At 39.3% G+C, this 72,089-nt stretch overlaps 1 pseudogene; it reads right to left on the bottom strand.

The window, feature by feature from the left end:
• Positions 1-19,318: 19,318 nt before the first annotated feature.
• Positions 19,319-21,132, bottom strand: LOC145535736 (ubiquitin-conjugating enzyme E2 variant 1-like; annotated as a pseudogene).
• Between the last annotated feature and the right edge of the window lie 50,957 nt (positions 21,133-72,089).

Here is a 72,089-nt window from a genome sequence, read left to right as displayed (position 1 = left end):
CTCTGCTTTTTAATATGTTGTCTAGGTTGGTCATAACTTTTCTTCCAAGGAGCCACCATCTTTTAATTTCATGGCTGCAATCACCACCTGCAGTGATTTTGGAGCCCCCAAAAATAAAGTCTGTCACTGTTTCCATTGTTTTCCCATCTATTTGCCATGAAGTGATGGGACCAGATGCTATGATCTAAAGTTTTCTGAATGTTGAGTTTTAAGCCAACTGTTTCATTCTCCTCTTTCACTTTCATCAAGCGGCTCTTTAGTTCTTCTTCACTTTCTGCCATAAGGGTGGTATCATCTGCATATCTGAGGTTATTGATATTTCTCCTGGAAATCTTGATTCCAGCTTGTGCTTCTTCCAGTCCAGCATTTCTCATGATGTACTCTGCATATAAGTTAAATAAGCAGGGTGACAATAAACAGCCTTGACGTACTCCTTTTCCTATTTGGAACCAGTCTGTTGTTCCATGTCCAGTTCTAACTGTTGCTTCTTGAGCTGCATACAGATTTCTCAGGAGGCAGGTCAGGTGGTCTGGTATTCCCATCTCTTTCAGAATTTTCCACAGTTTGTTGTGATCCACACAGTCAAAGGCTTTGGCATAGTCAATAAAGCAGAAGTAGATGTTTTTCTGGAACTCTCTCGCTTTTTCAATGATGCACTGGATGTCAGGCAACTTGGTCTCTGGTTCCTCTGCCTTTTCTAAATCCAGCTTGAACATCTGGAGGTTCATGGTTCACGTACTTTTGAAGCCTGGCTTGGAGAATTTTGAGCGTTACTTTGCTAGTGTGTGAGATGAGTGCAATTGTGCGGTTGTTTGAGCATTCTTTGACATTGCCTTTCTTTGGGATTAGAATGAAAACTGACCTTTTCCAGTCCTGTGGCCACTGCTGAGTTTTCCAAATTTGCTGGCATATTGAGTGCAGCACTTTCACAGAATCATCTTTTAGAATGATAAAAGCAAACAGCCTTACATATTTCAACAGCTACTGAATCCATATTCTTTTCATCAGTACATAGAATTTGAGGCATGATAGGCTAACTGGAGAAATCAGTCAATCTGAGTCAACAGCTATGTTATCAAACGGAGTAGAGAGCAATACTCTATTTATGAGTTTTAGCCCCCACCAAGGAAAGAATGGAGAAGGCAATGGCACCCCACTCCAGTACTCTTGCCTGGAAAATCCCATGGATGGAGGAGCCTGGTAGGCTACAGTCCATGGGGTCGCTAAGAGTCAGACACAACTGAGCGACTTCACTTTCACTTTACCCTTTCATGCACTGGAGAAGGAAATGGCAAGCCACTCCAGTATTCTTGCCTGGAGAATCCCAGGGACGGCGGAGCCTGGTGTGCTGCCATCTATGGGGTCTCACAGAGTCGGACACGACTGAAGCGACTTAGCAGCAGCAGTAGCAGCAAGGAAAGAATGAAATTGACTATGATTATGCCAGCACAGCTCTGAGCTTAGCAGTGAAAATCATCTATCCATTTGGTTGACACAGTTTTAGCTACTTGTGTTTTTAGGGTGTATGTTTCAAAAAGAATTTACGTAAAAGTATCTATAGTACTCCTGGGTCAATGTTCTGAGAATGAAAGAATAATTCCGATGCTTGCTCAAAATAAATAGAATGGATGTGTTCCTATGTGTATGTGAGTACATACGTGGACCTTTATTGTCTCTGAGCTAGGCTACTGGAATATGGCTGACAGTGCTTACTAGTTTCTCCCTTAAACAGTTTCAGCTGAATCTTTTAGAAGCTGAAGAATCAGGGTTATGGTCTGAAAATAAATATTCTTCTGGAACGCCATCAGGAAAAGAAGGAAATTTGATGACCCAATTTTTGCCTACACAGCATTGCTGGGTAGTGACTTCGCCCTAAAAGTGCAAGTCAGCCAAACCCTAATTGCACCGCACTGTTCACACTAGAGGCCTTTGAATGGCTGTTTCTCATACCAGTCCTCTGAGTCCAGATTAGAAAAGTTTATCTTTCTCTACCTAAAAACTGATTTTCTTAACTTGATATAGGGACAGTCATGGTTCTAAGACGGATTTTGAAAATTCTAGGAAACAAGTAACAAACTGCATTTATTCCACAGTGTCTGACCATCCCGCACATAACACCATGTATTTACCTTTACCCTTGGCATCAGCATACTTCCTTACCATCATCTGTCTTCTGGGTGTGCACAGAAGTTAGCTTTGTGACTGTCAGTGGGTCTGTATAATCACAGCTACAAACTGCAAAGTGAAACCTAACTCTTCAAGAACAAATCTTGTTGAGAATTGTGCGATTAAAATTAGTTTGTAGGATAATCTTGAAATTATCAGGAAAGGCTCTAATTGATGCATACATGGTATGACCTTTGAGACCTAGATCACTTGTGATTTTTTAAAAAATAAGCATTGATTCGAATATAATTCAGTTTTTATAACTTTTTCATTGTAAAACATACCTAACCAAATTTACCATTTTCACTTTTTTAAGCATACAGTTCAAAGGCATTAAGGCATATTCGCATTGCTGTTCAAGGATTACCATTCTCTCTAGAACTTTCTCATCTTTGCAAACTGCAACTCTGTATCTTTAAACAACGACTTCCCATTCACTCATCACAGACTTTGGCAGCCAGAATTCTGCTTTCTGCCTCTATAAAATTTGCTGCTCTAGGTACCTCATATAAGTGGAATCATACAATATTCACCATTTTGTGACTAGCTTATCCACTTAGCATAACATCTCCAAGGTTCCTTCATTCATCTGTGCTGTAGTATGTGTCAGAATTTCATTTCTTTTTGAGGTTGAATAATTTTCCATTGTATGTATATACCATATTTTGTTTATTGATCAGCCAAAACACATTTAGGCTGTTTCCACCTTTTGGCTATCGTGAGTAATGCTTATGTGAACACAGGTATACAGTTATCTTTTTAAGTCCATGAATTCAATTTTTTTGTGTATTTATACCCAGAAGTGGAGCTACTAGATCATATGGTAATCTTGTGTTGAATTTTTGAGAACTGTCATGCTACCACAGTTCCTACACAATTTTGCACTCTCACCAGCAATGCAAAAAGATTCCAATTTTTGTACATCCTTACCAATACTTGTTTCTTTGTTTCTCTCTCCCTCTTCTTTTTTTCTTACAATGCTGTCTTTCTCTTTTCCACATGTAATCTTAATGGATGATAACTGGCATCCCATTGTGGAGTTGATTTGCATTTTCCTAATGATTAGTGATGTTAGACATCTTTTCATGTACTTCTTGGCCATGAATATCTGTATGTCTTTTTGGAGAAATGGCTTTTCACATCCTTTGTCTGTTTTTAATTGGTTTGTTTTTTTGTCATTGTTGAGCTATAAGAGTTATATATTTTGGATGATAATCCATTATCAGATATATGGATTATAAATATTTTCTCCCATTTTGTGGACTGCCTTTTCACTCTGTTGATAGTCTCCTTTAAGGCATGCATTTAAAAAAAATTTAATGAAATCCAATTTATCTATTTTTTTTCTTTTGTGACTTGTGCTTTTGGTGTCATACCAAAGAAACCATCACCAACTCCATTGTCCTGATGATTTGTCCCTGTTTTTCATATAAAAGTACCATATTTTTAGCTCTTGTTTAAGTCTTTTATCCATTTTGATTTGTTTGCATATGAGTGTCCAGTTTTCCCATGTGAATGTCCAGTTTTCCCTACACTGTTGATTGAAGACTCTCCTTTTCCTATTGAATGATCTTGAAGAAGATCATTTGACTGTATATATAAGGGTTTATTTCTAGGTTCTCTATTCTGCCCATTCAGTTCAGTTCAGTTCAGTCAATCAGTCGTGTCTGACTCTTTGCAACCCCATGCACTGCAACACATCAGGCTTCCCTGTCCATCACCAACTCCCAGAGCTTACTCAAACTCATGTCCATAGAGTCAGTGATGCCATCCAACCATCTCATCCTCTGTCATCCCCTTCTCCTCCTGCCTTCAATCTTTCCCAGCATCGGGGTCTTTTCCAATGAGTCAGCTCTTCGTATCAGGTGGCCAAAGTATTGGAGCTTCAGCTTCAGCATCAGTTCTTCCAGTGAATGTTCAGGACTGATTTCCTTTAGGATTGACTGGTCTGATCTCCTTACAGTCCAAGGGACTCTCAAGAGTCTTCTCTAACACCACAGTTCAAAAGCATCAATTCTTCAGCACTCAGCTTTCTTTATATTCCATACATGACTACTGGAAAAATCATAGCTTTGACTAGACAGACCTTTGTTCACAAAGTAATGTCTCTGCTTTTTAATATGCTATCTAGGCTGGTCATAGCTTTTCTTCCAAGGAACAAGCGTCTTTTAATTTCATGGCTCAGTATGAAAAGGCAAAAAGATAGGACACTGAAAGATGAACTCCCCAGGTTGGTAGGTGCCCAATATGCTACTGGAGAAGAGTGGAGAAATAACTCCAGAAAGATTGAAGAGGTGGAGCCAAAGCAAAAACAACACCCAGTTGTGGGTGTGACTGGTGATGGAAATAAAGTCCAATGCTTTAAAGAGCAATATTGCATAGGAACGTGGAATTAGGTCCATGAATCAAGGCAAATTGGAAGTGGTCAAACAGCAGCTGGCAAGAGTGAACATCGACATTTTAGGAATCAGCGAACTAAAATGGACTGGAATGGGTGAATTTAACTCAGATGACCATTATATCTACTACTGTGGGCAAAAATCCCTTAGAAGAAATGGAGTAGCTATTGTAGTCTCCCCCATTAGTATATATGTTTGTCTTTATGGCAGTAAAACACTGTTTTGAATACTATAGCTTTTATAATCTTTGAAACAGTGAGTCTGAGTCCTCCATCTTTGTTATTTTTAAAAATTGTTTTGGCTATTCTGTGTCTTTTCAGATTCCATACAAATTTTAGAGTGGAGTTTTCTGTTTCTTCAAAATACATCATAATGATTTTGATAGGGTTTATATTGAATCTATAGATTGCTTTGTAGTATTAATATCTTAACAATATAAAGTCTTCTAATTCATGAATACAGAATATATTTCCGTGTATTTGTCTTATTTAATTTATCTCATCAGTGATTTTTAGTTTTCAATATATAACTCTTTTACTTCCTTGTTTAAGTTTATTCCTAGGCATTTTCTTCATTTTGATGGTATTATAAATGGAGTTTCCCCCTGAATTTTCTTTTTGGATTGTTTGTGTAGAGAAACAAAACCAATTATTTTGTGTTGATTTTGTGTCTTAAAACTTTGCTGAATTAATTTAATAGTTCTCACAGGTTGTGTGTGTGTGTGTAATCATTACGGTTTGCAACATAAAAGATCATGTCATCTATTAACAGTGATAATTTTACTTCTTACTACCCAACTTGAGTGTCTTTTATTTCTTTTTCTTCCCTCATAGCTCTGGCTAGAACCTCAAATATTATTTTGAATAGAAGTGACAAAAAAATGCTATAGTGCAATTTGTAGCATTGACCAATAGCTATTTTCATTGGAGATCAAATGTACAGTCCTAGTTTTCATTAACTCTTAATGGTTCTTGAAAAAGAAAATAATTTGCTAACATTTACCTTCCTTCCACTAATTATAAGTTGGGAGACCAACAGAAATTAAATAAGATGAATGGGATGGAGAAAGAGTCTGAAAATAAATAGCAGTAGAAGTTGGAGCAAAACCATAAAGGTCAGTTGTAATGGCAACTCTGGATTTTGTGGGATCTGAAGTTTATACAATTTGGAGGTGCTCCTTAAAGGAAAAAAAAATACAAAATTATGACTACAAAGTTAAGCAGGAAATTGAATATTTATTTAAAATGAGAAAATAATTGATAACAAATGTTTGTAGTCTTAGAAATTCAGATTCTTTTCTCTGGGAAACTTTAGGAAATCTGTCAACAATCATTTTTTAAACAGGTTTCCTGATTGCAATCTGGTTTCTTCTCCCCATCTACAATACTCTACCACTCCCAGAAACTCTCAGCACTACCAGAAGCTCATGTAGTTGAGGGGCCTTGAGGATGCTGAAGCATCATTTCCTTTCTGGGGATTCTAATGGCTGATAGTAGGATGCCTGATTGCATATTTCTTTCCCCACATGTTGGCCCTGATGGGTAAGACTGGCAAAAGTTACACTGCATCATTTTGTACAGTTGTTTTCTCTACGACTAGAGCTTGAAATATTGTATTACATCTGTATTTGATTTTTGCTTGAAAGGAAAATAATCTATAGCCTTATTATAATGCCAGGCAATAAAAAAGCATGATTTATTAAACCAATTTACCTTGAAAAATCTTGCCAAGGAAGCTTGATTATGAAAAATTCCAGAAGGATTTGCTGACCACTCAGATTCAGTCATAGTATGATTTCAAGAATCATACACCTCAAGATTGTCTGTGAAAATTTTTCACTGTCTTTAACAGCGCTGTGTATGTACGTGAATGTGTGTGTATACATAACTAATGGCAAGGACTCTGATTTTTAGTTCCTTAAAAATATCAGAAATCCTGGATTAGTGTTCTCACAACCTCAAAATGTGATACATTCACTAAGAAAACAAACAGAAAATATTGATATTGTGGTAATTGAGTGTCAAGCCGTATTCTCATATTTACTTATTTGATTCTCACAGTGGCCCTATAAGGAAAATTCTGTTATTCCCATTTACCATAAGAGAAAGCTGAGGCACAGAGAGGATTACTCTTTCCCAAGTTAACAAATCTAATAAGGTATGTGCTGCCTCTGGAGACTATGATCCCAACTGCAGCAGTTTACTACTTCACCAGGCTACACTAACTACTAATGAGTATATTGTATTTATTTTTGATGTGAGGGTCCTAAACTATAAAAGGTTATTTGTTTCACCAGCACTCCCACCCCTACCAGTAGAAGACCAATTATTGTACAATCCCATCATGTTAGTCACAGAATACGTGGCTGACGTGTATTAGCTTTTTGATCTCTGGCTCATCTGTTTTCTAGGAAATCTCCCACAGCTTGTGTAGTAAGACTCAACTCTGTCTTCTTCAATTTCATTTTGCTTACCTAGTTAGATGTTGTCCTTCATGAGGTCAAGAACCATATTTTCTCTTTCCTCTGAATCTCTCAGAACTAGGGCATGGTGCTACATTTATAGAAAGGTGATGATAAACATTGACTTATTTGCTGGTATTTTTCTAACAATAAGCCACTGGAAAGCTCATTTATCTGTAATTTGCATTAAAAAATTACTTGAACCACACATTCCTTCAAACAATATTTATGGAGGGCCCATATGTGATAAGGGCTTCCCAGGTGGCACTAGAGGTAAAGAACCTGCCTGCCAATGCAGGAGACATAAGAGACCTGGGTTTGGACATAAGAGACCTGGGTTTGATCCCTGGATCAGGGAAGATCCCCTGGAAGAGGGCAAGGCAACCCACTCCAGTATTCTTACCTGGAGAATCTCATGGACAGAGGAGCCTGGTGGGCTACGGTCCATAGGTCTCAGAGTTGGGTACCACTGAAGCGACTTAGCACACATGCACGCATATGTGGTAAGGATGCAACAAGAATGAAATACAGTCCTGCTGCCATTTAGGGCTTTATGGTATAATAGAAAAACAAATTGTAAACAAATAATTTAATGATGTGTTACAAAGACATTGGTAAGATTCATTAAATATGATGGATAAATAAATTAGCTTCAGTGGGGATGGAGTGATCTAATCTTGGTAAGAGATACCTAACCCATACACTATTAGAATTGAAAAAAAAATTATGGATTGTTTTTGTCTAAACCCTCATAGGTAAGAAGCTGGAATAATAAGATGTTGAATGGGATTTTTCGTGTTAGTCCAGGCTTGGCTATTAGGAAAAACAGCTTGTAACAAAAGATCCTATAAATCCACTTCATTTGAAGAGGGCCTTTCTATGAATATCATCATCTTGAAGGAATTTAGAGGAAACAGAATTAGTTCTACTACCATTGTGCACCCTCTCATCCCAGAATTGACAGATACCTAGAGTCAGGAGGAAAGAGAATCATGCTGGACAGTTTTTGGAGCATGCAGGTGCCTGTAGAAAGATTCTTTCCTTCCTTTTACAAGTTTCTCCTCATAAATCCAAATGTTGACAATGATCAGTTGTACATTTTGACTGAGTCTGTGTGAAGGAGAGATTGAGATCTCTTTTCCTGTTGTCTCATCTGGGTGTCCTGGTAGCATAGCCTATGGAGAGTCAAGAAAAAGTTTTAGGAATAGTTTAGAAAGTATTCTTTGAAGGTTGGTGGCATATGGAAGAGAGAAATTGATGCCACTTTCTGATCTACAGTTTTCTGAAGATGGGAGTCCCACTGCAGTGGTTGAGGCCAGCAAGACTTTAAGAGATCATGGTGTAGGAGGGCTTTGAAACAATTTGGAGGAATCTTCACCTGATCCCGGTTCTCCATAGTCCTTAGAGAAGGAGACAGCACAGTTCCTGTGGTTCCGAGAGGAGCTCCAGGGTTTCCCAAGCCACTGACTAGCCAAGCGTTGGGGTATTTAACCCAGAGAAGGGATTGGGAGAATGACGTAGTGACAGGAGGCCAGTGGGAAATAGTGGACTACTGCTCTCTAGGGGTGCTGGAGTCTTCCTGGGTAAAACTGATCTTTACCTGGGTATCACCCACACCTCGTACATACCGGTAACTGCAGAAAGAATTAGATCAAATCAAACCAAGAAATATGGCTCCAAAAGGCAACAGTTATATACCAATACCACTACATTTCTGATTCTCTTCCCTGTTTCCAAACCTGGAAGAGCTATATGCTTAAGAGGGAAGTTGAGAGAATACCCCACCAACACACACAGACACAGACACACACACACACACACACACCCATACATGGTGTCACATTGAGGGGAAGCAGTACGAGAAGGGGAACAGATCACAGCCTCTACCACTCCAGTTCTTTTTAGATACAAACCCAGCATTAACTATAGTATCTTTAGAATAACAGATGTGATATTAGAGTTTGAAACAGGATTAGGTAAGAATTTTTTTTTTTTGATCTGACTCTTAGAATGTACTTTTTTAAAAATTTTAAATTAGTTTACTTATCTATTTTTTAACTTTACAATATTGTATTTGTTTTGCCATACATTGACATGAATCCACCATGGGTGTACATGTGTTCCCCTTCCAGAACCCCCCTTCCACCTCCCTCCCCATCCCATCTCTCCGGGTCATTCCGGTGCACCAGCCCCGAGCACCCTGTATCATGCATCGAACCTGGACTGGCGATTCGTTTCACATATGATAATTTACATACTTTAGTGCCATTCTCCCATATCATCCCACCCTCGCCCTCTCCCATAGAGTCCATAATACTGTTCTATATATCTGTGTCTCTTTTGATGTCTCGCATACAGGGTTATCTTTACCAATTTACTAAATTCCATATATATGTGTTAGTATACTGTACTGGTGTTTTTCTTTCTGGCTTACTTCACTCTGTATAATAGGCTCCAGTTTCATCCACCTCATTAGAACTGATTCGAATGTATTCTTTTTAATGGCTGAGTAATATTCCATTGTGTATATGTACCACAGCTTCCTTATCCATTCGTCTGCTGATGGACATCTAGGTTGCTTCCATGTCCTGGCTATTGTAAACAGTGCTGCGATGAACATTGGGGTACACGTGTCTCTTTAAAGTCTGGTTTCCTCGGTGTGTATGCCCAGCAGTGGGATTGCTGGGTCATATGGCAGTTCTATTCCCAGTTTTTTGAGGAATCTCCACACTATTCTCCATAGTGGCTGTACTAGTTTGCATTCCCACCAACAGTATAAAAGGGTTCCCTTTTCTCCACACCCTCTCCAGCATTTATTGCTTGTAGACTTTTGGATAGCAGCCATTCTGACTGGCGTGAAATGGTACCTCATTGTGGTTTTGATTTGCATTTCTCTGATTTTTAATATCCAAAAATAGAGGATTTGTCCAATATTACATTCCAAAGGAGAATTGAGATTTCATGGTTGAGAATAGTTAAAAAAAAACAAAACATTTCACATTTACAGTATAAACAGTGCATAATGGCATATTGGAGAAGGAAATGGCAACCCACTCCAGTAGTCTTTCCTGGAGAATCCCAGGACAGAGGAGCCTGGTGGACTATAGTTCATAAGGTCGCAAAGAGTCAAACATGACTGAAGTGATTTAACACTGAGCACAGTGGTATATCAAGGTGGGCAGTGAGGGATAGGGGTGCAGCCCATTTTGACAGGGAAAGCTGGTTTATTACTGACATTGTTTAAAATTACTGAGCCTGTGCTGATGATAAAAAACATACAAACTTTTAGTTGACTTTATTATTTTTGTTGACTTCTCCAAGGACAATGCACTCCTTGCCTGCTTGCAGTTGGAGCAGTGCCTACCACACCTCCCTTGATACAGGACAACCATTTGAGACTCCTCCAAAATATATTTGTACTGTGACCTGCCCAAAGAAAGAAAACTTCTTTTCCTAATGAAAGAAAATGTATTAGAGGTGGAGAATTTTGTAGACATTTTATAATTCTAGCTTTGATTTCAAATCATTTCTCTGTTTCTTTAAATTAGTTTCAGGTATAGACAAATACAGTAGATCATTGGGGTCCTCTGGGAAGCAGACACAAAAACACAGTTGTGGATTAATGCCTGAGAAAGATAAGGAGGGGACAGGTGTGAACAGAGAAAGCCTTAGTCTACAATGGGGATCTGATAGAGTCTCAGACAACCCAGTAGGGTGCTGGCACCAAGGATTACTTGTTAGTCCCCTGCATTGGGCCAAAAATGGCCAGTCTCTAGTAATACTACTGCCTGGCTGTTGACTGCAGGCTCCCCAGGATGAGCATGGCATTTTCTGGAAAGCTGAGGTGGATCCTAAAGGTGTGGCAGCTAGAGACTGTCAGCCAAATAACCCCCTTGCAGTTGAAGAGCACTTCTCTCTTGAAAGGAAATCTAAGCAATGTGTATACCTGGCTCCCACACCTGGACACACATTAAATTTCTGCATCCCCAGCTTTTCTGTTAATTTCACAAGGGTAGTAAGTACTTTGTGATGCCTAATTAGATATTCACCCATCACATCTATACAGCCAAGTACCATTTGGACACCCAGCATGCTCAGCTGTTAAGAGTCAATTTAGTAAACATGGAATTGGAGGCACCATGTGACTTGACTAGATTCTGTGTCACATTTCAGCTTTGTTTTGATCAAATGAAGTGCTGGTTGTTTGACAAAAAGGAGTATCTTTTATTCATATTTGTATCTTACCACCCCACGCAAAAGAAAATATAGGGTCTAACAGGGCACCTGCTGCCCAGAAGGATGACAGCAAATGTTGTATCTGGTAGAATGACTGATTCTAGAATGTTTTACCTTCTTCCCTTAACTTCCTGTCTGTATAAACAGTCTTTGTGTGACTTGCTATTGCTGGTGGTTCTGAATCTGGTTTTGAAATCGATGTATTTTGTCTATTTTCTTCTTTATGAAAGAAGGAATAAAAATCCCCAAATGGTGAGAGAGAATTCAAATAAAACCATGCTAAGGAGAAGAAATGCTATATATAAAAAAGACTGAAGAGCTATTTTCTAGGATCTGTCACTCCAATGACATCTTTAGTAAAGTAACCTTCTTCCCATCATCCTGGAGAGCAAGGCTGGGAGCAAGATGCGTTACAGATTGAGAAAGTCAAGCCCTCATACGTCAAGACAAATTTTAAAAAGAAGGAAGAGAAGAAAGGAAGAAAAGGAGGGAGATTATAGAAAATAACTGTTACAAAAATATGAAGGTTGAAAGGTTCCTTTGTGTAAATTTAAACAACTCATTTTTTCAGTGGACTGAAGATAGTTTTTTGGTTAGAGATAGCTTGCTTCCATGATAACAACGTCTAACAACAAAGCTGGGATGAAACGTGAATGTCAGGAACCCTTTAGTAGCCACCAAGGAAGAACCTGTCCTTTGCAAGTCTGGCAAGTCATGAGGGTGCCATTAAATCTAAATAAGTTGTTTTCAGAGGATGTGGCTTGGTTTTAAAGCTGTCCATGATGAATGCCTTTCTGTGCTATGAGACAGTCCTTGAGTCCTGACTTCCTGAGAGGACCTGGGGAGAGCTGCAAATGGGGAAGCTGAAACCAAGCCACATGGGGGCTTCCTGGAAGGCTCTTTGATGCAACTGATTATGATGTTCTGCAGGATAATTTACTTGTTTCAAGTGCATGATTAATGAGATTATTATTTATAATTAGGAAATGCCCAGAGAGCAAAGAACACAAACAATGTTCTGACTAGCTGTCAGTAATTGTCAGGAACACACTAATAATGCCCAGGAAATGAAAAGGCTCCAGCATTTTCCTTTAATTTTGTTTAGGAATGTGATTTCCTAACAGCAGTCGAGTGCTATGGGCAGTGTTTCTCCTTCAGATTGTGTCATCTCAAAGTGCCATTCTTCCCTGCATCCCTTGGCATAGTACACAGAGTAGGCCTGAGGTCAGATAGTGTTGTTTAATGTGTTATGGCCTTTCTTATAGAAGGCTTTGCAAATAATATCTCCCTCTTCTCTTCTTTCTCTTCATCTTTTCCTAAAATCACATGTGGTGCCGGTCCCTTTAGGAGACACATCGTATTGGAGGAACTGACTTTGCCTGTAATGAGAAAGCTTTATAAGGCCAGTCAACTTGATTTGTATCAAATGCCCTCTCTTCTGATAGTGGTGGGGGAGGGGGAGTCTTAGCAGCTTGCTTTCTTTCTATAGGAGCTCCTCCAGGTTTTTGGGTTTTTTTTTTTTCTGTTATGATTTCTTTTTCATATAATAGTTTCATGTTATTTAGTGTGAATCCATTGTAGTGACTAGTCTTTGGGTCTATTGTGTGTGTGTGCTAGTCGCTTAATTGTGTCCGGCTCTATGCGACCCCATGGGCTGCAGCCCACCAGGCTCCTCTGTCCATGGGATTTCCCAGGCAGGAATACTGGGGTGGGTTGCCATTTCCATCTCCAGGGGATCTTCCTGACCCAGTGATTGAACCCAGGTCTCCTGGGGTGGGTTGCCATTTCCATCTCCAGGGGATCTTCCTGACCCAGTGATTGAACCCAGGTCTCCTGCACTGAGGGAAGACTCTTTACTGTCTGAGCAACAAGGTATATTAATTGCATTCATTTCTGTGCCCCAAAACCTGAGACCAGATGCTGGCACAGCATGGCTTACATAAGGTGCTCATCCTGAGAGGGTGACCAGTTGGCAGCTTTATGTGACATCCACCTCTGCTCTTGACCTCTTCCTGTCCCCTGCAGACATGGCAGACACTGTAAGCAAAGAGACTTAAGATTTATTATTTTGCAATGTTACCAAATGTTGGGAGTTTAAGCATCCCATATTGTAATGGGTGGCACAGACCCACAGAGCATGCCGACACACTGAACAGGTTTAGAAAGGACCATGTCACTATGATGGGGGTTCATGCTACATATATAGCCCTTTTCTGTTTCTTTTTTCTTCTTTCTGCCTGTTAGCTTCAGAGTGCTCCAGAGTTCAGTCCTTGGTCCCTTCTTTATATTATACTCAACTCTTTCCCTCTCATCTGCCCCTAGGGAACTTAACTCCTATGGTTTTAAATACTATCTAACTGCTGACTACAATGGAATGTATATTCTAGTGTTAAACTCTACCCTGGACTTCATACTTAAACATACAAGTTGTACATCCTACAGTTTACTTGTTTAACATGCAATTCAAATTGAGTGTGTTTGGTTTTTTTCATTTTAATTTTGTTATTGAGTTGTGATTAATGTTCAATATTAAATTAGTTTCAAGTATACCATATAGTGATTCAGTATTTTTTACACATTATGAAATGATCACTACAACAAGATTAGTTACCATCTGTTATTCCTTCTTAAAAATATCTCTCCCCAAACCTACTTTACTCACAATCTCAGTTGAGGGCAATTCTGTTATTTCACTTGTTCAAGCCAAAAACCTTAGAGTTGTTCTTGGCTCTTGTTTTTGCTTCCTAAGCCTCATCAAAACTGCCAAGAAATTCTGTTAACTCTAACTTCAAAACACATCTGCTATATGCCCACTTTTCTCCAGCTTTACTGTGATCCTGGTTGGAGCCATGGTTATTATCTCTTGCCTGGATTATAGTAACAATCTCCTAATTGGTCTCTCTGCTTCCAGTCTCAGGCCCCAGTAGATGATTTTCAACAAAACAGCTGGAGATAGTCTTTAAAATTTTAAGTCAGATTGCATCACTCTGCTCAACCCTTCCAATGCCTCCCTACTCCTTTCTGAGTAAAAACCAAAGTTCTTATAGGGTCTAGCCCTCTGTTGCTGTTACAACTTCATCTCCTTCTCCTCATCCTCTCAAACTCAACTTCTGCTGCCCTGGATTCTGCATTGTTCTTGGGACACACCAGGCACACTCCTGCCTTGGGATTTTGCTTAGTGGTTTCTTCTGCTTGGAATACTCCTCATCCTAGACATCCACACAGCTGGATTTCCTTACCTTCTTTGTATCTTTGTACAAAGTTTAACTTTACATTGTTTAGTCACTTAGTCATGTCTGACTCTGTGCAACCCTATGGCCTGTAGCCTACCAGGCTCCTCTGTCCATGGAATTCTCCAGACACTGGAGTGGGTTGCCATTTCCTTCTCCAGGGGATGTTCCTGACCCAGGGATTGAACCCACGTCTCATCTCCTGCATTGGCAGGCAAGTTCTTTACTCCTGAGCCAGCAGGGAGCCCCAGCATTTCTTTAGTATCTTTACATTGGTCATCCTTTTTTGAGTTGCAGTTCACTTTTCCCATCTAGCCATCCCACTTGTTTCTTCTGTACTGTTTTTTAAAAATTACTTTTTACTGAGGTAACATTGATTTATAACATCATATAAGTTTCATGTGTACAACATTATATTATTCCTTCTATATATAAACATTTTTTTTGAAAGCTGCTCAGTCGTGTTTGACTCTTTGTGACCCCGTAGACTATACAGTCCATGGCATTCTCCAGGCCAGAATACTGGAGTGAGTAGCTGTTGGCCTTCTTTAGGGGGTCTTCCCAACCCTGGGATCGAACCCAGGTCTCCTGCATTGCAGGCGGCTTCTTTACCAGCTGAGCTACCACAACATGCTCACCACCAAAAATTTGTAGTTTCCATTCATCACCAAACAGTTGCCCTCCTTTTACCCATATCACCCTCACCCTGTCCCAGCATCCCCTCTGGTAATCACCGTTGTGTTCTCTGTACACACACACACATACTGCATCTTTTGTATCCATTCATTCATTGATGGGCACTTATATTGTTTCTGTATCTTGGATTTTGTAAATAATACTGCAGTGAACATACTTGTGCATATACCATTTCAAATTAGTGTTTTTGTATCATTTGAATAAATACCAAGACTGGGATAGCTTGATCATATGGTAGTTCTATTTATAATTTTTGAAGTATCCTCATACTGTCTTCCATAGTGGCTGCATCAATTTACATTCCCATCAACAGTGTACGAAAGTTCCCTTTTCTACACATCCTTGCCAGTTCTTGTTATTTCTTGCATTTTTGATAACAGTCATTCTAACAGGTGTGAGGTGATATCTCATTGTGGTTTTAATTTGCATTTCCCTAATAGTGAGGAATATTGAACACCTTTTCATGTACCTGTTGGCTATCTGTATGTCTTTGGGAAAATGCCTATTCAGTTCCTCTGTCCATTTTTAAATCAGATTTTTCGGGGTTTTTTGGTGTTGAGTTATATGAGTTCTTTATTCTCTGCATTCCTTTTATCACTGTTTGATTGTACTTAGCACTCCCTAGCAGGCTACATAGTTCAGGTGTTATCTTTATTGTTTGTTGTCTGTATCTCAAACCCCAAATAAAAGCCCCATCAGACTGCATTTCCAAGTTAAGACACTGGGACATGTGATACATAAATAATATCTCAAATAGTTGACTTCCTCAAAAGGACCTTTGAAATATTTGGGATGCAAACATCTCTCAGCATGAACAGCCTTTAATGGTCTAATACAGGCTACATACAGTTTAGGGGGGATTCCTTCCCAGACATGTCTGTTACTAGTTGAGTTGATAATGAGTTAAATTGTTTCTGGTATTTCAGTTCAACCTCTGAGCTTTCTTGAGATATTTTGGACAAAGTCCTAGATTCTTAAATGTGGGTCATTTTCATCTAGGTAAGCTTTCAATTCATAGGGTACTTGACTACATAAATCAATTAAAGAAGAAGAAGGAAATATGAGCTGTAAAATATTGACTCACAAGATGTCTGCAAATGACCCTGGATTTAATATTATTTGGGGCCAACTTGTCTCTGATGGCCTCAATAATTGGGCAAAACTGTTCAAATAGTGTTCAGTCCTTCCTGGCTTTGGTGATAATGACCAGAGATTAATGGATCAAAAAATCATAATCATATTCATGAAGACAGGTCTGTGTATTGATCATAAAGTTATGAAAACATCATTGCTTACCTTAAGTATGTCAGGGTAGGCCTGGGATAAAATTATAGACACCACTGGAATAAATGAAAAGTTCCAGGCAAAATGCATCTGATTTATATGTGGGAAGAGCTACATATACCTTGTGGCCAGAGATCATCCTGAGAAACTTAGAGCAAGCTTCCCTGTGTTCTGTTAGAGGGCAAAATAGGAGGCAATTTTTTTCAGGATTGGGCTTCCCTGGTGGCTCAGCTGGTAAAGAATCTGCCTGCTATGTGGGAGACATGGGTTCAATCCCCGGGTTGGGAAGATCCCCTGGAGAAGGAAAAGGCTACCTACTCCAGTATTCTGGCCTGGAGAATTCCATGGACTGTAGAGCCCATGGGGTCACAAAGAGTCAGACACGACTAAGCGACTTTCGCTTCACTTGCACTTTTTTCGGGATAGCAGGTGGCAAATTCTCAATCAGTGTGAAAGTGGAACTTAGTCAAAATTAATATCTTTAACAAATTTATTAAGCACTTACTAAGTAGCTTGAATGTGTGAATTACCCAGGGATTTAGCATTCTAATTAAGTGGGTCTGGGGTAGGGCCAGAGAGTCTACATTTCTCACCAACTCCCAGTTGATATTGATTATGCTGGTCCCAGGCTCACTTTTGAGTAGTAAGGACCAATATTATAAAATTTTATCTTGAAATATTGCCCCGTATTACTCCTCTCACAAGATTTCCCCAGTATTACTTGTTCTTGTGTATGTGTGTTTAGTCCTATGCAGTTTTGCCACCCATGTAGGTTTGTAGATTCACCATCACAGTAAGCATATAGAACAGTTCCATCATTCCCAACATCCCCACCCCACAACATTGCTAACCTCTGGCAACTGCTAATCTGTTACCATCTCTACAATTCTGTCATTTTGAAAATGTTATATAAATAGAATTATGCAGTATGTAACCTTTTGAGATTGGTGCTTTCACTCTGCACTTCTTCAGAGAGTCATCTAGATTTTTGCCTGTATCAACAGATCATTCCTTTCTATTGGAGAGAAGTGTTCCATGGGATTAAAGTACCACAGTTGGTTTAACCTGTCACCAGTTGAAGGATATCAAAGTTGTGTGTCCATTTTCAACTATTAGAGATAAAACTGCTCTGAACCTTTGTCTACAGATTTTTGTGTGAACTTAAGTTTTCATTTCTTTGGGATGAATAACCAAGATTGAAGTTGCAGGGCAATACAGCTTCCCTGGCAGCTCAGCTGGTAAAGAATCCGCCTGCAATGCAAGAGACCTCGGTTCAATTCCTGGGTCAGGAAGATCCTCTGGAGAAGGGATAGTCTACCCACTCCAGTATTCATGGGCTTCCCTGGTGGCTCAGATGGTAAAGAATCTATCTGCGTTGTGGGAGAGACCTGGGTTCAATCCCTAGTTTGGGAAAATCCCCTAGAGGAGGGCATGGCAACTCACTCCAGTATTCTTGTCTGGAGAATCCCCATGGACAGAGGAGCCTGGTAGGCTACAGTCTATGGGGTTGCAAAGAGTCGGATACAACTGAGCAACTAAGCACACACACACACACACACACACACACGCGCGCGCGCACACACACACACACACACAGTACTTTTATGTTTAATTTTATATGTAAGTGCTAAATGGTTACCCAGCGAGGCTGTACAGTTTTATATTCCCACTAGCAAAGTTTTAGTGTACCGGTTTCTCCTCATCCTTGCCAGCATTTGGTGGTGTCACTATTTTTTTTTAAATATATTAGCACACACTTCTTTTTATTACATTAAAATTAGGCAACGGTCTGACAATGAAAGGGCTGCTTATGGAATACTGTTATGTTAAACTTTACTTACAGGATGTTAAACCTGTCAGATTCCAAACTAGACCCAGATGGATTGCAAAGATGAACAAGTGAGAGCCCTGTTTAAAAGTTCTTGACATTGTAAAAGCAATTACAGGAAAAGAAAAGTCATTCAGAGGGATTGTGTGAGCTGACAGGAGTCTTCTATTGCCTTTCTCCAAGTTTATCCACCAAAGACTTTGAGAACTGGCAGGTCTGAGTAACTCTGGTGATTGTTCTTTTCACCTTATCAAAACACGAGCTAAAAACTGCATCAGCCAATGATGAGAGCAAATGGCGGCAGGACTGAGAACCCATTATTCAAATCCCAGGCTGGTGGAGAGTAAATAAAGTGATTGTAAAGCTAAATGAGGAAGGTCAGAGACTCTTTGCAACCTTACCTGATGGCTTCTGGCCAAAGCAAGGAGGTGTCATGGAAAATGATGGATGGTGATGGTGCAAAAAGGGACTTGAGGAGGAGGAAGGAAAAAAAAGCACCTCTTGGTTAAGGTAGGGAGAGAAGTGATATGGGAAGAGCCCTGAATTCCTCACCAAAGGCTAATTTCAGAGGGGAGCAGAGTGAGTTATGATCTATGCTTTGGTCATGGTAGTGGAGAGTGAGAAGGATAATGGCTTGAGGGGGTCATCACTTAAGACTTAAAGAAACCAGGAGGGGGTGGGGAAGAAGGCAGAGATCCCAGGCCATGTAATCAGCAGCAAGGTTGAGTTAGATGTAACTAGTTAGATCTAACAATTGAGTTAGATGTGCCCTGCTGGTTATGACAGGAATCAATTTAAATATACTTTCTCGGACCCAGAAGTTCAACTGTGTGGATAGTGGTTACACTTGACAGATTTGTTATAGCACAACTTATACATTTCACATGGACACAAAATTAGTGTCATTTACAGTATCTGAAAATAAACTGCCTTTGAATGGTTGCTTCCTTTACAGTACTTTGAGGTTTCCAAGATGTATCTAGAAAATTTACTACTTGGGGAAAAAAATGAAAATTGCTTAAATCTCATTGGGGATATGGGAGGGCCTGTGGTTTTTTTCTTTTGGATTAACTACTGTATAACACTGTCCTTCAGGCAGCTGAGGGAGTTTCATATTTTCTTTAGATATTAGGTGCCAAAGCTCTTGTAGGACAACTTTAATGCTGGATGAATTTTGCTATTTTGCTAGCACTGATATGGCTCTTGGATAAGGCAATGGCACCCCACTCCAGTACTCTTGCCTGGAAAATCCCATGGACAGAGGAGCCTGGTAGGCTGCAGTCCATGGGGTCGCTAAGAGTCAGACATGACTGAGCGACTTCACTTTCACTTTTCACTTCCATGCATTGGAGAAGGAAATGGCAACCCACTCCAGTGTTCTTGCCTGGAGAATCCCAGGGACAGGGGAGCCTAGTGGGCTGCCGTCTATGGGGTCGCACAGAGTCGGACACGACTGAAGCGACTTAGCAGCAGCAGCAGCAGATATGGCTCTTGGGTCCACAACTCCATTGGAACCATTAACTCTATCTATATTAATTTTTGTTACAAATCTTACAAAGGGGTATGCTTCTAGGCATTTAGGTCCACATCCTAGTTCAAGGCTGTATATTCAGTTTTCATAGATTGTTCTTGGGGGCCCAGTTATCAGTCTTGTCCATCTTGTAAGTGTCATGTGTTGGTCATTTTCTAGACCCCAGCTAACTGCCGTCTCCTAATACTTTCTGATGTTTTTCGAGTTCTAACCATTGAAAATGGCGAGAGACTTTTACTCCCGAGCCTGTGGTGGCTGCCAACTTGCGTTGCTGTCACTCTTTCACTATTTTTTTTCTAATTTTAGTAATTCTAATAGATATGTAGTGATATCTCAAAGTGGTTTTTACTTGCCTAATGGCTAATGATGTCAAACATCTTTCTCATGCTTCTTTGTCATTTGAATATTGTCTTTGGTTAAATGTCTGTCTGTGTTTATCCCAGTTTCTGAATCTTTCTTTTGTTGTTTCTATTGATTTTAATAGTTCTTCGTATGTTCTAGATACTGCCACTTTGTCATATACTTCTTTAGAATTATTTTCTCCCAATCTTAAGCTTGCATTTCATCTTCCTCACAGAGTCTTTTTGCAGAGCAAAGGTTTATAATTTTAGTGAGGTCCAATTTATCATTTTTTCCTTTTATTGATTATGCTTTGGATATCATGTTTAACAATAGCTCGCCTAGATTTGATCCCAAAGAATTTCTATTATTTATTTTCTCATAAAGATTTTATAATTTTAAGTATTACATTTAAATCCTTGAACATTTTGGACTTTTTTTTTTTGGTATAAGATGTGAGATTTAACTCAGATCTTATTACACATCTTGAGGTATAGCATGAAATCCAGGTGGGTGTTATGTTCAGTTTCCCACTAGACTCCACTGGTATCACCCTTAAAAAAGTGGAGCAGAGCATTTACACCTCACTGTAGACAGCTGCAGTTAAGTTCAGCCAGCCCTTCCCTCTGCTGACATCTTCCCAGCAAATGTGTGACAGTGATTTTTATTGCCTTGTTGATTCTGAGTGCATGTGGAAGCTCAGCAGCTCGCTGCTAGGCCCCACTGACACTACATGAGGAAAGGGAAATAGAGTGTCTGCCAGCTCCACCTCTCATCACCTCATCTGTCTCATTGCTAGTGAGTAGGAGGTGAGACGCTGCTCGCCATTGTGCTCCACAGACACAGGGAAAGGACTGTGAAGCTTACTGGGGACCAGCTCTGCCTCATACTACCTCATTTAGTCTCGTTTCTTCCAGGAAGATGTGAACAGTCTGTTCATTGCTGGATCCTACTGACACCATCCTGAGTGGGAGGGAGAATGATAATAACACCTGCTCTGACCAGTGGGGATGGAAGATCAGATCATTGGTGGACTTCCCAGGTGGCTTAGTGGTAAAGAATTCCCCTGCCAATGCAGGGGGCATGGGTTTGATCCCTGTGTCGGGAAGATCCCCTGGGGGAGGAAACGGCAACCCATCTTTTAATTTTTTATTTAATTTTTAAAAATTTTCCCAGTATTCTTGCCTGAGAGATCCCATGAACAGAGGAGCCTGACGGGCTACAGTCCACGGGGTCACAAAAAGTTGCACACAACTGAGCAATGAAATGACAAAAAGAACAGCAACAAGGGGAATATGTGCACAGCCTGCCTCTGCGGAGCAGAGGATAGATGACTAGCTCCCCCATTAACCCTGCCAGCTCCACTGGGCAGGGGAATCAGAAGGCTGCCGCTTCTCTGTGGTACAGGGAGGGAGTTGCAGAGTGCAAGATCAGCTTGTGCTTGGCTCCAGTGGAACTGTGGGGAAGGGGTACAGTTTTTCCATTGTTCCATTTATTTTGAGCTGGAATAGGGTGGCTATTGCAAAAAAGGTTTCTGTTGTTAAGGTACCCATTTTCTGGGCCTCTTACTAGAGGAAATGGCTTTTTGTTTTGATTCGTTTCATTTTGATCTGTGCTTTTTTGGATTGGAGGCTTTTGTGGAATCCTGTTTGAGGAGTGGTAAGAAAACCCAGGAAACTCACTGCCATGTTGTTCTTCGACCCCCTGCAGTTTAAACCTGCGCAGTAGAGACTGCTATGGGAAGGAACTGGCTTACTCTGGGTTGTTACTGAGGACCAGTCCTTTTTCTCAGCCATGGATATTGCCGTCTCTGAACCTGAGGGCCCAGCTGTGACACTTTAGTTGTTTCCCATTAAATCTCTCTTTAACAAGGATTGAAAGGAGTAAGGCTTCAGTTCAAACAGTCATCCTGGTGGCTTCAAGAGGTGCTATCGACCTCTGAGGAGTTACATGGGATGACAGAAAAGGAAGCTCTGGCCTGCCTCCTTGTATCTACATCATATCTTTAAAAAAAAAAATAAAAGAGCTACTGGCTTCTCCTTTTGCTTCTGAATGTGGTCTTTGCCAACACCCTTCCAAGTCCAGTATGCTTTGTGTTCCTTATTACTGAGCTCATATTTTTTCAAATGCTCCCCTCCAGAAAGGTCCTGGCAACAAATGGTTGAACTTCATACAATTTATTTATTTATTTTAGAATTAAAAAAAAAAAAAATTTGTCTGGGCTGGGTCTGAATTGCGGTATACATTGTCTTTGATCTTCATTGCAATATGTGGGGCCCACAGTTGCAGCATATGAGATCTAGTTCCCTGACCAGGGATTGAACACAGGCTCCTGTATTGAGAGTGTGGAGTCTTAGCCACTGGACCACCAGGGAAGTCCCTCATAGAATTTATTCTTAACTTCTTGCCCCTCAGTTCATGTCCGCTCTGCCCACTCTTAGGGTAACTCAGAGTGCCCAGTGTTTCATGACACTGCATTTTTAACATCTTTTTATGAAATAGAGAAATGTGGTAGGCTTGTAGAAATATCTAACAAGCTTTGGTGTTTAAAGCACCTATAAAAACACTTTAAAGATTCATTAATATTTTAACAATAAATAGTTAGAACTTATGTGTCAATTTCTTAAATATTTTTTTAGAGAAAGTGTAAGTTCTTGCTCTGTATCAGATATAATAGAATCATGAAAAACACAAGAAAATCAACCCAAGTCATCTAGACTTAATAGTAAAATTCAAACACCAATGCTATTTATAATGGGAAATCTGAATTTTTTTTTAATTTATGAAACAACATTATCTTTTCTAACTAAACTTGGAGATGAGGGCTCAAAAGATCACACAATCCAAACTTCATTTGAAGATGAGGAAATATACTCAGAGGATGTAAATGGCTTGTGCAAGATCACAGACCCAATTAATTCTGAATTAAGATTTGTATCTCTTAATTCTTGGACCAATATTATTTTCATTACGTCAGTGGTTCTTACATTTTAGGGTACATTAGAATCACCTAGAATGGCATGTTTAAAAACAGACTGCTGGGTGCCACCCTCAGAGTTTCTGATTGAGTTTTTAGAGTATAACATGAAAATTTACATCTCATACCATATTCCACACAGCTGCTGATGCTGCTGCTCTCAGGGATCACTCTTGAGAACAGCTGAATTGCTGCATTTTCCTCTATTTCTACTCTGTTTTACTTTAATGAACATCTTTATTTTTACCTTTATATCTTGGATAACTTTGGAAATGCACAAAAGTGGACCAGAGACAATGTATAAGGAATCCTTATCAAATACCACCAACTATCCAACAGTGGCCAATCTAAAGAACTTGACATATCACTTTAATCTTTAGGCACTTTCGTCTGGGAGACAAATATTCTTAGATGTCAAAAAGGTCTAATAAGTATAAGTTCTTATATTATTACTCTAGTATTTTTCAATTTGTAGTTTTATTTAATGTAGACTGTCTTTACAACTTTAAGAAAAGATGGAGACAATGGTTTAACAGCTTTCATATTACAAGGAAGGAAAAATAAAAACGCACACATGGTTCTTACATGATTCACCCAGGACTCATACTTAAGTCTGACTCTAGAATTTATTAATAACTTGTTGATCATCATCATTCAATTGCTTTAATTAAAGCCAAACTCATCTGATTTAAGGCAAAGACACTCTCTTAGTCCATTTTGCTGTAATAAAATGTCATAGGCTGGGTGACTGTAACAACATTTATTCTCACAGTTCTAGAGACTAGCAAGTTCAAGATCAAGGCTCTGGCAGATTCAGTGTCTTGTGAGAGCCTACTTCTTTCTCATAAACAGCCATCTTGCTATCTCAAACAGTAGAAGGATGAGGGGTCCCTCTAGAATCTCTTTTATAAAGGTCACTAATCCCATTCATGAGGTTCTACTCTCATGACCTAATCACCTCCCAAAGACCTTACTTTCAAATTCCACCATAATGAGGATTAGGATTTCAAAATGTGAATTTGGGGAGGATGCAAAAATTTAGTTTATAAGTCAGTCATTCAGTTGAGTTGCTCAGTGGTGTCTGACTCTTTACGACCCCATGGACTGCAGCACGCCAGGCTTTCCTGTCCTTCACCAACTCCCAGAGCTTACTCAAACTCATGTCCATCGAGTCAGTGATGCCATCCAACCATCTCATCGTCTGTTGTCCCCTTCTCCTCCTGCCTTCAATCTTTCCCAGCATCAGGGTCTTTTCAAATGAGTCAGTTCTTTGCATCAGGTGGCCAAAATATTGGACCTTCATTTTCAGCATCAGTCCTTCCAATGAATATTCAGGACTGATTTCCTTTAGAATTGACTGGTTTGATCTCCTTTCAGTCCAAGGGACTCTTAAGAGTCTTCAACACCACAGTTCAAAAGCATCAATTCTTTGGCACTCAGCCTTCTTTATGGTCCTGCTCTCACATCCATACATGACTACTGGAAAAACCACCGCTTTGACTAGATGGACCTTTGTGGGCAAAGTAATGTCTCTGCTTTTTAATATGCTGTCTAGGTTGGTCGTAGCTTTTCTTCCAAAGAGCAAGTGTCTTTTAATTTCATGGCTGCAGTCACCATCTGCAGTGATTTTGCAGCCCAAGAAAATAAAAGTCTGTCACTGTTTCCTTTGTTTCCCCATCTATTTCCCATGAAGTGATGGGACCAGATGCCATGATCTTCGTTTTTTGAATGTTGAGTTTTAAGCTAGCTTTTTCACTCTCCTCTTTCACTTTCATCAAGAGGCTCTTTAGTTCTTCTTTGCTTTCTGCCATAAGGGTGGTGTCATCTGCGTATCTGAGGTTATTTATATTTCTCCCAGCAATCTTGATTCCAGCTTGTGCTTCATCCAGCCTGGCAGTTTGCATGATGTACTCTGCATAGAAGTTAAATAAGCAGGGTGACAATATACAGCCTTGACATACTCCTTTCCCATTCAGTCTATAGCAGGCACATAACTGACTGAACTTATTTATATATATATATATATATGTAACCAGAAAGCTGAGCACCGAATAATTGATTCTTTTGAAGTATGGTGTTGGAGAAGACTCTTGAGAGTCCCTTGGACTGCAAGAAGATTCAACAAATCCATCCTAAAGGAGATCAGTCCTGGATGTTCATTGGAAGGACTGATGTTGAAGCTGAAACTCCAATACTTTGGCCACCTCATGCGAAGAGTTGACTCATTGGAAAAGACCCTGATGCTGGGAAGGATTGGGGGAATGGAGAAGAAGGGGACGACAGAAGATGAGATGGCTGGATGGCATCACCGACTTGAAGGACATGATTTTGGGTATACTCCGGGAGTTGGTGATGGACAGGGAGGCCTGGCGTGCTGAGATTCATGGGGTCGCAAAGAGTCGGACGTGACTGAGTGACTGAACTGAACCAGTAATGGTGGTACAGTATTAGTACTTGCGAGCAAATGTTAAGTGGTTGGTGGCCCAGGAATATTCAGACCTTCTGGTGGAGTGAAAGTGGATGTATTTCCAGTCAAACTTCCAGTGACATTAATTGCCATGAATATTTCAGCATCACCACCTGATGCAATGTTCATGCCAGAGTATGGAGTTCTCTCTTCATTTAGGACCTGAATCTCACTTGCTTTCAGAAATGTGGATAGTCTTTGCCATTTATGTACCTCCAACAAATTGTGAAGTTTAATGTGCTATCAAGAGCTTTTTAGATGAATGTTCAAATATAGTACCGTGTGTCTCTAAATAGTTCTCTATATTATACATTTATGAATAGTTCATATGCAATTATGATCCAATCATCAGAAATATCAAAGTATAAAATACCTACATGTGTCAAATAAAATGCCACTCAGCATTGGCATCTGATGAAATCTTATCCTAAACTCCAAATCCTTACACTGCTCTAACAGTAACCACCTTTTGAGATATAGCTGATTTACTTAGTGTGACAGATATAGCTGATTTACTTTGTGTACCTCTCTGTGACAAACATTATACCCCGTACTTTCTATGATTAGCACAGAATAAAAAACAAAGTCAGAGAAAAGCCACCTGAGATGAAACTTGACAGTTACAGTACTTTCTTACCACTGACCTGTGGCTTTTTAAAATGTGATTCTGATTTCTTTTCTTCACGTTTGTTAATTTGGGACAATAATGAGTGGTTTTAGGACACTGTATGAGTCAACAGCTGTTTTTATCTAAGATATAGAAGAAAAATAAAAACATGCAATTTATATATTTTTATATTAACAGATTTGCATCCAGTACAGATTAATTAGCATATGAAAAGTTGCTCATCAGAGTTGCAACTGCAAATGTCAATGAGATATCATCAGAATAGTTAAAATTAAAAGAACTGACATGCCAAGTGTTGGCAGGGATGAAGAGTAGCTGGAATTCGTTCACATTGCTGGCTGGAAGTAAATTGGTAAAGCTGCTTTGGAAAACTGTTTTAATAGCAATTGGCAAGGCTAAAATACAAATACCCTAGGATCCAGTAATTCCATTCTTGGCCCTGTACACAAACATAAATGTGTACGTGTGTACCAAAATGCATGGACAGAAATGATCTTCCCAGCCAGAACCCGAGAACAACACAAATTGCAACCACAGGTGAATGGATAAATACATGTGATATATTCATACAATAGGATATAACTCAGCAATAAAAAGAATAAACTACTGATACATGCAAATACATAGATGACACTCACATATATAGTATTGAGCAAAAGAAAGTCAAACACAAAAGAGGACAAACTGTACAATTCCTTTTATATCACATTCAAAAACAGCCAAAACTTTTGGGAGTATTGGCTATGAGAAGGCACAAGGGAACTTCCTGGAGTTCTGGATATGTCCTGTACCTTGATATCAGATGCTGGTTTCATGAGTGTAAAAATTCATCAAGCTTTACCCTTAAGATCTGTTTGCTTACTAAAATATTTTCTTAAAAAATAGAAATAAAAAGCTAATCCAAAATTGTCAAAATGTCCAATTGAATTAACACTTCTAGCCAGGCTCATTTCAAAGTATGCAAACTTAGTCCCAGAGAATTAAAGCTTTTCGGAGACATCAGGTTATATGTCTCAAGCTTATTTGTGGGTAGTATATTTTCAGTGCTCTGCTCAGGAACCAACGATGCTTAAAGGTAGATTTAGTATCATCGCTTTTTATTGTACAGTGCCACATGGAAGCAGCAACATCTCATAACCCACATTTTGAGTTGAATAACCAGTCATATAACTCATAATTTTCTACTCATAAATATACAATTAAGCAACTTAACAGCCATCACAACTTACACAACTCCTGAAAAGCAGTCATATAAGTAACTACTGGATTTATCCAACACTGGAAAGTTTTTGCTAAGCAAAATAGGCATCATTTATTCCCTGAGATTTTGGGAAAATGTCTATACATATCTCATTTCATAGTTTTTTTTTTTTTTTTTTACAGACAGATGTCTTCTTTTTTTTTTCCCCCACACACATACTCTGTCATTGTATGCACACCCAGAAAAAGGGTATGGCCTTGATTCTAAGACAATTCTGAATGGGACTGTCTTCTACCTGGAATGCAGTATCTTACAAAGGTACACAAAATAGGAAGGTGCTCTCAGCCTGAGGAGATTCCCACTATGAAGACATCTGCTAAGGTGTTGCATTTGGCTTTTGCTAAAGTTTTGCACTACCCTCTGTTGCCCCAGATACAAAATGACACAGGGAATTAATTTCCAGGAATGAAGCTTTGAGTCATGGGTTTTGTGTCTGGAGTGCTTTTTCAGCACTGCCTTTCTGATCTTTGAAATGGAGCAAACCCTTGTATCCTGGAATTAATTTTTACACCAGAGGACATTCTCGAATATCATTTTTCTTTTGAGAGGGGTCTGTCCTTCATATTGTAGTCATGAGGTCTTACTAAATGTATCATCTCTGCTAGTTAAAACAGACTATTACAAGCCAGGTGCTACTCTCAGCATTGCAATGGCTGAAACAAGGTAGAATATAAAAGATGTTTCATGTCCATGGAAGTGGTAGAGGCAGCAAATGAACTGGATTCCTTTAAGATGAATCTTTTATGGATCAGCAGATTTATTTGGAGTTGCTTGGAAAAGAGTTATTTCATTAGCAGCTAACTCTGATCTATGTCAGCAATAAGGCATCCTTAAGTCATTTATTTCAGTAGAAGAAGTCACTGCAGAAGAAATATGATTATTGACTATCTAAGATGGAAATAAATATTGAGGCAAAACTAAGACTTTTTTAATACAAGTATGAATATTACACTTGATTTTATGGTTCATTTAATCAGAGCATTTGGCTATTATACTTTTGGTGAGTAAATTTATGATCAAGAAAGATAAAATAATTATTTTTTAAGGAACTCTAAACCTAACACATTTTTTCAGAGTTTTTAGCAGTAACTTAACTACAAACTTAGAGCTATTATATAAGGAATATGGGAAATGCTGGTTGCTCAACTGATTTTTGACAAAAATGCAAAAGCAATTTAATGGAGGAAAAATTACCTTTCAACAAATGATGCTGAAGCAATTGGACATCTGGAGGCAAATATATAAAATGAACTTCAGCCTGAATCTCATCAGTTCAGTTCAGTTGCTCAGTCATGTCCGACTCTCTGCGACCCCATGAATTGCAGCACGCCAGGCCTCTCTGTCCATCACCAACTTCTGGAGACTACTCAAACTCATGTCCATCTAGTCGGTGATGCCATCCAACCATCTGATCCTCTGTCGTCCCCTTCTCCTCCCGCTTCAATCTTTCCCAGCATCAGGGTCTTTTCAAATGAGTCAGTCTTTGCATCAGGTGGCCAAAGTATTGGAGCTTCAGCTTCAGCATCAGTCCTTCCAATGAATGTTCAGGACTGATTTCCTTTAGGATTGACTGGTTGGATCTCCTTGCAGTCCAAGGGACTCTCAAGAGTCTTCTCCAACACCACAGTTCAAAAGTTCAAAGTTCAATTCTTTGGTGCTCAGCTTTCTTTATAGTCCAACTCTCGCATGCATACATGACTACTGGAAAAACCATGGCTTTGACTAGATGGACCTTTGTTGGTAAAGTAATGTCTCTGCTTTTTAATATGCTGTCTAGGTTGGTCATAGCTTTTCTTCCAAGAAGCAAGTGTCTTTTAATTTCATGGCTGCAGTCAGCATCTGCAGTGATTTGGGGCCCAAAAATATAAAGTCTGTCACTGTTTCCATTGTTTCCCCATCTATGTGCCATGAAGTGATGGGACCAGATGCCATGATCTTAGTTTTCTGAATGCTGAGTTTTAAGCTAACTTTTTCACTCTCCTCTTTCACTTTCATCAAGAGAGTCTTTAGTTCTTCTTCACTTTCTGGCATAAGGGTGTTGTCATCTGCATATCTGAGGTTATTGGTATTTCTCCCAGCAATATTGATTCCAGCTTGTGCTTCATCCAGCCCAGCATTTTGCATGCATGTATTCTGCATATAAGTTAAATAAGGAGGGTGACAATATACAGCCTTGATGTACTCCTTCCCCAATTTGGAACCAGTCTGTTGTTCCATGTCCAGTTCTGTTGCTTCTTGACCTGCATACAGATTTCTCAGGAGGCAGGTCAGGTGGTCTGGTATTCCAATCTCTTTCAGAATTTTCCACAGTTTGTGGTGATCCGTACAGTCAAAGGCTTTGGCGTAGTCAGTAAAGGAAAAGTAGATGTTTTTCTGGAGCTCTCTTGTTTTTTCAATGATCCAATGGATGTTGGCAATTTGATCTCTGGTTCCTCTGTCTTTTCTAAATCCAGCTTGAACATCTGGAAGTTTACAGTTCACATACTGTTGAAGCCTGGCTTGGAGAATTTTGAGCATTACTTTGCTAGTGTGTGAGATGCAATTGTCAAGTAGTTTGAACATTCTTTGGCATTGCCTTTCTTTGGGATTGGAATGAAAACTGACCTTTTCCAGTCCTGAGACTACTGCTGAGTTTTCCAGATTTGTTGGCATATTGAGTACAGCACTTTCACAGCATCATCTTTTAGGATTTGAAATAGCTCAACTGGAATTCCATCACCTCCACTAGCTTTGTTCATTGTGATGCTTCCTAAGGCCCTCTTCACTTCATATTCCAGGATGTCTGGCTGTAGGTGAGTGATCACCTCATCTCAAAACTCAACAGTAAAACAACAACCAAAAAAAAAAAATCTGACTGGAAAATATTAAAAAGATACAAAGAGGCACTTCATGAAGAGGATATATAGAGGGAAAACAAACATATGAAAATGCATTCATCATTAGATGTTATAACAATGCAAGTTCAAACCACAATGAGATACCATCATGCCTCTATGAGAATAGTTCCAATTAAAAATAATGGCACCAAAATTTCTAGAGAAGCTGTGGAGAAACTTAATCACACACACATTGCTGGAGAAAATATAAAATGGCACAGCCATTCTGGAATTAATTTGGCAGTTTGTTATAAAACTAAATACATAACTGCTTTACAATGCAGCATTTGCACTGTTGCTCTTCATCCCAGAGAAGTGAAAATTTTTGTTCACACAAAAACCTGTACATGAAATTTCATAGTAGCTTTATTTATAATAGTCAAAATTTCAAACAATTCAGATGTTCTTCAACAGGAGAATGGTTACACAAATTATGGCACACCCCTACATTGGACTACTGCTACTGCTGCTAGGTCGCTTCAGTCGTGTCCGACTCTGTGCGACCCCATAGACGGCAGCCCACCAGGCTCCGCCGTCCCTGGGATTCTCCAGGCAAGAATACTGGAGTGGGTTGCCATTTCCTTCTCCAGTGCATGAAAGGGAAAAGTGAAAGTGAAGTCGCTCAGTCATGTCCGACTCCTAGCGACCCCATGGGTCTGCAGCCTACCAGGCTCCTCCACCCATGGGATTTTCCAGGCAAGAGTACTGGAGTGGGGTGCCATTGCCTTCTCCACATTGGACTACTACTCAGCAATAAAAAAGGAACAAACAATACAGTAGTCTGGATGAATCTCCAGAGCACTGTTCTGAGTGAAAAAAAACAATAGTCAAAGATCACATGCTGTATGATTCCATTTATGTAATATTCTTGAAAAGATCTAATTGTAGAAATGGTGACTAGAATAGTAGTTGTCAAGTTTAAAGAGATGATAAGAGTGAGAATGACATAAGCTTGTCCATTAAAGAGCAGTATGAAAGAAAAATCTCTGTAATGATGGAATTGGCCTGTATCAATGTCAATATCCTAATTATGGTATTATACTATAATTTTGTAAGATGTTAACATTGGGGAAACTAAGCAAAAGTTATATGTAATCTTCTTCATTTTTCCCACTGCATGTGAACCTACAATTTCCTTAAAATCTTTTTTTAAAGTTTATGTAAAAAATCATATTCATATTCATAGTGTGTGTTTGTAATTGTAACAGAGATTGTGTTCAGAGATATTATGAATGAGTAATACTGAGATTCCCTTGGACAAAGAGACCATGAATGTCCATTATGTTCACTAAGAAGCATTTCTCTCAGATAAAAAAAAAAAGTAACACTACATAGGCATTTCTTCTCTCTATATCTGGTTATATACTTGACCACCTCACCCCAGCTTGTTCTGACCTTGATGTGGTAAAAAGTGGAGGCCATGAATCTGTTGCAGGAAAGAGAATGGGGCACAGGAAGATGGTGACATCCCAGGTCACATCCAAGTCCCTGAGATGGCCGCCAAGTGTGGGTTCTTAGCTTTGTGCAGGAAAGAATTCAAGAGCAAGCCATAGTGAAGAGAAAGAAGGTCTATTCAGGGAAGAAACACACTCCATAGACAGAGCGTGGGCCATCTTGGAAGGCAAGAGAGGCCCCAGGGTATGGGGTTGTCGGTTTTTATAAGGGTGAGTTATTTCATAGGCTAATGAGTGGAACAAGTATTCCAGCTATTTGGGGGAAGGGATGGGGATTTCCAGGATTGGACCACTACCCACTTTTGACCTTTATGGTTGTGGTACCCAGATCTTGGATCTAGTTGGTTCAAATCAGTTTGTGTTATGTCCTCGGGCTATGCCATTCTTTTCAAGGTTGTTCATGGCCCTCTTCCCTTCCTATCTCAAACCTTACATGTCTATTATCCATGTGCTAATATTCTTGTGCTGCTTCTTTAAATTGATTCAGAAGCAAGTCCATCTGGTATACTTATTCAGAGTAAATAATTAGTGCCTGAAGTTTTAAATGTAAAGGAGAGATATACCAGAAAGATCCAGGTATAACACATGAAACCTAAGGATATGCAACACAGACAGACCTCCCTAGTGATACAAACAAGCTATTGGAATGGTATTAATAAGTGAGTCACATCATAGCAGCTCAAGTTTGTCAGCTCCTTACGTCTCTGTCTGAAGTTGGGCTTTATTGATATTTTTTATCATTTATTGATGCATACCTTACTGTCTCGTAACTCCCAAATTTACCTAACTGAATAGTTGGTACCAAAATAGATTCTCCCATCACAACCCCAATTCCTAGCAAACAATCTGATGCTTTTTCCCAAGGTCAGTTCCCTGCTCTTTATCCAGTTAACTGGAGTCCTCCAGGAGAATGAATATGGATATTGAGAACTTAGATCTAGAGTCGAGTGACATTTACTTTTGAAAGCTAGATGCACTACAAAAACAGATTCGTAAGGAGATACTTACTAGCATGAATGAGGCACATATCTATATATAAATCCTTTCTTGGAATCTGAAAAATACTATTGCCTAGATAGCTTATACATGGGGTGGGGATGACTTCATCTATGTGTTATATACATGTCAGAAGTTTCTGGGTCAGTAGTATGGGATGAGAATCATTCATCAGCCTGTTAGTGTCTCCCCTGTACACCCCCCCAGCCCCCGGCCCAGCCTAGCTCCTGTCGGCTGTCACCCCCGGCTCCCGGGCATCGGCCCGGCCTACCTCCTCTCGGCCACGCTTCTGCGCAGAGCCATCGCCAAATGGTCAACACCGAAATCAGATTGATTATATTCTTTGCAGCCAAAGATGGAGAAGCTCTATACAGTCAGCAAAAACAAGACCGGGAGCAGACTGTGGCTAAGATCGTGAACTGCTTATTGCCAAATTCAGACTTAAATTGAAGAAAGTAGGGAAAACCACTAGTCCATTCGGGTATGACCTAGATCAAATCCCCTATGAGTATACAGTAGAAGTGACAAATAGATTTAAGGGACTAGATCTGATAGATAGCGTGCCTGATGAACTATGGACAGAGGTTCGTGACATTGTACAGGAGACAGGGATCAAGACAATCCCCATGGAAAAGAAATGCAAAAAAGCAAAATGGCTGTCTGAGGAGGCCTTACAGATAGCTGGGAAGAGAAGAGTAGTGAAAAGCAAAGGAGAAAAGGAAAGATATTCCCATCTGAATGCAGAGTTCCAAAGAATAGCAAGGAGAGATAAGAAAGCCTTCCTCAGCAATCAATGCAAAGAAATAGAGGAAAACAACAGATTGGGAAAGACGAGAGATCTCTTCAAGAAAATTAGAGATACCAAAGGAACATTTCATGTAAAGATAGGCTCGATAAAGGACAGAAATGGTATGGACCTAACAGAAGCAGAAGATATTAAGAAGAGGTGGCAAGAATACACAGAAGAACTGTACAAAAAAGATCTTCATGACCCAGATAATCACAATGGTGTGATCACTCACCTAGAGCCAGACATCCTGGAATGTGAAGTCAAGTGGGCCTTACTTAGAAAGCATCACTACGAACAAAGCTAGTGGAGGTGATGGAATTCCAGTTGAGCTATTTCAAATCCTGAAAGATGATGCTGTGAAAGTGCTGCACACAATATGTCAGCAAATTTGGAAAACTCAGCAGTGGCCACAGGACTGGAAAAGGTCAGTCTTCGTTCCAATCCCAAAGAAAGGCAATGCCAAAGAGTGCTCAAACTACCGCACAATTGCACTCATCTCACATGCTAGTAAAGTAATGCTTAAAATTCTCCAAGCCAGGCTTTAGCAATACGTGAACCGTGAACTTCCAGATGTTCAAGCTGGTTTTAGAAAAGGCAGAGGAACCAGAGATCAAATTGCCAACATCCGCCGGATCATCGAAAAAGCAAGAGAGTACCAGAAAAACATCTATTTCTGCTTTATTGACTATGCCAAAGCCTTTGACTGTGTGGATCACAATAAACTGTGGAAAATTCTGAAAGAGATGGGAATACCAGATCATCTGACCTGTTTCTTGAGAAACGTGTATGCAGATCAGGAAGCAACAGTTAGAACTGGACATGGAACAACAGACTGGTTCCAAATAGGGAAAGGAGTACATCAAGGCTGTATATTGTCACCCTGCTTATTTAACTTATATGCAGAGTACATCATGAGAAATGCTGGGCTGGAAGAAACACAAGCGGGAATCAAAATTGACAGGAGAAATATCAATAACCTCAGATATGCAGATGACACCGCCCTTATGGCAGAAAGTGAAGAAGAACTAAAGAGCCTCTTGATGAAAGTGAAAGAGGAGAGTGAAAAAGTTGGCTTAAAGCTCAACATTCAGAAAACTAAGATCATGGCATCTGGTCCCATCACTTTATGGGAAATAGATAGGGAAACAATGGAAACAGTGTCAGACTTTATTTTTTTGGGCTCCAAGATCACTGCTGATGGTGATTGCAGCCATGAAATTAAAAGACGCTTACTCCTTGGAAGGAAGGTTATGACCAACCTAGATAGCATATTTAAAAGCAGAAACATTACTTTGCCAACAAAAGTCCGTCTAGTCAAGGCTATGGTTTTTCCAGTGGTCAAGTATGGATGTGAGAGTTGGACGGTGAAGAAAGCTGAGCGCCGAAGAATTGATGCTTTTGAACTATGGTGTTGGAGAAGACTCTTGAGAGTCCCTTGGAGGGAGAAAAATCAATCAAGGAGATCCAATCAATCCATCCTAAAGGAGATCAATCCTGGGTGTTCATTGGAAGGAGTGATGTTGATGCTGAAACTCCAATACTTGGGCCATCTCATGGGAAGAGTTGACTCATTGGAAAAGACCCTAATGCTGGGTAGGATTAGGGGCAGGAGGAGAAGGGGATGACAGAGGATGAGATGGTTGGATGGCATTACCGACTCGATGGACATGGGTTTGGGTAGACTCCGGGTGTTGGTGATGGACAGAGAGGCCTGGCGTGCTGCAATTCATGGGATGGCAAAGAGTCGAACACAACTGAGCGATTGAATGGAACTGAACTGAATTGTACACCCCCAGGGCTTCCCAGGTGGTGCAGTGGTAAAGAATCTGCCTCCCAGTGCAGGAGACAAAGGTGACAGAGGTTTGATTCCTGGATTGGGAAGATCCTCTGGAGAAGGAAATGGCAACCCACCCCAATATTGTTGTCTGGAGTATCCCATGGACAGAGGAGCCTGGTGGGTTACAGTCCATAGGGTGGCAACGAGTCCAACACAACTGAGAACATTGTCTGTACTCCTTCAACAGTCAACGTCCAGTACCTGACAGCCATGCCACACTGCAGACTTCTACCTAAAGGGCTTTCTTTCACACAACTGTAAGTTTGTGCACCTAGAAAGTTAATGCTACTAGGGAACAGCCCTAAGCAATGACAATGAGAACTAGAGGATAAATACCAGACTAATTGCTAACCTATCTAAGCATTAAAATGCAACCTTACCCATAGTCACATTAGATTATTGTCTAGTGTTTTACTTTAGGTTAATTAATGAAGAGCTTTTTATAATAGAGAACAAATGTCTTCCTGTAGATATAATTTCAAATAGAGCCCTCAGTTTAAAAACTCTACATATCAGAATATTTTAAGTCTCCACAACAGAGTTTTACTCAGAAATATGTTAATTTAATAGCAAAGATTCAATAATTTGATATTCAGTGAGGATATGTTAACCCTGGCAGAAAAGGGCATAGCAAATTACTTAACTAATCCTAAAGTGTGGAGATCAAGTCTCTTCTCAGTGATAGCTGATAAAGAAGAAATAATCCCAATATCCTTAACCAGTTGATGGAGTTGGAAATTTTTACACAACTCTTTAAATGTTAAGCATCTCCTGAAACAGAGCAAAAATTAATTTAGTGACTGATTATCATCTATAGGTGTAAAATTCTAGAAACCTCATAGCCATTTTCATTTGAAAGTGGTTGGATTTCCTTTATCAATTAATTTGGCAAAGCTCTAATAGAATGTGTAGGTAAAAATTAACCCACAAACACGGGTACACATTCTGTCATTGATATATCCCCTTTTGCACTACAAAATTGTCAATGAGAGATTTAAGAAAAAAAAAGAACCTTAGATAAGATAAACATCTTCATAGGCTAGAGGCAAAACAGAAAGCTAGAATTGTACATGAGGCTGAAGATCCATATTCCAAAGCAAGTGGTGGGAGATATAAGTTCACCTCCTTTGGGAGTAGAAGGGCTAGAGGTCTTGCTTTTGAAATGGAAAAACAGAGTCAGCTTCACAGCATAAATCCAGGGGCTCGAACTCATAAAAGTAAGGTGAAAAGAAATACTGACAACTGATGCCTGGGGCTACAACTTGCAGGCAATGTAACCCTGAGGATATGGACATGACCTCAGGACTGAGCTGCCTGGGGCTCACTAACCATTTGGTATATTCTTCATACCCCTACTAGGGAGGAGCCCCAAGCCTTCATTATGAGAGCTGTTTCTCAACTAATGCCCCAGGACATTCATGGGAGTAGCTTCACAGCTTCCAGCCAGAGAGGAAGCAACCCAGAGAGAGAAAAAAGCGAGAAAGGGAAAAAAAAGTTTCCTTTAGATAAGCCTGTGATCTGAAACTCTAAAATGGTTGTAGAATTCTAATGTTAAGGCAGAGCCAAAAAAAAAAAAATAAACCTTGGAACAGAAGTTATTTTCTGATGATACATATGTTATGAAATAGTTGTGTGTGTGTGTTAGTCTCTCAGTCGTGTCTGACTCTTTGTGACCTCTTGGACTCCTCTGTCCAGGCCAGGCTCTGCCAGGCTCATCTGTGGGTGGGATTGTGCAGGCAAGAATACTGGAGTGGGTTGCCATTTCCTTCTCTATGGAATCTTCCCAACCCAAGGGTAGAACCAGGGTCTCCTGCATTGCAGGCAGATTCTTTACTGTTTGAGCTACAAGGGAAGCTCATGAAATAGTTAGATAAATATTTGAAAATAAGCATGGTTAGAATACTCAAACATGTGAGGACCTAACATTTATAAAAAGAACAAGAAAATACTAAACACGAAGTTACATGCATAAAATAAGATGGGTATAAAAAAGAATTCAGTTGAAATATGGAAACAAAAATATAAAAAATAGAAATAAAATTAATAGATAAGATGAACTCTAAACAGAGCACCACTAAAAAGATTAATCCTGACTGATAGCACTTAACAGTTCACCTACCACATAGTAAAAAGATAAAAGAAATAAAATACATTCTAGAGCAGTTAATATTCCCACAATATCTGTTGAGTTCTTTTACACTTAAATTTCACTAATGTCTTTGAAAACATGTTCGAGCATATAGACAATACAGGTAATGGCATGAAAAGAATATTTGATATTCACTGAGAATTTTCTGACACTGAAGAGAGACAGAAGTATTCAAATTATCAGCGCACTTTGAGTACCAAGCAGAATAGCAACAATAAAATAATAATAACATAGTGGATCCATAGAGAGGTACATAATAGAGCAGTTTCAAGAAATGAAGAGTAAAAGAAAAAATTTAAAAGCTAGAATAAAGAAAGATCAGTTTATCTAAATGGTAATGACAACTTGATAGTATATTTCTCATTAACAAGAGAGGACAGAAAAAAATGGAATAATAGTTTCAAAGTGCTGAGAGGAAAAACAATTATGAACCCCGAGTTCTACACCCAACAAAATGTAATTCAAAAGTAAGGGCAAAATGAAGATCTTTTTAGAAATAGAAAGACTGAATGATGTTGCCACAAACAAACCTTTATAACATTGACTTTGGTTAGAAGGAACACCTAAATAAATGCCATTTTTTTCTTACTGCAAATAAATTTCAGTAAGGTACTTACAGGGAGATTAGATAGGTCTCAAAACTTTCCCCTAGGCTCCTTGTAATGCCCTATTAACTCTTTTCTTCCCGGGGGGAGAGAGGGTAGGGAGAATATTCCACATTGTCCAGTCTGTTCAGGATCTATGCCTTGCTCTGGTGGGCTTAGTGGGGACAGCCCTGACTGGAGTACCCTTACCTCAGGAACAGGGTCTAGATATTTCTCATTCTATCCAGTTTCTTCTCAGTTAACAACACTGCTTCTTCTTCTGTCTGCTCACTGCTCTTTAACTGTCTGTTTTTTAGGGTGGTATTCATGCCCCTTTTCTCTTTTTCAGTATTTTGTACTAATATGTGAACCTTAAAGTCACCTGGAGAACTTGTTGAAATATAGATTTTTTAATCTAGCCCCAAATATACTGAATCAGGATGAAAAGAATGAACTGCATTTTTAGCAATCAACTCAGATAATTCTGATGCATACTAGAGCTTAAGAACCACCACTTTAAAAAACTATTTATGTACTATTATCATGTATAATTTTGTTTTTGACTCATAACAATTTACCAATAAGTCACAAAATTTATATCATAATCAAAGCCATGTTCTAAGATCCACCTGCTAACTGGCTATTTCAATATAAATGTCCATATTTACCCATCTTCTGTCCAGTGTTTTTCACGTAGTCACTGAATTACCTTAAGCTCCTCTATTCCCACTTAACATTTATTCCCATGTTTTCTGTCAGTCCCCAACCCGTTTATCCTGAGCTCCAACCATTGCTTTACTAGTTCCTAGACATGCCAGTTTTGAGAGTTTACAGTCTGTTCTGCACATAGAAGACTCCAAATCCAATAATATTCTTTTTAAAAATGATGTTTTCCTTGAAGTCTTTTCTCATTCGCCAGTCAGGTCCCCACCTCTGTATTTCCACCCCAAGGTCTCAATCACAGCAATTTCCATATGATCTGGAAACTACCTGCTTATCCCTGTCTTCCATACGAGTCAGGGAGCACTTGCAGAAAAGGTTTGATCAGGGCTCTTTTTTTTAATTTTTATATGTTTTAATATCTCAAGGTTGTGTACAGACCCTAGCTTGGAGCAGTGCTTAATATTTGTTTTGTTTTTAAAATAGATTCTGTAATCTTGCCCATAGGTATAAACATATGAGCAAGTTGATAGATACTTGACCAAAGTTCTAGCCAAGGCTATGGTTTTTCCAGTGGTCATGTATGGATGTGAGAGTTGGACTATAAAGAAAGCTGAGCACCGAAGAATTGATGCTTTTGAACTGTGGTGTTGGAGAAGACTCTTGAGAGTCCCTTGGACTGCAAGGAGATCTAACCAGTCCATCCTAAAGGAGAGCAGTCCTGAGTATTCATTGGAAGGACTGATGTTGAAGCTGAAACCCCAATACTTTGGTCACCTGATGTGAAGAACTGACTCATTTGGAAAGACCCTGATGCTGGGAAAGATCGAAGGCAGGAGGAGAAGAGGATGACAGAGGATGAGATGGTTGGATGGCATCACCAACTCAATGGACTTGAGTTTGGGTAAACTCCAGGAGTTGGTGATGGACAGGGAGGCCTGGTGTGCTGCCGTCCATGGGGTTGCAAAGAGTTGGACACGACTGAGCAGGTGAGCTGAACTGAACTAAACTGACCAAAGATCATATAATTTACAGTCAGATTCTAAATCAGCATATGTATTTTTTTTTAAAGGATAGTGTAAGTTTCATGTGGAACTTTCAGATTCCCAGAAAACTCTTATCTTCTTTTCTGCAGGAAATTAACATAGTAATGAACAAATTAGTGACCCTCAAATAAGCAACTCTAGGTAAAACCTTTTATTGCCTTTGCAGATTCCCTTTTTTAGTATGAAGCTACAAACATCAACACAGTACAGTATGTTCCTTTTCCTCTAAAGATCAGGAAGGAGTTTGTGGACCAGGGAAGACCTTTACCTGTTCACTCCCCCTACTCCCCATGTAGCTGCTCTAGTCTTTGAATTGATTTGACGTCCTTTGATTTTAAGAGCCATTGATATTTACAAGCGTTGGACAAAGAAATAGTGAAAAGTATACAAAGCAACAGTTTTCTCTCCTGAATCATTTCCTAACACCAGTTCAGTTCAGTTCAGTCGCTCAGTCGTGTCTGACTCTTTGAGACCCCATGAATTGCAGCACGCCAGGCCTCCCTGTCCATCACCAACTCCCGGAGTTTACCCAAACCCATGTCCATCGAGTCGGTGATGCCATCCAACCATCTCATCCTCTGTCGTCCCCTTCTCCTCCTGCCCCCAATCCTTCCCAGCATTAGGGTCTTTTCCAATGAGTCAACTCTTCACATGAGGTGGCCCAAGTATTGGAGTTTCAGCTTCAACATCAGTCCTTCCAATGAACACCCAGGACTGATCTCCTTTAGGATGGACTGGTTGGATCTCCTTGTAGTCCAAGGGACTCTCAAGAGTCTTCTCCAGTTCAAAAGCATCAATTCTTCAGCGCTCAGCTTTCTTCACTGTCCAACTCTCACATCCATACATGACCACTGGAAAAACCATAGCCTTGACTAGACAGACCTTTGTTGGCAAAGTAATGTCTCTGCTTTTTAATATGCTATCTAGCTTGGTCATAACCTTCCTTCCAAGGAGTAAGCATCTTTTAATTTCATGGCTACAATCACCATCAGCAGTGATTTTGGAGCCCCAAAAAATAAAATCAGCCACTGTTTCCACTGTTTCCCCATCTATTGGATACTTAAAATAAAACAAAGGACTGGTCATGCTTGAAAACTCTTTTAAGGTTTTACTGATTGCATGTTGCTCCGTAAGTTATCATGGGAACTAGGACCATAGCTATATAAAGAGAGACTTTATGTAGCTTGTCACTTTCCAATGCATTCAGTTTTGTTTGCTTTTTTATATTGGTCGTATTCACAATTCTTCTTTATAAAAAATGTATTCACATTCTTCTTTATAAAGAATGTTTCTATAGGACATTTTAAAAAGTAAAACTGCCAAAGGAACATTGAAAATTCCTAATCTAGTTCAAGTCCCTTACATTATTAAAATAATCCACAAATGATGGGTGAGCAAAGAGCATTTGACACTATGACCTTGACTCTTTATGTTTTCTTGACACCTGAGGATTAGGATATTTTTTGCTATCTGGCCACACTGAGGACAATTTCAGATATTCAGATAAATATGAAATTTCTAAACTAGGCAAACTATGAAGCCCAAATATCCTAAAACAAAGACTGAGAGTTATTTGCTATGTGGTCCTGATAATGAATAGGGCTTCGGAAGGTCATTTGCCAATGAATATTATGTAGAATAGCTTGTACTTCAGGTGCCTGCCATGGAGAGACGAATCCAGAATCATCTTCCAAGTCTCAGAGAAGTTCCCACATTTTTAAGATTGTGGTATTGATTTACTTCTCTCCCTTACTGCCAGATGCTACTTACATTGACATTGGCCAAATCTCCCCACATCAGTCATCTCAATGGACTCTTCTGGGACTCACAAATGACCCTTGCATGTTACCTTTTAGAAAACAGCAAAGAAGTAAAACATATAAAATATTTATATATAGTATATTGAATATGTAGCAACAGTGTGTGACTATTTATTCATCTTCTTGATGAATACCTTCAAAATCCCATGTACCCAAACCACTTTTACAATATAGACATCACAGCCAATTAACCTACCCTAATATCCTATGTTCTCCTCAATGCAACATGACTGAAAATTGATTGATCCTCTTGTGTCTATGTAATAATCACTCCTTAGTGTATGCATGGAAGGGTTCATTAGTGTCTGATCAAAAATCAAAGATCACCAGTACTGACAAAACGAAGCAGAATTAACTGCCCTCCAGGCCAGTGCCTTGAGAGCCAGGAAAGTCACTCAAGAGGTAGGTTCACAAGGTCTCCCCAAGTTAAAAAGCAAGGCTGGAGATAGCATAGAAAGAGAAAGAATTTCCCAAATTAAGATTCTGAAGGTCATGATTTGAATGACTAAGGAGAGAATGATAAAGTCTCTTTGGGATTGATGACGGCACTGGTGTACCTCACAGAAGTGTGGGCCCAGAGAGGATACATTTTGATTAGCAGAGATAATCATTTTCCACTTGCAGGATGGACTGCAAGTTCATGGGCCAGGCCTTTGTTTCAGTTGTCTCTGGGCACCAACACCATACCCCTTGAGTCATGCTGGACACATTATGACTGTAAAAAAAATTTTTTTTTGAGTAAATGAATACATGCACACATGTTATGCAGATGCCACAACTTTGTATCATCCTCAGAAATCTTTGCTTCAATGAATGATCATTTACATGTTGAATGTAGCGCTATGCTTTTCCATGTCTACACTTTATCTCCAGGAGATTTTCTACTTTGCTATGGGTCTTTGCATGGTTTATAACCGATTTTTTGTCTTCAATTTATTTTCACACTCTGTTCTCCCTGGACACGTATATAAATCCAGTACAAATAGGCCTTTTAAATGAAAATGATGTCAAATACTGCGAGAATGTCCCCCGAGGATATATCTTCTAGTCCACTGGATTAAGGCAGAATTTCGCTCTGGTTTTATCTGTCTCAATTCCCATCTTGTTTCTGTTTTTAGTCAAGGGTGTTAAGGCTTCTTCATCTTTCTATCATGTGTTCCATATAGAAAACTAAATTAAATACCCACTATTAATCATTTTTTCTCAGCAGTTTATCTATTGAAGAGTCGTTTAAGCAATCCAATAAATACTTCTAGGGTACAGGGCTAAGTACAGGTCTGACTGATGCTCTTTGACTTAATAAGCACGTTTGATACATTAGTAATTTTTAACTAGGTCTCCAATAATCATATAATCCCTGCATGTGGTAAGAAATTAAGATGCCTCCCTCTTCTTAATGAGTCATCTCTCCTCCTAAAGAAGCATGGGTGTGTGGCGAGTAAACCATGGTGTGGCATAAAGGAACATGAAAACTGGGGAGTGATGACAGAAGGAGAAATTAAATCAACAGCCAGGTCTAATATCAAGGTGTCACTTGGAAGAGGCTATGCAGGGGACAGAATGGGTGAGGCCTGACAGCAACAAAAGCATCAGAGAATCCAAACAAGAGGGGCTATTTGACTTCCTTGCACATGTGAGTGTGGGAATGGCTGGGAGTTGGATGAAGGCAGTCATTCTCAGAGAATTGCTTGAACCCCTGAGGTGGAGCTGTGGACTCATCTCATATTGTGACTGTAGCCCAACCGAGGAAAAGCGAGGGCAGACAAAGAACCAAACTAGATAGGGCATTGTCCTGAGCTGTATTATGAGGGGTGCTTTTGAGAAACATATTTAAATCCATGATAATGTCTTCGAAACTGCTTTTACTGGTCCCAGATGTATGGTAGGTAGAAAAAGCACTGAACTACTAACAGGGAGACAGATTCCAGTATTGCCTCTCCTATTCACTTAGGGCTTTTGTTGCAAATGTTAAATTCATGTCATATAAAAAGACAGTCAGTGGATGCTGTGCATAAGGGATAGCAGTGGTTAATGTGGTGGATAAAAGATGATTAAGTTCTTATCTTCTAAGGGCTCTGAAATAAAGTGAGGGAAAAATATTCATCCCCAAGTGATAATGAGGCATAGTGTGACAAGAACTACAATGGTACAAAGCATGGAGAGAAAGAACTCGGAAAGAAAAGAAGTTAATTCAGATGGAAAACATCTGACATCTAAAAAAAACTTTTTGCTGAAAGAAGAATTGAGCAGAGTTTAGAAAGATGGAACATATGTTGCTGGGCAGGTATGAGACAGAAGTGTACTTTAAGCAATAGCAACTGCACCAGCTAAGGTACGTAAGCTCTGGTTTTAAGGCAGATGAGGGCGCAACTGTGTAGAGATAAGACAGTGCACGAAATGGGGGGAAATTTTGTTGAATGCTTTGGATTTCAAGCTGAGGAAGATAATCTACACTGTAAATGATGAGAATTCCTGCATAAGTTTGTGAATACAACCAATAATATAAAAGCAAAACAAAACTGTGAATGCATTGGAAAGTGACAAGCTACAGCAGTCTAGACATGCCATGATGTCTGACCAAGGCAGGTAGAGTGGGCCTAAGAAGAAAGGGATCATTACTCATGACACTAAAGAGGATGAACAAGATCTATGGGGAAAAAAAGAGAAAAAGGAACTTTTTGAACCAAGTGTGCAACTTTTAAATCACCTGTGGAGGGCTTGGTTCCATCTCTAGTCTCATGTTCCATCTAGTTCCATCTCAGGCTGGCTTGAAGAAGAGACTGAGGGGCAGGCTTCCTGCTGGAGCACATTATACAGTCATCAGGAAGTCCACTTAATGCTCTCATATATTATTACCTGCCTCTTTCTCCAACTCACCATCCCTGAGTCATGGAAGTCCCACCTCAATACCTGGGTGCTGCAGAAGTGAAATGGGTTTCTCCAGCAGTGTGCCACATAGTGGGGGATGCTGGGCACCCTCTCACCCCCTCACCACCTCCCCCCCACCCACCAGGAGAAGTCAGGGCAGGACAACTTCAATCATGCTGAGCCACCTTGGGAGGAGAGGCTGTGTTGTCTTAACTTGTGTAATGCGTCCAAACTCTTTTTTTTTTTTTTCCCAGCAACGAAGTACTGGAATCTCTCTTCAGGAAACCAAGACTTCTACAAGGTTCTCTTGTAGTCCATAGCTCCAGATCTTCCCGGACCACAGCCAAGAGAGGCTCAAGCAGGTTCAGGGCTCCTGCTGGTTCGAGTACATGTGTCAAGGTCTGTCCGCCTATTACCCAACTGCATGGGTTAATGAGACTCCCCTCCAGTCTACTCCCCTATGATTCTGGATTTCACAACTCTCCCAGAGGCACTTTTGTTTGTGGAGGGACATCCAGTTTTAGTTGTTAAAAGCAGGGAGGGGGACAAAAAGTTGGATTGTTTTATACTGCCAATGACACTGACATCACTCTACAGTTCCTATTTAGAATTTTTTTGTTGTGGCTTGACCTTGTGAAAGGATTTCAAAACATATGGGAGATGAATCCACCTGCCAGTGCAGGGAACATGGATGCAATCCCTGTCTGGGAAGATTCCACATGCGGGGATGAGCAGTTGAGCTCAGGAGCCACAACTACTAAGCCCATGCTCTAGAGCCCATGCTCCACAAGAGAAGCCACGGCAATGAGAAGCCTGCACGCTCCAACAAAGAGTAGCAACTAGAGAAAGCCCTCACACAGCCAAAAATAAAAAAAATAAATTAGACGGGAAAATCCGAACTGGAGATCTCATACATGCACCCTCAGAAGAATGGGCCTTAGCTGAGAGACTAGCTTCTTGGAAATATGTGATTTACTGAGGGCAGACTTACCTCCTGACAGGGGAACCTCTGCCATAAATCTCTTGCCATCCTTAAGCCAATGAGCTTACAGCTTACTGAACTTCTTGTGCGGACTTCCTGTTTGTGTGTTCCTTCCCCCCAGATATAGCCCACCCCAAACTCTCCACAGACTGGTTTGGAACTTGGAACATTGTGCCTTCTAGAATTGTAGTTCTTAGCTGTTCCCAAGTAAAGACAGCTTCAGGTAATTTGAGCTTATCTCAGTTGTACCTCTTTATTTAGGCTGACAGTACCTTATATTCCCTTGAACAAGTAAATTTTTAAGCAGTGGTCATGTGACGAAATCAGCCCTGAATATTCACTGGAAGGACTGATGCTGAAGCTCTAATATTTTGGCCACCTGATGCGAAGAACTGACTCATTAGAAAAGACCCTGATGCTGGGAAACATTGACGGCAGGAGGAGAAGGGGATGACAGAGGACGAGATGTTTGGATGACATCACCGACTCAGTGGACATGAGTTTGAGCAAGCTCTGGGAGATGGTGAAGGACGGGAAGCCTGGCGTGCTGCAGTCCATTGGGTCGCAAAGAGTCAGACATGACTGAGCAACTTAACAACAACAACAACAACAACATGTGATGAAAATAAAAGCAAATGCAGTAAATCTCTGGATTTTTGTAGGAAATGCCAGAAAAAAAAGGAACATTCTTTTTATGCATTAATCATGATTTTATTTTCAGTATTTTATGATGTTTTGATATTTTAAAAATCTTGCTGGCTGGAGAGTGACTCCCCCTCCCAAGGTTAGCCGTTTCTTGGAGACAGCAAAACTCTCTAGCCAGGAGCATATCTTTCATACGCAAAACAACCCTGAGTCTGTAACTTCAAACACCTCCTTATCTGACTCCCATGTACAACCCTGTATTTCCTCTGCCTCATCCTGGGGTCAGCTACAGATAGCTAGAGACCACCCTATAGCCCAGATCCTGTCATCATTATTCAAACTAGTCAATTCTAAACAATTTTCTCTACTTTTTCTCGCTTTTCCTTCAGAAACACCATGAAAGGCTCTGGCTTAGAGTTTTCTTTTGTTCCTCTCTCTGCCACCTGACTAAAACCTGGAGCTTCCTTTGTGGCCCTGCCTGGCGTGTAGTGACTCCTCTCTAGGATCTGTGAGTATGATAAACTTTTTTTCTTTCAAGCACGGTTCTCATTTCCTTCTGTGGCCACACTCACTTTCCCATACCTTATCCAACATTTGCATTCTTAGAATGCTTTACCCATCTACTTGAAGCTAAAAGGATGGAACAAGTATAGTAAAATGCCCCATGAAGGAAGGAACTGGAGCTGCTAGGCAACCGTGTGTAATCTTGAAATGGAGCTTACACAGAGCAAGAGATGAAAAGAGACTCAACCCAAATGATTTTGTTTTTATTCTAATTCTAACCATGGCTGAAACTGCTTCTTGAGTTTCCAGTAATGTGAGCTAAAAATCCACTTTGTTGTTTAATCCAGTCTGAGTTGCATTCTATTGCCAATTGCACCACAAGCAAATCCACCTGAGGGAGTGCTAAATGTAATGGATCCTAAATTATTAAATTAGATGAGCTGAGGCCATTAGAAAGTGATATTTTGCTTTGATATTTGGTAATTTTTTAAAATATTAGTGAGACAGTAGGTTAACATGTTACCTGTTTTGTTTGGCACTAAGACCGTGCCAGTGGGGCTGCAGCATCTGAGGTTTGGAATTAGAAATTCAGGATGCACATTGGAAAATGTTGCTTAGATTTTTTTTTCTTAAATTCATTTATTTTTGGCTGTGCTGGTTCTTTGTTGCTGCACGCAGGCTTTCCCTAGTTGAGGCAACTGGGGGCTACTCTCTAGTTGTGGTACGTGGGTGTCTCATTTGACAGAGCACAAGCTCCAGGGTATGCACGCTTAGTGGTTGTGACACACGGGCTTAGTTGCTCCACGGCATGTGGGATCTTCCTGGACCAGGGATTGAACAGGGGTCCCCTGAACTGACAGGTAGATTCCTAACCACTGCACCACCAAGGAAGTCCCTGGGTTTTTTTTTTTTTTTTGCTTTTCTTACATTAATTTCACATGGAATATACAATAAATATTCAAGCTTTAAATATATATGCATATACATATCAGTGTAAAACTTTAATTGTCACCTGTTTGAGTCCAATACTATTCTCCTGGATATAGCTCACCAAAAATTATGTGAACAAACTCTAGACGAACAGAAACAAAATCATTATCTGCTTCTCTGTTTCCGGTCTTTATTAATGGTACCAGCACTTTACAACTAATCTGGCTCAGAAATGTAGAGACAGGGTTGACTGATTGACACCTCATTATATTGCCTCTAATGACCTATGAGATGAAAGCTCTATCATTATTCAGTGTTTTTTTCTTACATTGACAATATCCTCATGTCATAGCCATGTTAAAATTCCCTGATGTACAATTGCTTTAATTGCTTTCTTGTTCAAACACCTTTTAATATCTCCCCACAGTCAATAACACCAAAAAATCAAATATGTACACTATAGTATTCCAGTTGAACTTTTGTATAATATGACTGCATTTGAGCTGAATTGCCTCCTACTATTCTTCCTTACATTCACCTGAAGAGAATTATTCACAGTTTGACAGAATCATCCCAGACTTTCCCTGCTTCTGTGTACACTATTGTTTCTGTCTCAAATGTGTCCCCTTTCATCAGTCTTTTATCCTTCAACGTCTAATTCATGTTTTGTCTCCTCTAGGGACCCTATTCCATTTCTATATCAACTATTAATGTCAACTTGCACTTCTCCCAATGTTGGTTGTCCATACTGATTTTGTAATTAATGTTATTTTTTATTTTATTCCCCGAACTATTATATAGGTACGTATAGGATAAGAACTACAGGAGCTATGTCTTTAAATATGCTTCCCAACTCCAAGTTAATTCTTTAGAATTTTAATGAATTGTTTCCACAATATTTTATAGGCATATTAAAATAATATAGGCTCTTTACAATTTCATAAATAAGTTAGGACTGTAGCATACTCAGTTTAGTGTGTGTGTTTATATGAATATGTGTATCATAAACTGATTCTGAATGTCAGTTCCCAAAGTGAAGCTACATATAGTGTTTTGAACAGTTGAAATATTACTACATGTATTATTAGTGAGTGTATAGTAAATGCAGTGTCAAAGAAAGTAAAATGATATACAGCAAAGCTTCAAAATTAGAGTACTCAAAGGAGGCTTCATTGCTGAGGTGGAATCAGTAGGCTTTGGATAGGCAGAGGGGAAACTGGAGAAAATGTCAGGGAAAGGCATGAGCAAAAGTATAGAGATGAAAATAAATGATGAGTGTGATTTTGAAAAGGAATAAACAAGACCAAGTGTGAAGGAGGAGGTATGGTAAATAATCTTGATGAATAGCATGAGGTCAGGTTTTAGAGGGCTTTGAAAAATGGTAGATTTGGACTTGATGTGATAATAATTGGTTATGCTTGTAAAATGACTTCTAGTTTACAAGGCACAATAGATTTTTTTCATTTAAACTTTAATCTGTGACAGGCATGCTGTATTATAGATGAGGAACTAGAACCAGAGCAGTTAAGAATCTGCTGAAAATCATGCAGCTAATAAAATGCAGGACACCTGACTTACTACTCAGTGTTCTTTTTGTGCCTGCACCATTTGTTTCCTCTGCATTTTTAGGCAAAAGACAGAAAAAAACTGGTATTTTAGGAAATCTATTATGTCTATATTGTTGTTACTGTTCAGTCGCTGTGTCGTGTCCAGCTGTTTGCAACCCCATGGACTGCAGCACACCATGCTTCCCTGTCCTTCACTATCTCCTGGAATTTGCTCGAACTTGTGTCCATTGAGTCAGTGATGCCATGCAACCATCTCACCCTTTGTTGCCCCCTTCTCCTCTTGCCCTCAATCTTTCCCAGCCTCAGGGTCTTTTCCATGCCTGTATTAGAGGTAACTGTGTTGGAAATATCTATTGTACAACAGAGAGTCTGAAGATACTTTCTTTGTCTAAAACAAAATAGAGATTGATGGAGCAGGAGAAAGACAGCAGAAGATAGTAGAAAAGAAAGAAATTGCATGAATGAGATTTTCGTGTTGAGTATCTTTTGGAAACAAGAAACAGTTTCTTGCGATGGCTACCTTAATGATGATAGCAAAAAATGTGGTATTCCTCTGCATATCACAGTCAGCATGTGTAGCTACATTTTCTTTTTAGAGCAGTGATTAATATCAAAAGAATAAACCCTTCCCTGTTAAGAAATCAGATATCAACACTGAGGAGAGGGAAGCATTACAGAAAATCGTTGTCAGATATTAGTGTGAATTCAGTGTAGTATTGGTAAAAGAAAATAAATGAAAATATTCCTGAAAGGCTTATGAGACTTTTGCTAGGGTAGAATGTGTTTTTCTGTTTTGGAAAAGACAAATAAATCTTCCATGAAACACTGAATCAAATGAGCAGATGAAATATGAAGAGAGGACAAAAGAGGGAGAGGATACTCTGGGGAACACAGATGAGTCAAGTTTTGCCCAGCAATAACATTGCTAACAGTGATAATAAACAGAATGTGTCAGGGGACTGAAATGCCAACCCAATATTGTCAGTCCCCCCCAGAGTGTTATAAAATGGATTAACTAAATTAAACAACCTTTGGGCTTACCAGCTGGCTCATTGGTAAAGAATCTGCCTGCCAATGCAGGAGACAGGAAACTGGTTCGATCCCTGGTGTGGAAGATCCTTTGGTGAAGGAAATGGCAACCTACTCCAGTATTCTTGCCTGGAGAATCCCATGGACACAGGAGCCTGGCGGGTTACAGTCCGTGGGGTTGCAGAAGAGTCAGGCACGACTAAGCAAGTGAGCAGCAGCAGTTTTTTTATTTTTTTTTATTTTTTTACTTGTTAGTATTTTTAACAATTTTAATTAAAATATATGTTTAAAGAATAAAATCAATGAGTATTAAAGTGATTATATGGACTAAGGAAATCAGAGCTGCTATTACAAGCCAATTTTTTAAGGAAGAAAGAACATAACAATAAGGGTACACTGTGTGTTGTTTTCAGGTCAATAATTTTATTTTCTAATGTCTTGTTTAAAGGGTGGGAACTGCATAAAATACCAGTAGCTGAAATTTTCTGAGGCCATTATCAAAAGTGACAGCAATAATAAAGTAATTTCTGGTACATTTTGATAGATATAAGAAGAGTTAGTTGGAAAAACTGCCAGGTAATTTTGAGATCCTGTTCTTTAAAGCAGAAACCTTGACCTGAAATTCTATGAATTAACTACTTTTCAGCTGCTATGCACCAAGTTACTATGCATTTAAAGCATATTGCAAAATCAATTTCACTGAAAATCAATCCAATGTATCAATAGTTTTTCTTTATTGATTATTTTGACTGATAATCACTAGAAACAATGTTAGTATGTGGTAGTATAAAGAAAGATAATATGCATTATTTGATACAAAGACATCAAAAAACATCAATAACTATAATCTCTGAATGAGTTCATGTACCTTCCCCTCCCTCTGGTTCCTGAAGTGCATGCTATGATAATCAGTTACATGGTTATATCCTTTTTATCCTTGATGCCAGTCACTGACAATTTAAACAGGCAGATCCTAAAAAATGATGAATTACTGATCTGGGACCTGGGATTTTCATTGTCTCAAGATAAATAGTATATTATAGGGCTACTAAAAATTTGTTGTTTTGAGAAGTAATCTCTGATCCATCTTTCAGAAATCACTATTAGTATGTAAAAATAAATGGTAGGATACAGCTTCTAACCTAATATAAAGTTTTCTGATGGGAAAAGATGAATACATTCAGAGTTACTGACATAAAACCAGTAGTAACTTATGTCTCAGTAGTATAGATGTGAAGTACATTGCTGCGTGCACTCAGATACCAAGTCAATGAATGATTTAGTGTCCCAGCTGCTGAAAATGCTGTGGAAGGAATGTCTTTGGCTATCAGTCCCTTAAGGAATTGCCTCAACTGCAGAGAACAAATGACCTCCTCTAAGGTTGTACCCCTTTCCAGATTGCTCTACATCAAATATGAAGTCAATATAAGGGTGTAAATTCCTGGCCATATCAGCCCTTCTCCAAATATTCTATAGGCATATTCTAGCAGCAGAGATCCTCATGAGGTTGGTCAAAGTTGTCTTGGGGACCGAGCTGCAGTCTGAGTTCTTCCTCTATCCAATCCTGCTTCCCTCCCTTCCCTTACACATGCCAAGTCTAACGGTACTTCTTACTGACTTCCTGCACGGTTAACTCCATCTCAGTATCTGCTTTCCACAGGACTCAACTCACAGCAATTGTCATTAAAAAATAAGCCATATCTTCCTCAAGAGATAGCTAATTACCTTAATACATCAAGCACAAATTGAAATGCATTTTTCTTCTATATGTGAGAACAAATTTATGTGATTAAGAGTTTAAACCCAGGGTTATTTTGAGAGTATGATTCACTGAAAGCATTGAGATGAAAGAATAATCTAGCACTCTAGTTGATTCATAATTTGAGCAAGTATTTGGATATGCTGAGCAATCATTTGTTGGAATGTATTTATTTTATTATGTGTTGAGAAATGCTACCCTGATAGTTACAATAGTAATTGGCTTTATCCAGAAATCATAGCCTTAAAATCTCTTGTGTATTAGTTCTCTATTGCTGTGTAACAAATTACCATAATTTTACCAGCTTAAAACAAAATACATATTTGGTTTTTTTTTTCCAAAATACATATTGTCTCATAGCTTATGTAGGTTAGGGGTGCAAATATATTTTAACTGGGTACTCTGCTCAGGATTTCACAAGACTGAAATTAAGATGTTATCTGGGATGCAATATTATCTGGAAATGTGACTAGGGAGGAATCTATCTCCAAACTTATCCAGGCTATTGGTGAATTCAGTTCTATGTGGTTGGAGGCCAGAGTCCCTATTTTCTTTCTGATCCTCAGCTGGGGACCATGCTCAGCTAACAGAGATCACCCTCAGGTCTTTTCCATATGGGCATCTCTGCGGTCTGCTCCCAACATGGTATTTTCTTATTTAAAACCAGCAGAAGAATCTCATTTTGAATCTCTCTTGCTCTGAATTCCTCTCTTGAAGGAAGACCTGGATCCTCTTTTAAATGGCTCTCTGATTAAGTCATGCTCAACCAGGATAACCTCACTTTTGATTAATTTGAAGACAGTTTATTAGGAGCCTTGATTACATCTGCAAAATTGCTTCACTTTTGTTATACCAAGTAACCTAATCAAGGAGAGAAATCTCATCATATTTATAAGTCCTACACATACACTCAGCCTTCCCTGGTGGCTCAGACAATAAAGAAGCTGCTTGAAATGCCGGAGACCTGGGTTTGATCCCTGGGTCGAGAAGATTCCCTGGAGGAGGAAACGGCAACCCACTCTAGTACTCTTGCCTGGAGAAGTCCATGGACGGGGACCCCGGTGGGCTGAAGTCCACGGGGTCACAAAGAGTTGGACATACTGACTGACTAACACACTCACACACACTCAAGTACAAGGGATTATAGAGAGCTTGTGTTCCTAGTGAATGAGGGGAAATTTCAGTTTCAGAGTCCATATTAGAATTCTGCCTACCACAAATTGGTTTTATGTTTGTAAACAGTATATCTTCTTGTTTCAACTCATGCTTTAAAGTGTTGCAAGATACTTGACATACATTTTATCTGGTGTGTATGTGTGTGTGTGTGTGTGTGTGAATTATCCAAAATTAGAAGAAAAAAGGAAAAAGCTGTGTGTGTATGTTTTGGGGGTGGGGTGATTAATGTCCTTTGAATATCGTAGGAGTCACAGGTCCACCTAAAGATTATTTACAGAGTGACCTTTGACTCACTGTTTGCTATTGATTAAGGTTCCCAGACATGATTATGTTACATATTATAGATTTTCTTTTGGTATGTGTTCAAATAATTGGTAGAAAAGATAATCCCAAAATCAGAGTTTATAACCCTTTAAGTCAGTGACTAATTGTGTATGTAATATAGCAATTTTATGTATCCCTTTATAATTCCTACATAGCTCCTCAATTTCTCTCTTAAATGAGTCTCAATTTTGTACTGGTTTCCTCATTACTAAATTACTGAAATCTTTGACCTCATATGTTTACCTGAAGATCATCACAATTACAAGAATTATTTATATAACCCAGCTATTCACCTGAGACTTGGATATGTTTTACACTCTCTCTGCTAAAGTCAGCCTAAGTTTGAACATCATCAATAGTGGGAATTTCTCTATTTCCCCATGCTTCCTTTTGGAGAAGGCAATGGCAGCCCACTCCGGTACTCTTGCCTGGACAATCCCATGGACGGAGGAGCCTTGTAGGCTGCAGTCCATGGGGTCGCTAGGAGTCGGACATGACTGAGTGACTTCACTTTCATGCATTGGAGAAGGAAATGGCAACCCACTCCAGTATTCTTGCCTGGAGAATCTCAGGGACAGAGGAGCCTGGTGGGCTGCCGTCTATGGGGTCGCACAGAGTCGGACACGACTGAAGCGACTTAGCAGCAGCAGCATGCTTCCTTTCAATTTTAGGTTGACACAGAGTCCTTCCTAGAATGAGGGATGATTTTAAAATAAGATGGATTGATGAATAAATGCATGTGGTAAACAACCATGGTGAATATTAATTACAGAATAAGTGATAGGTGTATGTATAGTCTCTGTATAATTATTTCAGTTTTTCCACTTGCTTGAAACAGTGATGTAGAAAAAATTTTAATATGGACCCAAATTCAGATTTCTTATAGTATGTAAGTTTCTTTACAAAAATAACAACTATTCCTTACTAAAATTACGGTAGTAAAATAGTCTTAGGACACATTAGAAATATACAGTTTAAAAAGCAATATTTTAAAAGAATTATATATCAGTTTTACCTAATATTAGCCATAGGATTTGTATACTACTTCTTGATATAAATTTTCATTTATCACACAGTGTAAAGACTTTTGCTTCAAAAGTGGAGGAGGGCAACAAAAATTAGTTAAATTCAGTGACATAAATGTGGTTACCAATCCAGCTTGTAGAATTTGTTTTATTCAGTCATATAAGTGCTCATTTTATCTGAGATTTAAAGGTAAGTCATACGGTACTGTGACTTTTATTCAAAGTTCTGTTAAGAGTAAGTTTATGGGAAAATATAACATGACTCAGTACACACTCAATGAGAAGTTAAGACAGCCCAACCCATGGGTGGTTAACTGTAGCATTCATACTTTTTCCTGTAGTATTTATAGCCTTTTTTTTATCCCTCAGAGGAGAAAGTTAAATGAAAATAGAAAATTGCTTCCTGCCACTCACTCTGTTGTAATTGTATGAGTAATTTGAAAGTTATTACTGTTGTTCAGCTCTAATCTCATTAGAGGCAAACATATTACTTAACATTTTCAGCCAAACGTTATTCTTAATGACAACAACCATTAGAATCTATATAGATTTTTATAGCATTTGCCTTTAAGTAAGTGTATAAATCCTAAAGAAGCTATCATATTTAATGTATTATATTAACTATTTTTGATCAACTGTGAGATATGAAGACAGTTTACTGATGGTTCTTATTTTCATATTTTGCCATCTCAAGGAATCAGTGAGGAAGAGACCCATGGAGTAGCAAAATGTATTAGCCAAGCATGAGGAAAATCTCCCCCTTTTCCTGTATCATCACTTTTAGACTTTGATGGGGTGGTGACATTATTACCAATGGTGTCCTTGGACACAGGCAGGAGAAAGTAGTCTCAAAGCTATATACACATAAAAATAACTAAAATTTTTAAAGCTGTTCAAATGTTAAGAATAGCTATGATTCTCAAAAATTTATGTGTATCTTAGCACTACTAATATCAAGCTAAAAGCATCTTCATTTTGCATTAGGTAGTCAACACTTCATATGTGAATTGATAGCTCAAGAATTTTAGCATTCTTTTTTTTTTTTTGGAATGGCACAATAGCAAATAAAGAAGAAAGAATAGAGTAAATCCGCTGCCTTGGAGTACAGAATGAAGCAGGGCAAAGGCTAATAGAGTTTTGCCAAGAGAATGCACTGGTAATAGCAAACACCCTCTTCCAACAACGCAAGAGAAGACTCTACACGTGGACATCACCAGATGATCAACACCGAAATCAGATTGATTATATTCTTTGCAGCCAAAGATGGAGAAGCTCTATACAGTCAGCAAAAACAAGACCGGGAGCAGACTATGGCTCAGATCATGAACTGCTTATTGCCAAATTCAGACTTAAATTGAAGAAAGTAGGGAAAACCACTAGTCCATTCAGATATTACCTAGATCAAATCCCCTATGAGAATACAGTAGAAGTGAGAAATAGATTTAAGGGACTAGATCTGATAGACAGAGTGCCTGATGAACTATGGACAGAGGTTCGTGACATTGTACAGGAGACAGGGATCAAGACAATCCCCATGGAAAAGAAATGCAAAAAAGTTAAATGGCTGTCCGAGGAGGCCTTACAGATAGCTTGGAAGAGAAGAGAAGTGAAAAGCAAAGGAGAAGAGGAAAGATATTCCCATCTGAATGCAGAGTTCCAAAGGATAGCAAGGAGAGATAAGAAAGCCTTCCTCAGTGATCAGTGCAAAGAAATAGAGGAAAACAACAGATTGGGAAAGACTAGAGATCTCTTCAAGAAAATTAGAGATACCAAAGGAACATTTCATGCAAAGATGGGCTCGATAAAGGACAGAAATGGTATGGACCTAACAGAAGCAGAAGATATTAAGAAGAGGTGGCAAGAATGCACAGAAGAACTGTACAAAAAAGATCTTCACTACCCAGATAATCACAATGGTGTGATCACTCACCTAGAGCCAGACATCCTGGAATGTGAAGTCAAGTGGGCCTTAGAAAGCATCACTACGAACAAAGCTAGTGGAGGTGATGGAATTCCACTTGAGCTATTTCAAATCCTCAAAGGTGATGCTGTGAAAGTGCTGCACTCGATATGCCAGCAAATTTGGAAAACTCAGCAGTGCCCACAAGACTGAAAAAGTTCAGTTTTCGTTCCAATCCCAAAGAAAGGCAATGCCAAAGAATGCTCCAACTACCGCACAATTGCACTCATCTCACATGCTAGTAAAGTAATGCTCAAAATTCTCCAATCCAGGCTTCAGCAATACATGAACCATGAACTTCCAGATGTTCAAGCTGGTTTTAGAAAAGGCAGAGGAACCAGAGATCAAATTGCCAATATCCACTGGATCATCGAAAAAGCAAGAGAGTTCCAGAAAAACATCTTTTTCTGCTTTATGGACTATGCCAAAGCCTTTGACTGTGTGGATCACAATAAACTGTGGAAAATTCTGAAAGAGATGGGAATACCAGACCATCTGACCTGTCTCTTGAGAAACGTGTATGCAGGTCAGGAAGCAACAGTTAGAACTGGACATGGAACAACAGACTGGTTCCAACTAGGAAAAGGAGTACATCAAGGCTGTATATTGTCACCCTGCTTATTTAACTTCTATGCAGAGTACATCATGAGAAACTCTGGGCTGGAAGAAACACAAGCTGGAATCAAGATTGCCGGGAGAAATGTCAATAACCTCAGATATGCAGATGACACCACCCTTATGGCAGAAAGTAAAGAGCCTCTTGATGAAAGTGAAAGAGAAGAATGAAAAAGTTGGCTTAAAGCTCAACGTTCAGAAAACTAAGATCATGGCATCTGGTCCCATCACTTCATGGGAAATAGATGGGGAAACAGTGGAAACAGTGTCAGACTTTATTTTTTTGGGCTCCAAAATCACTGCTGATGGTGATTGCAGCCATGGAATTAAAAGACCTTCCTTGGAAGGAAGGTTATGACCAGCCTAGATAGCATATTTAAAAACAGAGACATTACTTTGCCGACAGAGGTCCCTCTAGTCAAGGCTATGGTTTTTCCAGTAGTCATGTATGGATGTGAGAGTTGGACGGTGAAGAAAGCTGAGCGCCGAAGAATTGATGCTTTTGAACTGTGGTGTTGGAGAAGACTCTTGAGAGTCCCTTGGACTGCAAGGAGATCCAATCAATCCATCCTAAAAGAGATCAGTCCTGGGTGTTCATGGGAAGGACTGATGTTGAAGCTGAAACTCCAATACTTTGGCCACCTCATGGGAAGAGTTGACTCATTGGAAAAGACCCTAATGCTGGGAAGGATTGGGGGCAGGAGGAGAAGGGGACGTCAGAGGACAAGATGGTTGAATGGCATCACTGACTCGATGGACATGGGTTTGGGTAGACTCTGGGAGTTGGTGATGGACAGAGAGGCCTGGCGTGCTGCAATTCATGGGGTCGCAAAGAGTCAGATACTACTGAGCGACTGAACTGAACTGAAATCCGCTGCCATAATGTCATAATGTTCAGCCACAACAGTTTAAGGAAATAAAAATTAGGAAACTAAGGATGAAATGAGGTGACTGTTTGGCTGTTGAATTGATGGGGACCAGAATTGCATTTGATCAAAACCTAGTATAGCTTAATAATACATGTTTTAAAAAATCACATTTTTACTGTTAGTTATTCTTCTGTGAATGGTTACTTAGGCACTTGATTATGAATAATAAATATGAAGGCAAGTGTAGTTCAAGTACACTTGGAAAAGTATGCTCAATAACACTGTCAGACCAATATCCAATAACCAAAAATTCTGAAAAAAGATTGTGCAGATCCTGCTCTAGGCCCAGAACTATGCAGTCGTAAGGCATGCATAAAATCTTTAAAGAGTCTGCCTTCCTGAATCTTGTCACCTGGTTGAAAGAAATTGGAAGTGATAATTCTTAAGACACTTTGTTGATACAGCTGCAGTAGAATTTGATTTTTTTCAAAATAGCCCCTTAATTAAGTGAACTCTTAAACGCACTGTTGTTTAGTCGCTAAGTCATGTCCGACTCTTTGCGACCCTATGGACTGTAGCCTGCCAGGCTCCTCTGTACATGGTATTTACCAGGCAAGGATACTGGAGTGGGTTGCTATTTTCTTCTCCAGGGGATCTTCTGGACCCAGAAATTGAACCCACATCTCCTGCATTGGTTGACAGATTCTTTACTGCTGAGCCACCAGCATGATATGAATAATAAAGTTTCTGTTTTTCATTTACTTTGAAATTTTTTGTTGTCTGTTATTTAAATAAAGCTATAATATTTTCTATAGGGTTGATTCTATGATCTAATAATTCACTAGAATAAATAGATGTCAGAATAAGGAGGCAAGGAGAGCTCTGAAGCAACCTTTGAAAATACACGTTCGTGTTACTTGCATGGTATTTTTGAAGCAATAACACTAGTTGGATCTACCAGACATTCTAACACTTGATCTTAGATTGACAAATATCCTGTATATTGTAATAAACTGTGGATTAACAGTCTTATAAGCCTCAGTTAAAACCCTTGCTCTGCCACGTGCAAGCTATCTGATCATGAAAAAAACTGCTTTATGTCTTTGAGCTAGCTCTTTCCCTCAGGGCAAATCACATCTATTTTTCAGGGTGAATAAATAGGCAAATATGTCTGTCATAGAGCAATTCAAATACTCATTATATGGTAGTTCTTTTCCTTATACCTGCTTCATCAGAAGTAGGTTTAAAAGACATTTAATTTTTTCCAACAGTACGGCAGAGTAGATACTCTGGAAAAAGAAAGAAAAGGAAAATTGTTATCTAAGCATCTAGCAACACTTGGTTTAAAAAAAGTATAACAAATGCAGAGATGAACATTTTAAATAAAAGAGATTTAAAGAATCTCATAGGATATGTCAGAAATAAACACACGAATGAAAGTTTAAAAAAAACAGTTGTAAACTGGGACAAATGCTAAGGCTATCTTGGAGGCTATTTGCTGATCTTAGTAACCGGATTTTAACAGCCATTTCAGTACAGAAGCAAGTCTCCCCACAACGAGGAATCAGAGCTAAAACTCTAATATAAAGCTGCCAAGGGCCTTGAAGGGCTATACCCTCGGTGAACATGTAGACTAGGTACAATCTATATGCCAGGAAACTGTGATTAGGAAATTGAGAATTTATGACTGGCATGCAAATCCTTACACTGTGCTGTTGTTTGAATGTACAATATAACTAGTTTTGTCCTCAAACTAAGGTAGTAGATTTGACTCAGGCTAATGATGTTAAAAGCAAATTCTTTATAACAGGACACACCATCAAACAAGGTCATGCAGTTTTCCCACAGCTAGAGTCCCACTAAACATCAGATCACAAACAAAAATTATAAAATCATGATAAAATAAGCCATAAGCACGGAAGTTATAAAATGTTTCAAGAGCTACAAGTAATTGAATATAGACAGAAGTTAAAATATGGCATAGAAGTCACCCAATCATAAGCTGGGGATGTGGAATTATGTTTATTTTTGTCATAAACAGGGCATGAGCAAGCTCAGAGGAGATAAACAGAATGTTCAGTTTTGCCAAAAATAAAAGGTATAATGTGTGTAAGTTATCATCAACATCACCCTGATAGTATTCTGTAATATAGTGAGAATTGGGACTCAGTGTGAAATCTTGGCTGTGTCAAACACTAACTCGGTGGCCTTAGGAGAGCTACTCTTCTTACTATCTGTGTCATCGTTTCCTCACTTGTATAATGAGGATATTAGCAATAGCTGAGATTAATGTTTTTATGAGGAAAGAATGAGATTGTGAAAGTACACAATTAACTATTCAAATATCCAACAGGGATATTTAAGTGTATTCATATTGTTCAAGTATGCATTCAAACCATTTTACTCTGTGGTAAATAACGTAAGCTAAAACAAGATTGATATGACCTTGTATGTGAATTTTAGGAGACTGGAACCAATATGAAATGTTAGAGGATGGGAGATTTTTAATTCTTTGTTACTTTTCATATAGATTTTTAGAGTTTACAGCAAAATTCAGTGGAAGATATAGAAACTTCCCATATATCCCCTGCCCCCTACACATGCACAACCCACCCCCCCCCACATTCACATTCTGTATCAAGGCGGTACCTTTGTTACAATCAATGAATTAACATTAACACATCATTATCTCCCGAAGTCCGCAGTTTACATTAGCATTCCCTCTTGGCATTCTACATTCTATGGGTTTGGGCAAATGTTTAATGATGTATATCCACCATTGTGGTATCAAACAGGATAGTCTCATTGCCCTAAAAAGTCTCTGTACTCTACCTAGTCATTCTTCCCTCTCTTTCTAACCCCTGGCAAACATTGACCTTTTTACTGTCTTCTTATTTTTCCTTGTTTTCAGAATACCATAGAAATAAAGCCAATTATTTCAGATTGGCCTCTTTTCCTTAGTAATAGGCATTTAAGTTCCCTTTATGTCTTTCCTGGGCTTGATATCTGACTTCTTTTAAGTGTTTAATAATCCATTCTCTTGATGTACCACTGTTTATTTATCCATTCACTTCCTGAAGGACAACTTGGTTGCTTCCAAGCTCTGGCAATTATGAATAAAGCTACTTTAAACATACATGTGCAGGTTTTTGTGTGGACATAAGTTTTCACCTCCTTTGAGTAAATATCAAGGAGCCCAATTGGTGGAGCACTTCCCTGGTGGCTCAGATGGTAAAGCATCTGCCTACAATGCGGGAGACCTAGGTTCAATCCCTGGGTCGTGAAGATCCCCTGGAGAAGGAAATGGCAACCCACTCCAGTACTCTTGCCTGGAAAATCCCATGGACACAGGATCCTGGTAGGCCCCAGTTCATGGGGTCGCAAAGAGTCGGACACAACTGAATGACTTCACTTTCGCTTTCACTTTCATAGTAAGAGTAGGGCTTCCCAGATGACGGTAGTGGTAAAGAACCCACTTGCCAATGCAGGAGACATAAAAGATGTGGTTTCAATCCCTGGGTCAGGAATATCCCCTGGAGGAGGGCATGGCAACCCACTCCAGTGTTCTTGCCTGGAGAATCCCATTGACATAGGAGCCTGGCAAGCTACAGTCCATAGGTTCGCATAGCACTGGACGCAACTGAATTGATTTAGCATACATGCACTCATGATGAGAATATGTTTAGTATTGTGAGAAACTGCCAACTGTATTCCAAAGTGGCTGTGTCATTTTGCATTCCCACCAGCAAAGAATGAGAGTTCCTGATGCCCCAGGTCCTGGCCAGCATTTGATGTTAGCATTCTGAATTTTGTCCATTCTACCTGATGCATAGTTATACCTCATCATTGTTTTATTTTTCCCCAGATTTACTGAGATATAATAGAAACATAACATGTGTAGGTTATAGTTGTAGGTGTATGAGATGATTTGAGATATATATATATATATATATGTATATTAAAATGATTACCACACATAATTACCTTTTGTTGTTGTTGTTTGATGGAGTGAGAACATTTAAGATCAATTCCTTTAATAGGTTTCAAGTATTGATGTATAATTCAATATTGTTTACTATAGTTGCCATCCTGTACATTAGATCCCTACAATGTAGTCATCTTATAACTGAAACTTTGTACCCTTTGATCAACATGTCCCCATTAACCCTAGCCTCTGACAACCACTATACTACTATTTCAATGTTTGACTTTTATAGATTCCTCATTAAAACTGAGATCATACCCTATTTGTCTGTCTCAGTCTAAGTATTTTGCTTAGCATGACCCAAGGACTACCCATGTTGTCACAAATGGTAAAATCTTGTTTTATTGCTGAATAAAATTTCATTATATTATTATATTATTATTATATATATACTATATTTTCTTTATTCATTCGTATATCAATGAACACTTCAGTTATTTCCATATCTTCACTATTGTGAATAATGCTGCAATGTAAATGAGAATGCAGGTATCTGTTCAAGATAGTGATTTTAATTCCTTTAAAATCCTGTGTAAACAAAACTCATTACTTCTTTACTGATTACTGTCCAACCCCAAACTTTGCTTAAATTCTTTACCATTCCCTTCCCAGGGTATCTTCCTGACCCAGGGATTAAACCCAGTCTCCTACCTTGCAGACAGATTCTTTACCATCTGAACCACCAAAGAAGCCCCACTAATGAAGCACCCAAACCTGAATTTCTTGGTCCTGTCAAAGCTGCCTGGCTTTGGTCCCTTCTCAGGTTCCATTTCTGTAATATTTCCATGCCCACAAATTAATTTTTTTCTACTGTTAATCTATTTTGTGTCAATTTAATTATTAGACCTGCTAAGAGAACTCAAGTAGAGTCAGAGGGGAAATTTCCCCCCTCCTTGACATTTGCATGACCCATAATATTTTATTGGAAACCCGACATTTCAGATAGTATATTATAGCAACTCGGGGTAATGGTCCCTTGTCCCCAGCCCCAGGACATTTTATTGTTATTTACTTGTTTAGTGACTGGCTGTATTCCTGAAGTCTGCAAGTCTGTCCCATAAGCTTTGATATGAAGTTTTTGATTTTGTTACTCAGGGGTTGCCGCCTTGGGTATTCCCACAGTCACCAGTAGCATGAACGTGGTTTTGGTAGGGCTGTCTTTGACTGTCTCTCCCTGACCACATCCAGCTGTCAAGCACCACTAATTGCTGCCTGATTGCTTTATTATTTTTCAATAATTCCCTATAAGGCCAAATTGCTTCACAAACTAGTCCAATCAAATTGATCCCCCATTGAAAGGATAGTATTGGAGGTCAGTGTTGGAGATATTTTCTGACCAAAGGAAGGCTCTCCCCAAATGTCTCTTTCCAAATTTCTCTCCAGAAGACCAGCCAGCCTCCAGTTTAGCCTATGTTTCCAGTGACTATCAATTCTGCCTTTCATTACAACATCCACCACTTTTTTTGAGAGTGCCCATAGGCATGAATTTCTTCTAACTCTGTTTCAATTAAAGTCAGTTACTTCCTTGGAGAAAGAATTTGGAGCTCTCTATTCTGTGACTAAGATCATGGCATCCGGTCCCATCACTTCATGGCAAATAGAAGGGGGAAAAGTGGAAGCAGTGACAGATTTTCTTTTCTTGGACTCTAAAATCACTATAGACGGTGACTGCAACCATGGAATTAAAAGACACTTACTCCTTGGAAGGAAAGCTATGACAAACCTAGACAGCGTATTTAAAAGCAGAGACCTTACTTTGCCAACAAGAGTCCATCTAGTCAATGCTGTGGTTTTTCCAGTAGTCATGTACTGATGTGAGAGTTGGACCATAAAGAAGGCTGAGCACCAAAGAATTGATGCTTTTGAATTGTGGTTCTGGAGAAGTCTCTTGAGAGTCCTTTGGATAGCAAGGAGATTAAACCAGTCAATCCTAAAAGAAATCAACCTTGAATATTCACTGGAAGGACTGATGCTGAAATTCCAATACTTTGGCCATCTTATGTGAGGAGCCAATTCATTGTGAAAGGCCCTGATGCTGGGAAAGATTGAAGGCGATAGGAGAAAGGGGTGGCAGAGTACGAGATGGTTAAATAGCATCACTAAATCAGTGGACGTGAGTGTGAGCACACGCTGGGAGATAGTGGAGAACAGAGAAACCTGTCAGTGGGGTCACAAAGAGGCAGACATGACTTAGTGACTGAACAACAACAACAACAATTCTAACTTGCTTATCTACCCCAGGGGGAGAAATGTCTCCAAGCCCAGATTGGGAATATCCCCGGAGGAGGACATGGCAACCCACTCCAGTATTCTTGCCTGGCAAATCCCTTGGATAGAAGAGCCTGGCAGGCTATAGTCCATGGTGTTACAAAGACAGACATGCCTTAGTGTCTTAACAACAGCAAGAATTTAATAATATATTTTATGTCATAATCCAGTAAACACAAACACACGAAACCAGATTTTAAAGAACAATACATTTCCTTACTGAGTGTGATTCTCAGTATTTTTCTATTCTACTTTGCTTAATTAAAAAATGTACTAGTTGGAAATATCTAGATTGATTTTTACCCACTAACAGATCATGACTAACAGGTTGAAAAACACTGTTCAAGTTGATTTTCAGTCTTTGTTAATTTGTCCACTCATTATTCTTTTAATTCAATCTATACTAATCTACAACACTAGCTCACTTTTCATTTTCAAAAATACCAATATGAATGAAATATAATTATTTATTCAGAGAAGCTTAAAATCTACTTGAGGAGCATGTTAAGTGTGAAAATGCTATTGAGAGGAGACACACTGTTGGAAGTTTTTAACCAGGAGACTAATGTAATCATAGCTATGTTTCAATAAGTTAAATCTAGATGTTAGATGGAGATGGGTAATGGGGAGAAACTGCAATATGATATATTAGTTTGAAGGCTTTTGTGTTAAGCCAGTAAACATGCTGTGAGGACTTCCTTGGCGGTCCAGTGATTAAGACTCCAGGCTTCCGCTTCATGGGGCATGGGTTCAATTCCTGGTTGGGGAACTAGTATCCCACATGACACATGATGGGACTGAAAGAAAAAAAGTAAACATGATGTGAACCTGGATCTAAATATTATGGTAGACTCAGATAAGAGAAAGTTGAGGGATGGGAATCTAAGATATATGTAGCAGATAGAGCCAATAAAATGCAGTCATAGGTGGATTTTAGGATAAAGATATTTTCTTGTACAATGGAGGGTACACAAGATGTTATTAACTTGAGGTGGGAATAGTAGGAAGGAGGAATATTTTTAGAGGGAAGTGGAAGCAAAGCTTTCTATTTCTAAGCTGTGATAATTTCTTTGTAATTGAGAACGTGTGAACTGTAAGGAAAGTATTAACTAAAAAGTCCAGTAGAAATTGTGGAAATTTAACAGAAAGTGATCCACCATTGAGTGAAAATAAAAGTTATTCACCAACCCTGATATTTATGAAGTTAAAGAATTTTGACTTAATATGTAAATGTTTGGCAGTATTGTTTTCATGTCTTTGCTTTTAAATATGCTATCTAGGTTGGCCATAACCTTCCTTCCAAGGAGTAAGCGTCTTTTAATTTCATGGCTGCAATCACCATCAGCAGTGATTGTGGAGCCTAAAAAAATAAAGTCTGACACTGTTTCCACTGTTTCCCCATCTATTTCCATGAAGTGATGGGACCAGATGCCATGATCTTAGTTTTCTGAACGTTGAGCTTTAAGCCTACTTTTTCACTCTCCTCTTTCACCTTCATCAAGAGGCTCTTTAGTTCTTCTTCACTTTCTGCCATAAGGGTGGTGTCATCTGCATATCTGAGGTTATTGATATTTCTCCCGGCAATCTTGATTCCAGCTTGTGTTTCTTCCAGCCCAGCGTTTCTCATGATGTACTCTGCATATAAGTTAAATAAGCAGGGTGACAGTATACAGCCTTGACGTACTCCTTTTCCTATTTGTTTTTTCCTATTTGGTTCCTATTTGGAACCAGTCTGTTGTTCCATGTCCAGTTCTAACTGGTGCTTCCTGACCTGCATACAGGTTTCTCAAGAGACAGGTCAGATGGTCTGGTATTCCCATCTCTTGAAGAATTTTCCACAGTTTATTGTGATCCACACAGTCAAAGTCTTTGGCATAGTCAATAAAGCAGAAATAGATGTTTTTCTGGAACTCTCTTGCTTTTTCGATGATCCAGCAGATATTGGCAATTTGATCTCTGGTTCCTCTGCCTTTTCTAAAACCAGCTTGAACATCTGGAAGTTCATGGTTCACGTTTTGCTGAAGCCTGGCTTGGAGAATTTTGAGCATTACTTTACTAGCATGTGAGAGGAGTGCAATTGTGTGGTAGTTTGAGCATTCTTTGGCATTGCCTTTCTTTGGGATTGGAATGAAAACTGAACTTTTCCAGTCCTGTGGGCACTGCTGAGTTTTCCAAATTTGCTGGCATATCGAGTACAGCACTTTCACAGCATCACCTTTGAGGATTTGAAATAGCTCAACTGGAATTCCATCACCTCCACTAGCTTTGTTTGTAGTGATTCTTTCTAAGGCCCACTTTACTTCACATTCCAGGATGTCTGGCTCTAGGTGAGTGATCACACCATCGTGATTATCTGGTTCGTGAAGATCTCTTTTGTACGGTTCTTCTGTGCATTCTTGCCACCTCTTCTTAATATCTTCTGCTTCTGTTAGGTCCATACCATTTCTGTCCTTTATCGAGCCTATCTTTGCATGAAATTTTCCGTTGGTATCTCTAATTTTCTTGAAGAGATCTCTAGTCTTTCCCAATCTGTTGTTTTCCTCTATTTCTTTGCACTGATCGCTGAGGAAGGCTTTCTTATCTCTCCTTGCTATTCTTTGGTTTTTTCCAGTGGTCATGTATGGATGTGAGAGTTGGATGGTGAAGAAAGCTGAGCGCCGAAGAATTGATGCTTTTGAACTGAGGTGTTGGAGAAGACTCTTGAGAGTCCCTTGGATTGCAAGGAGATCCAATAAATCCATCCTAAAAGAGATCAATCCTGGGTGTTCATTGGAAGGTCTGATGTTGAAACTGAAACTCCAATACTTTGGCCACCTCATGCGAAGAGTTGACTCATTGGAAAAGACCCTAATGCTGGGTAGGATTGGGGGCAGGAGGAGAAGGGGACGACAGAGGATGAGATGGTTGGATGGCCTAACCGACTCGATGGACATGGGTTTGGGTAGACTCTGGGAGTTGGTGATGGACAGAGAGGCCTGGCGTGCTGCAATTCATGGGGTCACAAAGAGTCGGACACGACTGAGTGACTGAACTGAACTGAACTTTCATGTCTTTTAGTGTAGTACATATCGTCACTTTCATTTTAATGAGAAGTAGCGATTTATTTAATAAAGCATTAATCTAAACAGTTAAGGTAAGTTAAAGTACAATGGTTGCCCTTGAAATCATTTATGCAAAAATATTTTGCAAGAAAAGTTCATGATATCAATATATTTTGAATTTAGAATAATAACAGTGAACTATTTTAAAGTGAAGAAAATGACTGAGTTTAGACATTTATCACAGTGAACTTGACACTTCTGGGTTCATTCATTATAAACAGCAAAGAAAAATAGTACTCATTTGCACTTGTTAGTGCAGCTGAAATAACATCTGTTCTTGATCACATAGATAAGAACCTGTTTCAAATTCTGCGCAGTCACTTACTATGTGATAATGAAGAGTAATTTTTTCTTTAAACCTAGTTTCTTCATCTAAAAGTGAAAAGTAGTACCAGCTCCCTCTTATTGTTGTGCAGATTTGATGCAGGAGTTAAATAACGGGACCAGAACTCACACCTGGCATTTTGTGGGTACAAATGAATGAGATACAGAGAAAGACCTGCATCCACACCTCAAAGTTAGTACAAATTAGTGAGCTGTGACATCTGACACACACAATGTTTCTGGAAGTTCTTTAGTAGCTATGTTATCGTGGTACAGAGGGACTACTGTACTGTCTTTGATGTGAATAATATTATTGCTCAGGTCATGTCATTTTTAGTTAACAGTAATGGCTGTAATGCCCCAAATTATTCTTGCCTGGAGAATCCCATGAATGGGGGGCCTGCCTGGCTACAGTACATAGGGTTGCAAAGACTCAGACAAAACTGAAGTGACTTAGCATAACTACATTAGAAACTACAGCCCAGTTGAATGTTTATCCATTGGTTTATATATTCCTATAATTTAAGTAATTCTAAGCACTCCAAATAGGTCATATCACTAGGAACTGTTTCATAATTAGCAGTTACCAAAACATGTCAATTTTTCTTAAATGATTACATGTGATGATACTAATATGTATAGAACAAATTCTCAGATGCAAATTTCTATTCAATTAATTGTTGGTAATTTAAAAGTGACAACATTATGTGTATGGATTTGTGGATGCCAAAATTTTTAATAGATTAGTATCTTAACATAAACTATGTTACTGTTACTGCATAGAACGATTCCTGATAAATTTGAATAATATACTTTTGGGGATTAATATATGACAATATTAATAATTATCTGCAGGGGCTCATTGGAAATAATAACTTTTCAGGTCAGTTCGGTCACTCAGTCGTGTCTGACTCTTTGCGACCCCATAGACGGCAGCATGCCAGGCTTCCCTGTCCATCACCAACTCCCAGAGCTTGCTCAAACTCATGTCCATCGAGTCGGTGATGCCATCCAACCATCTCATCCTCTGTCGTTCCCTTCTCCTCCCGCCTTCAATCTTTCCCAGCATCAGGGTCTTTTCCAATGAGTTGATTCTTCACATCAGGTGGCCAAAGTTTTGGAGTTTCAGCTTCAGCATCTGTCCTTCCAGTGAATATTCAGGACTGATTTCCTTTAGGATGGACTGGTTTTAAAGCCCTAATTGTGTACATTTTAATTAAGTTGCATCTGATTCTGTAATAAGAGCATGATAATATATTTTACATCTCTGTATTTGTCTATCTATTTGTCTATCCAATACGATGTGCCAGTTATGGTAGTGAGTGATGCTAAGCATAAGATAGAGTTCAAAATAAATGAGGAGTATTTCATTTTCCCATATTACTAGAAGGAATGACTTACAGCGGGATAGTTAGTAGAAAGTCAGTCATGTCATTAATATAATACACTATGGGTTTACTTTATAAAAATAAATAAATAAATAAATAAACATCCTATATGCTTTTCAGCTAGTTATCAGGGAGATACACCTGCCCCACTGCTTTACCTATTGGGTTTTAAAAGTTACCCCATTACTCATAAACACTTCTCCAAGCCCTCTGAGATATCAGTTGGACAGACTGTCGTGGTCCAGGTGTGGGTTGGAAAAGAATTTCTGAACATGAAACAGAATGAGAGGGAAATAAGGTTTATTAGAGTGGGAGATGCTGTTAGAACAGTGGGCCAGCTCAAGGGAGAACCGACATTGAATGAGGGTTCCACTTTTATACTCAAGGTACAAGGAGTGGGATAGGGGTCTTGCAGGTCATTTGCTGATTGGATGAGGCATGTCCTCCCTCTGGGGTAGGAGGGGAGACAGGTTATACTGTTCCATTAATAGTTACAACATGGGGGAGGGAAGGATGATAAGGGTCTGGTTTCTCCATTCCTGCATTCCAAGACCCTCCTTGGTTTTATCAGCTCTTTCGTCCTTGAGTCACCACATTCCTCCCTCTCTTTCTTTGTAGGGCCAATTCTTTGGCCCCTTTTGATACCCTGCTCATGTCTAACTGTCTACCTATTTCCCTTCTCAGGCATTTGGGAACCCAGTCTCAGGGGAAATGGGGCGATGACCACTCTGGATTCTTCAGGCTGTACAGGGGCTTCGTGGGGCTCTGGGTTCCCTTTGCCTGCTCTCTGTCAGGGTGCATTTATGGAGGGAGATGAGAGTCCATGGAATGATAAGGTATGACTTGTTTCAGCATTGTATAGGTGTTGATCAGGGAATATTCTGGTCATACTACCACTTGGAGATTTGTTGTCTTCTAGAAGAAACAAATTTAACAAGAAAGTTAAAGGTACATGGCCCAAAGATTAATAGAAGTAGAAAAGCTGCTCAGGGGCTAGCCAAGAGAGCCAGGACCAGACATTGGTTCGTGACATTACTGTTTCTCTAGGTATGAGAAGATGTAAGAATTTGGCCTCATAAAATCTTTACCTGAAAACATCTGACTAGCTGAAGGCTGGTTCTTCTGGGTTTTTCCCAGATCACTGGTGCTGCTGCTGCTGCTAAGTCACTTCAGTCATGTCCAACTCTGTGTGACCCCATAGACGGCAGCCCACCAGGCTCCTCTGTCCTTGGGATTCTCCAGGCAAGAATACTGGAGTGGGTTGCCATTTCCTTCTCCCTTCCCAGAGCACAGAGTGCCTTATTTCTGATTTCCACCCTTAACTCTTTTCAGGGGGTGTTGAAGGTCCACAGCTTGCAGTGCTCATGATGTAATTTTTGTATAGGCAGCTGGCAAGTGCCAAATTCTAGTCAGTAGGGTCCCTTCATAGCCACATATTTGACCATGTTTTGGGGGCATTTCTTGACCATTGTGTCCCACAGTGCTGGGAAAGCTCATTTCCGGGTCTACCAAAGATTCCATTGACAGGCCACTCAATGTGCTATTACTAGACCAGGCCTTGCAAGTAGCAAAAGTCTCTGGACCATACCTGACTTTCTAGCCTCTTTGTCCAGAAAAATATTTTATTTTGTTGCTTCTTCCCATGTCTAGAGTTACATTATTACAATAATTGATCTCATGTAGCACTGCATATCAGCATTGTATCACAGGCTCAGTCATACATTTGGTAATGTAAGAAACAATCTTCTGAAGCAAGTGACATAGAAAATAATATAGCTATAGCTAGCAGTTATTGGTAAGGTCATAAGTAAGAATTAGAAGTCAAGAACTTTCATTAGATAGAGCCCAGTATACCCCAGGTCATCTAACTTCATTTGTTAAATGACTGTAGCTTGGTGTTAATCTCCTGGTTGTACATCATGGAGTGTACATTTATCTGAAGATTGGTTACTGAGATAAGCTTAGGGTCCTTTTTAATAACTTAATTAAATCTTTTAGCAGTATAACATAACATCAAGGAACTATCTCAGAAGTGAATCTTAGTAAACTGTAGACTTTAACAAAACTAGAAACTTAGTTTAACAATTAACAAAACTTAATATTCACTGAAAAATGATTTATTCATTATGAGGGCATTAACCCTGTAACCAGGGAAGGCTTTAACCCATCAAATGAAAATGAGTTTTGTCAGGAAGCCAAGAAAAGCCAAGTGGCCATCTTGGATTTCCCATAGCCCTGAGTCTTTGATTTACAGCTATTGTTCACCCATTTTTAATTCCCTGATTTAGGAGTAGACTGTTGCCATGTTTTAGGGCATCAGAATAGCAAAAATCTAACAGTGAGGGGTTATATTTTTGTGGAAGCAGAATGAGCTTTTACATGTACCATAATCTTAAATAAAGTTTATTTACTTTACCAAAATAGCAAAAGATTTTAAAAACAAATATAAATCACTTAAAGGCAAAGAAAGTCATAATCTGTTATAGAAAGCTTCATTCTAAGAAAACTTTGTTCTCTTAACATAGAAAGTGAAAGTGAAAGTGAAGTCACTCAGTCATGTCCTACTCTTTGTGACCCCATGAACTGGGGCCTACCAGGATCCTCTGTCCATGGGATTGTCCAGGCAAGAGTACTGGAGTGGGTTGCCATTTCCTTCTCCAGGAAATCTTCCCAACCCAGGGATCGAACCCAGGTCTCCTGCACTGTAGGCAGATGCCTTACCATCTGAGCCACCAGAGAAGTCCCTTTTAACATGGAGAGTAGACTAAATTCCAGTCTGTTACCAGTTTTCCAGATAACAAACAAACAAAATTTGTTTATTGCTTAATCTCAGAAAAGTCTTTTCCATAAATCTTGAGGTAGTAGTATTCTTGCAAAGGCATCAGAGTGAAACCATAGAAGGCATGTTTAAAATCTGATTAGACTGCAATTGACAAAGTAACCTGGTCATTGCTGTGACTTGTAACACTTTAACATAACTAGAATTATAACTGACAATATTTTACCAGGACAATGACAATATTTTACCAGGACATATCAGATTTTCATGAGTTT

The sequence above is a fragment of the Giraffa tippelskirchi genome, chromosome X, assembly GCF_054371585.1.
Source record: "Giraffa tippelskirchi isolate mGirTip1 chromosome X, T2T-mGirTip1v1.2.pri, whole genome shotgun sequence".
In the NCBI taxonomy this organism is placed as follows: Eukaryota; Metazoa; Chordata; class Mammalia; order Artiodactyla; family Giraffidae; genus Giraffa; species Giraffa tippelskirchi.
This window is presented reverse-complemented; position numbering and strand designations above follow the sequence as displayed.